This window comes from Schistocerca serialis, chromosome 4 (genome assembly GCF_023864345.2).
Source record: "Schistocerca serialis cubense isolate TAMUIC-IGC-003099 chromosome 4, iqSchSeri2.2, whole genome shotgun sequence".
In the NCBI taxonomy this organism is placed as follows: domain Eukaryota; kingdom Metazoa; phylum Arthropoda; class Insecta; order Orthoptera; family Acrididae; genus Schistocerca; species Schistocerca serialis.
The window spans coordinates 88,027,407-88,099,495 of record NC_064641.1 but is presented as its reverse complement, the minus strand read 5'-3'; the positions used below and the strand labels follow the sequence as shown (position 1 = coordinate 88,099,495).

At 42.7% G+C, this 72,089-nt stretch overlaps 1 protein-coding gene across 1 annotated transcript; it reads right to left on the bottom strand.

Annotated features, from left to right (window-relative positions):
• Positions 1–12,383: 12,383 nt before the first annotated feature.
• On the bottom strand, positions 12,384–28,430 carry LOC126475387 (cuticle protein 18.7-like). The gene is made up of 4 exons (XM_050103212.1): positions 28,276–28,430; positions 19,072–19,320; positions 14,188–14,280; positions 12,384–12,654 (listed from the first exon to the last, which is right to left on the bottom strand). The coding sequence occupies exons 1-4, from the start codon at positions 28,285–28,287 to the stop codon at positions 12,499–12,501; spliced, it is 510 nt and encodes a 169-aa protein (XP_049959169.1). The 5' UTR covers positions 28,288–28,430; the 3' UTR covers positions 12,384–12,498.
• Between the last annotated feature and the right edge of the window lie 43,659 nt (positions 28,431–72,089).

Below are 72,089 nucleotides of genomic sequence, written 5' to 3'. Positions count from 1 at the left end.
ATTGCCGTCAGTTCCGTCATCATGCCAGAGGCCTTAAACTTCAGGTCTTGCATGTGTCTAGGAAAAGAAAGGGTACCAGATACTTGACAGCTGAGCTCCTTGGTACTTCTTGCCCCTGGATAGTGTGATTTCTCTCTGGCTGTGAAAGCTTTTTGCTACAGTATAATTCCGCTGTTTCGGCCGAGCTGATTTTAATCTTGTTATGACTGCACCACTCTGTGGTAAGGTTCAGTTGTGTCACTAGTCTTGTGCTGAGACTGTGACCGAAGCCTCCTATTTATGCCAGTGTGGGAAGTACCTGCACATGCGTGAACGCGCCAAATTCGGTGATCGATAGCACAGATATCCTGATCGATAGCAAGAAAGGCAGCCAGGCCGCTTGTCGGACTATGCGGCAACAACTTCGACGCATCTACAGAGGCTGTCAATCGTACTAAGCACACACCGGCGGTGTAGAAAGACTATTGGAGGAACATAAAGCTTTAATGCATCTTTCGTGTGCCATCGAACAGCAGAGCTCTTGTAGGCTTAGTGAAAGATGATCTTGGTTTTAAAGATCCTGGTATATACACTCCTGGAAATTGAAATAAGAACACCGTGAATTCATTGTCCCAGGAAGGGGAAACTTTATTGACACATTCCTGGGGTCAGATACATCACATGATCACACTGACAGAACCACAGGCACATAGACACAGGCAACAGAGCATGCACAATGTCGGCACTAGTACAGTGTATATCCACCTTTCGCAGCAATGCAGGCTGCTATTCTCCCATGGAGACGATCGTAGAGATGCTGGATGTAGTCCTGTGGAACGGCTTGCCATGCCATTTCCACCTGGCGCCTCAGTTGGACCAGCGTTCGTGCTGGACGTGCAGACCGCGTGAGACGACGCTTCATCCAGTCCCAAACATGCTCAATGGGGGACAGATCCGGAGATCTTACTGGCCAGGGTAGTTGACTACACCTTCTAGAGCACGTTGGGTGGCACGGGATACATGCGGAAGTGCATTGTCCTGTTGGAACAGCAAGTTCCCTTGCCGGTCTAGGAATGGTAGAACGATGGGTTCGATGACGGTTTGGATGTACCGTGCACTATTCAGTGTCCCCTCGACGATCACCAGTGGTGTACGGCCAGTGTAGGAGATCGCTCCCCACACCATGATGCGGGGTGTTGGCCCTGTGTGCCTCGGTCGTATGCAGTCCTGATTGTGGCGCTCACCTGCACGGCGCCAAACACGCATACGACCATCATTGGCACCAAGGCAGAAGCGACTCTCATCGCTGAAGACGACACGTCTCCATTCGTCCCTCCATTCACGCCTGTCGCGACACCACTGGAGGCGGGCTGCACGATGTTGGGGCGTGAGCGGAAGACGGCCTAACGGTGTGCGGGACCGTAGCCCAGCTTCATGGAGACGGTTGCGAATGGTCCTCGCCGATACCTCAGGAGCAACAGTGTCCCTAATCTGCTGGGAAGTGGCGGTGCGGTCCCCTACGGCACTGCGTAGGATCCTACGGTCTTGGCGTGCATCCGTGCGTCGCTGCAGTCCGGTCCCAGATCGACGGGCACGTGCACCTTCCGCCGACCACTGGCGACAACATCGATGTACTGTGGAGACCTCACGCCCCACGTGTTGAGCAATTCGGCGGTACGTCCACCCGGCCTCCCGCATGCCCACTATACGCCCTCGCTCAAAGTCCGTCAACTGCACATACAGTTCACGTCCACGCTGTCGCGGCATGCTACCAGTGTTAAAGACTGCGATGGAGCTCCGTATGCCACGGCAAACTGGCTGACACTGACGGCGGCGGTGCACAAATGCTGCGCAGCTAGCGCCATTCGACGGCCAACACCGCGGTTCCTGGTGTGTCCGCTGTGCCGTGCGTGTGATCATTGCTTGTACAGCCCTCTCGCAGTGTCCGGAGCAAGTATGGTGGGTCTGACACACCGGTGTCAATGTGTTCTTTTTTCCATTTCCAGGAGTGTATAAAATTCCATGTATCTGCCGGCCGTCATATACCGGACAAACGTGTCGTACTGTGGAGTACGAATGTGTCGGACATCGACTACACACACGTCTGGACCAGCCAGAGAAATCTGCAGTGGCTGAGCAGTGTCTCATCATAGGACGCAGTACGGAATACAGAAACAGCAAACGTCTGTCGTCGACATCTTCTTACTGGGACAGTGTTACTAAAGAAAGCAGTAGAAGTACGCGGCTTGACAGAGACACAGTATACCAACTTAGCACAGGATGTGATTCAGCGCTGGCCACGCTAAAATCACAGCGACCGCAAAGAAGAACTCTTCGCCGCACAAAGGGTGAGGCTATGCTGGTGACATAGATACTCGGACGACAGGCGGTGACTGGCAGGCAAAAGTGAATCACTTGTCACGAACGGCAAAGTCTGCAGGGCTTTCCAGCGTCAAGAGTACAGTGCCGCAACTACGGCTGCCGAGCAAGCACACGAGGTTCTTCAAAACTAGTAGACCGGTCAAAGATCTGGCAGTATTGAGCTTCAGTTGAACTTTGGTGTTGGCCCACTCCCGTGAACCGTTCATGTTCCGATTCGCAATTTCACCATCGTAGATTTCGTAGTATTTACATCTAAATTCATAGACGCTTATAGTGTACAGAGCCTATACGGCATTCTGAAGTCTTTTACGCTTTCCAAATTTCACTTGCGACATGAGACGGTAGTATTTTCACAGTCCCTCTGGATAGTATCAATATTTCCGTCTAATTCACCCCCTTAAAAGCTAAATTTCTGGCAGTCACTCGTATTCACTGTTGCTGCACAAATGGTACTGTAACAACAGTCCGCGGTGATACTTCTCGCAGCGACACGTTTCCAGTATGTATAAAATATGGCAATCGAAATACTTAAAGGTACTCTACGGGCTTTTATTTTGTTTATTTCTTTCAAAGTGGCCGCGGTGATCTAGCGGCTAGAACACTACACTCCAGTCCTGGACGTCATGAGTTCAATCCTTGGCAGCGGTAGAAATTTTTCCTCTTCCCAATCACTCCGCAGCTCCACTCAGCTACTGAAAGGAGTACCGGAGATCACTTCCGGGTGCAAAAGGCGGCCAGCGCGAGGGACCCGCCACCCGTCCCCCTCTTAGTGCCGTTCCTGGCTCTGAGCACTATGGGACTTTAACTTCTGAGGTCATCAGTCCCCTAGAACTTAGAACTACTTAAACCTAACTAACCTAAGGACAGCACACACATCCATGCCCGAGGCAGGATTCGAACCTGCGACCGTAGTGGTCGCGCGGTTCCAGACTGAAACATCTAGAACCGCTCGTCCACAGCAGCTGGCGCTAGTGCCGCGGCAAGTACAAGTGATGCACTCTGCTGTCAGTTTGATTATACAGGCCGGTCACGGCTTTGTGGCACAGACTTTACCTTACCTTTCACTTGCTTCAGTGTCCATCTGCTCGCATAAAAGTTCACACGTTAGTAAACTGATTCTTCACTGTCTGTAGACCTCTGCCTACGACGCTACCTAATATGTATTTCGTCAGTAAAGCGGTTTGCTGGCTGGGATGACCCCCCTCAAATCGGTACATTAGTTGTTATCACGAAGACCATTTCAGTCCTGTACGAGGTGCGTTCAAGTTCTAAGGCCTCCGATTTTTTTTCTAATTAACTACTCACCCGGAATCGATGAAACTGGCGTTACTTCTCGACGTAATCGCCCTGCAGACGCACACAGTTTTCACAACGCTGACGCCATGATTCCACGGCAGCGGTGAATGCTTCTTTAGGAGTCTGTTTTGACCACTGAAAAACCGCTGAGGCAATAGCAGCACGGCTGGTGAATGTGCGGCCACGGAGAGTGTCTTTCATTGTTGGAAAAAGCCAAAAGTCACTAGGAGCCAGGTCAGGTGAGTAGGGAGCATGAGGAATCACTTCAAAGTTGTTATCACGAAGAAACTGTTGCGTAACGTTAGCTCGATGTGCGGGTGCGTTGTCTCGCTAAAACAGCACACGCGTAGCCCTTCCCGGGCGTTTTTGTTGCAGTGCAGGAAGGAATTTGTTCTTCAAAACATTTTCGTAGGATGCACCTGTTACCGTAGTGCCCTTTGGAACGCAATGGGTAAGGATTACGCCCTCGCTGTCCCAGAACATGGACACCATCATTTTTTCAGCACTGGCGGTTACTCGAAATTGTTTTGGTGGCGGTGAATCTGAGTGCTTCCATTGAGCTGACTGGCGCTTTGTTTCCGGATTGAAAAATGGCATCCACGTCTCATCCATTGTCACAACCGACGAAAAGAAAGTCCCATTCATGCTGTCATTGTGCGTCAACATTGCTTGGCAACATGCCACACGGGCAGCCATATGGTCGTCCGTCAGCATTCGTGGCACCCACCTGGATGACACTTTTCGCATTTTCATGTCGTCATGCAGGATTGTGTGCACAGAACCCACAGAAATGCCAACTCTGGAGGCGATCTATTCAACAGCCATTCGGCGATCCCCCAAAACAATTCTCTCCACTTTCTCGATCATGTCGTCAGACCAGCTTGTGCGAGCCCGAGGTTGTTTCGGTTTGTTGTCACATGATGTTCTGCCTTCAGTAAACTGTCGCACCCACGAACGCACTTTCGACACATCCATAACTCCATCACCACATGTCTCCTTCAACTGTCGATGAATTTCAATTGGTTTCACACCACGCAAATTCAGAAAACGAATGATTGCACGCTGTTCAAGTAAGGAAAAGATCGCCATTTTAAGTATTTAAAACAGTTTTCATTCTCACCGCTGGCGGTAAAATTCCATCTGACGTACGGTGCTGCCATCTCTGGGACGTATTGACAATGAACGCGACCTCATTTTAAAACAATGCGCATGTTTCTATCTCTCTCCAGTCCGGAGAAAAAAAATCGGAGGCCTTAGAACTTGAATGCACCTCGTAGCTCACCGACCATAAGGTTTGCGAGTCTCTTTCAGAATCTGCTTACAGTGAGTATGATACCATCTATTCCTATCCAGTTTCCTTCAAATTCAAGCTGTCATAGGTCTTTTCCTTCATCCATCTATTACTGCCAAGCGCAAAAGCTTTTTCTTGCCTTGTCACTAACTCATCTTTGGCTCGGAGAGATTCACATGTGTGAGCCCTGCCTTCCGCCGGCCGAAGTGGCCGTGCGGTTAAAGGCGCTGCAGTCTGGAACCGCAGGACCGTTACGGTCGCAGGTTCGAATCCTGCCTCTGGCATGGATACTTGTGATGTCCTTAGGTTAGTTAGGTTTAACTAGTTCTAAGTTATAGGGGACTAATGACCTCAGAAGTTGAGTCCCATAGTGCTCAGAGCCATTTGAACCATTTGAACCCTGCCTTCCCTTAATAAGTATTTCTTCTGCCTACTTGCCGCTATTAATGTTTGACTGTCCAATCACTCCATATATTTCTTGTTCTTTGCATCTTTCCCACCCGTCTGTATCTCGTGATCCATCAGAAATCTTCCTGCGGATTTTGTACATGAATAGTTCATTCCCTTCAAACAATGTGAGTTTATGACAGTCTCAGTTTGGTATTTTAGCAGTAGCATATTATTCAATAGCAAGGCTTGTTTAGCCATGAACTCGTAATACCTGCTTTCTGCTGAAGCCACAGTTGACATCCCTTCTCATCCTCGTCAGACTAGTAAGTAAATGGCTGTGTATATTGTTAAGTTACTGTCACACATCGCGATGCGATATTAATTCATTTTCTCCCGCTATGTCGTGGATATTTTAGTGAGAATACTAGAGTTGTGTACTAGGAGAGGTAGCCTTGCTGCCTCCACGCTGGGTGTTAAGACGCCGAAAAGTCTCTGTGGCCTCTTTTGTCGGCAGAAGTCTGTGAATCTCATTAGCTCAAGAGCGCCTCGTTTTGGAATACCGGCAGTTTTCGCTGAGGTCGGGTGGCGATCGGTTCTGCTGCTTTTGAAAGCCGAGCTGACACCTGAATCCCTCTGGTCATTGTAGACTGTGACCACCCTACAGTCCCTAGAGAATGAATGAAACTGCCACTAATAGCGCTAGTAGTAGTACAGTCCTCCATGCGTTTACAATTTGGTGTTTCACCTCTACTTTCATAGAATTGCTGTTTGTGAAATAAGGTCCGATAAGTCGCGAAATGGCAACGACAGTGAAAATCTGGTGAAACTTTACACAGATGGGTTGGGTACTGTCTCTAGTATACCTGTCGATGGCGTCACATCGCTCTATTCAATGCTGAGCACACAGAGAGCACGTAAAGATGCCTAGAACAATAGTGTGTCCCACCAAGTACGGCTGCCTGCTGCGAGGTTTCGCCTGATTTCATGCAACCCCACATAACGTACCGGTCATGCATTTCCTTCTTCATGAGAGTATTCTCCGCCGCACACTGCAGGGGCAATGAAGACGCCCCTGCAGCATCTGATCATCCACAATACTGCCCAGATTTGGCGCCTTCTGATGTTCACCTCTGCTCACATGAACTGCTGGCTATGTAGACAACATTGTGAGACAGCCAATGACAAGCAGACCAGCATAGAGAAGCGGCAAAAAGCACGAGCGGCTGCCTTCTATGACGAGGGTATTGGAAAGTTGGCACAACACTGCGAAAGATGTCAAAGCCACAGCGACGACTATGTAGAGAAGTAGGTGGAAGGGGTATTAAACAGTTGCGAAAAAAAACGTTTTTGATTTTCATTGTTATTTCCATTTCGCGACCGATCGGTTCCTAGTTTTGGAATAGCCCTCATAAATTGTTTTTGTTGCTGAACTAAGTTTTGTAGGCAGAATGAAATCTTCGCTCTGCAGCGGAGTGTGTGCTGATATGAAACTTCTTGGCTGATTAAAACTGTGTGCCGTACCGAGACTCCAACGCGGGATCTTTTCCTTTCGCGGGCAAGTGCTCTACCAACTGAGCTACACAAACACGACTCACGCTCCGTCCTCACAGCTTTAATTCCGCCAGTACCTCGTATCCTACCTTCCAGTATCCTTTCTTCCAGGAGTGGTAGTTCTGCAAGGTATGCAGGAGAGTTTCTGCGAAGTTTGGAAGGTAGGAGACGAGGTACTGGCGGAATTAAAGCTATGAGGAAGGGGCGTGCGCCGTACTTGGGTAGCTCAATTGGTAGAGCACTTGCACCCGAAAGGCAAGGGTCCCGATTTCGAGTCTCAGTCCGGCACATAGTATTAATAAGTTTTGTATGCTATCTGGAGAGGCAGCGATGCTGTCTGTGCAGTTGCTCTGGACACTACCATCGAACGCAGGTTAAGCATTCTCTTTAGAACATAAATTCATTGACAGGGTCACTGACAGAATACAGGTCTTTTTTCGAAACCCATGCTGATTCCTACAGTAATATATGAAAACATCATGATTCATGCAGCAGCTTTCCATTCATCGTTTTGCGGGGGTCGTCAGCGAGAAGAAGTTTTGTAAGGGTTTGAAATTATGTATGAGGTTTGTTGCAAATATCTACGTGCTGTCATTCTCCAATACGAGATGACTAAAGTATGGGTATTCGCGCGCTGTGGGCTACACTGATTTTTAACCCCCATCCTCTCCCATTTGTTAGGTAGGTGGTTCTCATCGCCATAGCGATGATTTCCAGGCAGTAAGCGATATGTGTGCCAAGCCTGGTTGAAATCTGTCTAGTAGTTTACGAGTAAATATGGATCACATATATACATACATTTTTTTGATATCTTTTGATCCTCTCTCTCTTCCTTTATGGAGTACTGCTTACTTCTTCGCGGATTGTTACCTTGAACATATAGACACAGAATCGAAATAATCGAACATATATACAGGGTTTTCAATGTCTTTACATAAAACGTCTAGTAGTGAGATGTCACGTGATGGAGAACAATTTTTGATGGAGAAAAAATGTTGGCTGACACTTCCAGGCGCTACTAGACGTTATTTTGTTTTGCTTATGCTCCTGAGAGGTGAATGCACTCCGCGGTGCGCATATGTCTTGAGTGTTGCCTATAAGCCAGTCAAGTCTCCGTATGAATGGGGATAGAACTAGCAATATTGAAGTTCCTAATTCTAAAATATCTTTCTCGTCTTAGTGACCCCCTGTCACTTTGATAGGGTAGGTATCAAACAGTACACCTGGTTAGTAGACCCCGCTACTTCGGTGACATCTCATCCTTCCAGTGCCAGCGAATACTACCGCCGCCAGGAAGCGTCAGTAAACAGTTTGTCTCTAACAAAAGTGGTTCCTGAAGACGTAATCTGTGGCCATAGACGATTGATACCAAGCTCTCCATCTCTTTTATTCGATAATCCACTTCGTCTCCTCATGATTTGTCCAAAAGAGTGTACGATGGACGTTTAATCAATAATGAATGCGCATGTTTCTCGGACATCGTGAAATATTTCTACTTCAGCCCGTATAATTTCATGAAGTTACGATAATCGGCGGCTCTATACTTAGGCTTCAAAATGGCGTCTGTTCTTCCTCATCCACTCTACAGCCCTTTCTCCGCCCGGGGACTGGCTGTTTGTGTTGTACTCACCATCGCATCATCATCTCGTCGCCATTTGGATTGTGGCGAATCTGGAAATGGAAAGAGAGGAACTTGTACGGGCATTGAAGACCACTATGTTAAGCGTCCCACAAACCAACATCATCATCATCACTCTACTGCCCAGACCTCTCACCTTCAGACTTCCATCTGTTTGAGCCAATGAAGGATGTACTCCGCGAGAAGCAGTAAGTGGATGATGGGGAAGCTATTGATGTAGCAAGACTTTAGCTCCAACGTCGACCAGTAGAATATTACTATGCGGACATACATACCCTCCCAGTAAGGTGGCGTAGGGCCGTTGCTTTGAACGGAGATAATGTTGAGAAATAGAGTTTTGTAGCCAAAAGAGTGGGGAGTAATATGGTGTATTGGCATCCTCAATAAAACCAACATGCTTTCAGTAAAAAAAAAACGTGTTGCGCTACTTATTGAACATCCCTCGTACCATTCATGTAGCCATGACACTGTTAAATTTATAAGAAAAAACTGACCTTGACTATTCTGTTCTAGCACACACTGCAAGTACCCGGGTGACATAGTTGACCCACTAGCTGAAGTTAACAGCAAACAGATGAAAATACAAGGAAATGCACACTGGTCATTCAGTCAGTCGTTTCCAGTTGTAGGTTTCTGTGATATAATGTACACCAATTAACAGAAGACAGTGTGCTACGCATATATGGAGAATGTAAGTTATAGGAATAGTAACTGTAATAATATTTTTGTTTACAGTTAAGTTCGTGCAGTACAGCACTGTAATAATTTTAATCGATACGCTGTGCAAGTAAAAGCAGTCACTGATTAAAATCTTCATCTTAATCATTACTCTCATTACTCGTGGTTGAAGGTGCGCACAATGCTAATCAGGCAGAATATCTCTACAGAGAGCGATATAATACTGGTCAGGATCCACTGTCCCAAAGGATGTTTTCTTATTTTGTTGTGACGTTTCTGGAAATGGAAAGTTTCAGCCTTTGCTTTTAATCAATAGTTGCTTTGTTATACACAACATATAATTCCAAAGTACTACAGAACTATAGTAGATGTACCTGTATTGTAAACAAGAAAACATTATTACAATTAATATTTGTCTATCTTGAATTTTTCATAGGTGATTGTCACTTCTACCTCCAACTCGTTGGTATACACTGTACTCACACAAAGGTTCAACTGAATGACTGACGAATTTTCTTGATGTTTCCATCTGTTTACTTTCAACTCCAGCAAGTGAACGAGCTACTTTACCTAGCGTACGTACATCGTGTGCTGGACAGGAAAGTCTAAACGAGTTTTGTGTTACGTTTTTAATTATTTCGTGTTTACCTGAATTGTGCACGGCGATACGATTTTGAAGTGGACTTGACGAGAAGAAATAGGTTGCAGAATACAAAATATAAGGTACAATTTTAAAAAAGAAGTACGTTTTTCATAGCTACGCAACAAGAGAATCCGTCAGGCTGGTTAAGGCCCCTGTGGCAGCTAAACAACATTTGGGTTTCAGATATTTTATTTTACTTCGAAACAAAATGTTAGTTGTGGTGATAAATATATGTGGGACACCCACAGTTAGAGTTTGGTGTCTGGTGCCACCCTTGACGCGCTTTAGTGATGATGCACTGATGGCTATTGTGTTTGAGAAGATAAGAGTGAAGTTGTTCCCTACACATCATGGTGGTCACAAGGAAATCTTCGGCCTGTTCCACACCAATATATCCGAGATTGCTGTATAACTTACTCGAGTTTCAACGGATATTCTGCAATTTTAACGAATGTTTTCTTTCTACAATATTCTCGGCTGGAATACAACTTAGAAACGGCAGATAGCTTACTGATCCTCACGATCGCAAGATCGACTTAAACATTGAGCTGTGCAATATAGAAAGACAGAGGCAAACATCATCAAAGAATTTTATCGACTTAAGGGAGAGATACTATATAATCAAATAACTGTTTTGTGAATGCATCATTTTAGCAACAAAAAAAAACTTAGTTCAACGAACAAGTCTGCGAATACAAAACTTGATACCACGGAAAGAGAAAATATTTAAATCCGCTAATATGATGATGAACCATGATGAGTGCGTAAACTTCCGAACTGAATTCTAAAATTCGCTCAGTGCTAGATGTTTCAGAATTAAGATGATTAATTGCACTTCTGTCCAATTCAGAAAACAAATGCGGAAAAAAGACCTGAGATGCGTGAAAAACTGCCGCATCATCCATGACGTTTCAATTTATTATGTCTTTATTCTACCTATATTCGTAACACATTTCGCATTCAGTATCCAAACATTACATGAAAATTTAGCTATGTGAAAACGAAACTGCAGCTCAAATTCGATAGAGATACGGGTCAAATACATTAACGTGACAAAAGTCGTGGGATAGTGGTATGCAAATATACAGATTGCGGATCTATAGTGTACACATGGTACAAAAAAGCATTGCACTGGCGAAGCTGTTACTTGTATTCAGGTCATTCGTGTGAAAAGAGGTGTTCGGCGGTATCATGGTCGTACGACGAGATTTGCCAGACTTTGAACGCAGAATGTTAGCTGTAGCTAAACACATGGGACATTCCATTTCGGAAATCATTTGGGAATTCAACATTCCGAGATCCACACTATAAAGAGTGTGCCGAGATAACCAAATTTCAGCCATTACCTGGCCGATGGCATTCACTTAACGACCGAGAGATCGTAGAGTTGTCATTGCTAACAGACAAGCGGCACTGCGTGATATAACTTCAGAAATGTTTTGTGGTACGTACGACGAACATATCCATTAGGACAGTGCAGCAAACTTGGGCGTTAATGGGCTATGGCAGCGGGTGCCTGACACCTTACAATGTGATCTACCCATCTAATCTTCAGCATTCTTCTGTAGCACCACATTTCGAAAGCTTATATTCTCTTCTTCCCCAAACTATTTATCGTCCATTTCTTGACACTTAAAACTATACTCGATGTTAAGAAATTTCTCTTCTTCAGAAACGCTTTCCTTGCCATTGCCAGTCTACATTTTATATCCTCTCTAGTTCGACCATCATCAGTTATTTTGCTCCCAAATAGCAAAACTCCTTTACTACTTCAAGTGTCTCATTTCCTAATCTAATTCCCTCAGCATCACCCGACTTAATTCGACTACATTCCATTATCCTCGTTTTGCTTCTGTTGATGTACATCTTATATCCTCATTTCAAGACGCTATCCATTGCGTTGAAATGCCGTTCCACGTCCTTTGCTGTCTCTGACAGAATTACAATGTCATCGGCGAACCTCAAAGTTTTTATTTCTTCTCCACGGATTTTAATACCTACTCCGAAAACGTTCAATATATGTGAAATATTTTTGACATGTGTGTACATTGGCTAAGCCCCTGGTAAGAAGCTTCTCCTAAAGCCCTTAATGATTTGAAACAAATTTGGTACACTTATTAGTTACAATCCGGAAAGAAATACTGTGGGGGTAAGGGTCAACAGCCTTCTGTTGGGATGAGTGTGATAATGTGCATAAAGAAATCGGAAGGGAAGATGAACAGGCAGAGAGAGAGAGGAGGAAATGGACAGGAAGAGAAGGAGATGGGCAGAGAGAGGGGAGAGAAGGAAATGAAGGAAAGCGGAGGAGATGAGCAGGAGAGTAGGGAGGAGGAGATGTCAGAGAGAGGCAGGTGGAGAAGGAGAGAGGGTGGCGGTGATGGTGAGAGAGATAGGGTGGAGAAGGTCGACAGAGAGGGGTTGATGGAGGGGATGGACGGAGTGAGGGAGAAGGAAGAGATGAACTAATAGCATATTGGAATATATACATTCTTGGACAACGCCAGGTACTAAGCTGGCAGTAAATAAAACACGTGTTTTGTACTTGCTGATTGTGGTCATTTATTGTATAATTGCAGCGTTACATAAGTTAGACAGTTTGTACAGCAGGCAGCAGGTGTGGTGTCTGTGTGAAGGCGGCGGATGCTCCCCTCAGCCCAGCAGCGCGGCCTTGGCGTGCAGGTGCGCCAGGACGCCGGGCGCCGCGGCGACTGCGGGAACGCCCACTCCCAGCAGGTGGGCGCCGCCCAGCGCCGCCGCCGTCGCGTCGCGCACCGCCGTCGTCGCCACCGCCGCCGCGTGAGACACCTGCCGGCGATTTAGCATTTCATTCAGCAACGTTATTAAGCAGGGAATGTATTCTGAACATCTTAGATAAAATGGGCTGGATTCTACCAGAGAGTGCTCGTATCACTTGATATTTCATGTCGCTGTGACCTTCTGTCCAAATATCGTTTTGATATAGCTCTTCATGCTAGACCATCCTATGTGTGGTAGCGTCTATACCCGCATAGCTACTGCAGCCGACATCCATTTGAACCTACCTACTGTAGTGAAATCTTGGTGTTCCTCTACTGTTTTAAGCTCCCACCTCTCTTTCTCTATCACACACACGCATTCCGTTATTTCCCTAAATCGCTTCAGGCAAATGACGGGATAGTTCCTTTGAAAGGACACAGCTGACTTCTTTCCCCATCCTTCCCTAATCGGTCCGACCAGTGACGCCTGTGTTTGGTCCCCTTTCCGAAATCTATCAACCAACCAACCCACACCCACCCACACAAACATACACACACACACACACATACACACACACACACACACACACACACACATACACACACACGTGTGTCAGAGAGAGAGAGAGAGAGAGAGAGAGAGAGAGAGAGAGAGTGTAAAATTGTAGAGCGATACCAAGGTGCACACACACGCACACGCACACACACACACACACACACACACACACACACACAAACACACACATGCATCACACACATGTCTATTCGAGTTCTCTTGACTCAAATTCGAATCATTTAATCACTGTGAACAGCTGAAAATGGTTCAAATGGCTCTGAGCACTATGGGACGTAACATCTGAGGTCATCAGTCACCTTGACTTAGAACTACTTAAACCTAACTAACCTAAGGACATCAAACACATCTATGCCCGAGGTAGGATTCGAACCTGCGACCGTAGCAGCAGCGTGGTTCCGGACTGAAGCGCCTAGAACCATTCGGCCACAGTGGCCGGCGGAAACAGCTTAAATTTCAAAGAAGCAGGATAGACCCAGCTAGAATGGATAGAACAAGGAATGAGGCGGTGAGAGAAACAGTGAAGTGAAGCCCATGCAGGAGACCATAGGAGAGACAAGATCAAGATAGTATGGTCGTGTTAAAAGAATGGGACTTCGCAGGATACCAATACAGGCTGATGAAATGACAATAGTAAGTAAGGGACCTAGAGGAAGATGGAGATACAGATGGATTGCTGTTGTGATGGAACGTGTGGAAAACAAAGAAGAAGGCCGGAACCGAGTACAGAAGGGATCGTGGTGGGAGGCACGAAAAGATGGAAAAGCTTATGTCCCAAACAGACCCAGCCAAGTGCTGCAAATTGTAAGAACTAATGATGATCTTGACGACTTCTTCATTACATATCCGAAGTTCCCATCTCATCTTCAGCACTCTCCCCTAGCATGGCATTTCAAAAACCTCTACTCTCTTTCTGTCTGAACTATTTATCACACATGTAATAGCAAATACATTTGCGGAAGATGAATGGTTGAGAGTGTACAGCTGTTGTGTTTGGATTTCTGTAAATGCAAGGGAGATAATACGTACCTTAGCGGCAGCAACAGCGGGAGTGTCACCAGGGATCACCAGGGAGGAAGGGATTCCTATCTGCTCACCAGCTACCTGAGCTAGATGGGTAGCCTGCAACGAAAAAAAAAAAGGAATAATAAGACTATTACTTCTTTTATCTCGTTCTATAGTGCTTTTTTAACAGTTAAAGCAAGACTAGATGTTCAATAGACTGAATAAAGTGGCTCCTATGCTATCACATTGATCGTCTGACACCTGAAAGTGTCATATTCACAATTTTTTTGTTTATACACTATGGAAGACGTCGTATAATCAGAAGATTATGTAACAATTTCACTTCCGAACAAATCAGTGTATTTTTTTGCTTCTTTATTTTTTGTCAGAAACTTAAAATAACGGCATCTACTCCCAATTAACACGAGGTGTTTACCAACCTGTTGCCAGCTGTTATGTTCTCTGTGTGATGTTAATCTTTTTTTCAGATGTACTAGCCTTGCAATATGGACACGCGGACATGCTTGCATAGTATATATCCCAAATGGCAAACGACAGGCAAAAAAAAGTGGCTTCATTCGATCAAAAGCGATATATGCAGCTTTGGAGGATGTTTTTAAAACACACAACTCGTACGCATAACGAATCCCATCTGAAGCAACTACAGATTGGGGCGCTCCACACTTGCTTTTTATTTCACCAGAAGAGGAACTTTAACAATGAATTGATGAGATCAAAGGAACAAGTTTGAGTGGAAAGCTAAAACTTACATGAAGTAAGATCAAAATGAAGTATATTGACTGATATATTAGTACACTACGTAGAAATCTAAACTGTTAACGGATGGCTAACGTAATAGAGAAATGTCTCTTCGTCTATTTGGAAATGGATTTGGAAACAAATTGTAGTGCTAAGAAGAAAATTCACAGTTTCATGGAAATCCTGACAGTTCTGGGATATTCTCAGTCTCGCTGAAATCCTGATAATTCCAGCCTCACGGCAGTAAGAGCTAGCTAGAACTTCTGCGCGCGGCATTTAAGACAGCCGAGTGGTCGGATCTAGGAATCTTTCTGAAAGTAGTTCGATAGCAACAGTGCAGTAATTACTTATTTTGGAGTAGCGATAACTTTTAACACTGCCTTGCTGTTCACAGGGAGACTAGGGACTCCCATCGACACTGATTTTTGAGATGTGATGCTACACAAGGATATCGAAAACTTTGTGGACTGTTAAGAAGGAACTTCTCGGGAGACTCGGCTACAAGGGGATCGTGTGGGAAACATTGACAAGAAGAATGTTCGTCTTGCCTCTGGTGGAGGGGATACACAATATTTGTGAAAGGCAAATGAAAATCTTAACTCTGCACATAATTGTAACAAGTACATCGTATGTACTCACATGAAGAAGAAACACACTTTTCCATTTGATGGTTCTTTTTAAAATAAATACACTTTAAAATTCATCCCAAGTTTCCATCTTCACTCGCGTAGAAAATATAGTATTATGACATTTGATGAATTTATTTGCAAGCACCCTATAAATTAGCGGAGCATTAGGTTTATATTAGATGCAGTTTTCTTCACTAGCTCTATAGACCCTCAAGGATGTAGAACATGTTACAAAACAAGAACACGCAATATATGTTTACAAAAAAAGAGTTATATTAATTTATCTGTTATAGATCCTAAGTGAAACAGTCCTGATGGGTGTGAGATAACTCCAAAAAATTTCAAACACATTTGCATTTGAAATATAACAACAAACTTGTCCCAAATCAAATAAATGCACAATTTAGTGGGGCGCATATCGTAGTTGCTAGACTGTTGTAGCCATGCATCAACAAAGGGAAAATCAATTTACAACATTTATGCATATTGATCACATTACTGCTCTGAAGGTGTTCCTTAGTCAAATTTTGTGTACAGTAATACATTATTTGTTATTGTTTATACTATATACACATTATTTGGTTCTTGCAAGAAACTCTTTAGTGAAGTAGAAGGTGTTGATCACCAGGAAAAAATTATGCTTCTCTTAAATTGAAATCTATCAGTAGTTAAACGTTTTATGGCTGTCGGCATGTTATCGAAAATATGTGTTCCTGAGTACTAGACGCTTATCTGGACCTTAGTTAAGTGACTTTAAGTACTTCTGAAGATTATTCTTATTTCTAATGTTCATTCCACGAACTTGTCTCGCACGCCACAGACTGCTAAGAGCCTGTGGAGTCTGACCACTTTTGGGACTCTTTACGCCGCGGATGCTCCGACTACAGACGAAGGGGAGGATGTTGTGGTTTTCACTACCAATACAGGTTTTCTGCTGCTTTTCACGATACTCTATACTGTGCAAGCCTCTTCGAATAACTACTGCAACCTACGTCCTTTTAACATCCTACTTACTTATGCACCTTTTGGCCACGGTCTACTACTTTTATCCCCCACACTTCCCTACAAAACTAAACTGGCGATCACCTGGTGTCTTTTAGTCAAATTATGCCTGAAACTTCTTTCTTCCCAAATTCTATTCCGTATCTTTTCATTGGTTGCTTGATCTCTCCATATACTCTTCACATTCGTCTGTAGCACCACATTTCAAATGCTTCAGCTCTCTTTTTCCTTGATATGTTTAGCGTTCATTTCCCACTTGCGTACAAGGCTACAATCCACACAAATACCTCCAGAAAAGACTTCCATACCATTAAGTTTACATTCGATGTTAATTACTGTCTCTCCTTCAAAAACGTTTTAGTCATTGCTAGTCTACATTTTACATCTTCTCCACTCCGGCAATCAGCAGTTATTTTACTTCCCAGACAGTGACACTAATGTACTGCTTTTGGTTCTCTAGTTTCCTTATCTAATTCCCTCAGCATTACCTGATTTAATTCGACTACGTTTCATTTTCCCTGCTTTTCTTTTGTTGATGTTCATCTCATATTCTCCTTTCAATACACTGTATATCCCGTTCAGTTGCTCTTCCAAGTGCTTCACTGTCTCTGACATAATTACGATGTCATCGGCAAACCTGAAAGTTTGTATATCTTCTCCCAGAACTTTAATTCTTTCTCCAAATTTTCCTTGGGTTTCGTTTACTGCTTGCTCAATGTGCAGACTGGGATGGGCTACAAACCTGCCTCACACTTCTCAACCACGGCTTCACTGTCACACCCCTCTAAACTCATAACTGCCGTCTGGTTTCTGTACTAGTTGTATATAACCTTTTGCTTCCTGTATTTACCCCTGTAACCTGCAGAATTTCAAAGAGTGTATTGCAGTCATCATTGTCAAAAGCTTCCTCCCAGTCTAGAAAAACTATAAACCTACGGATTTCTATCCTTAATCTGCCTTCTAAGATAAATCGTTGGGTCAGTATTGCCTCGTGTGTTCCTACATTTCTCCGGAATCCTGAATAATCTTCCACAAGGTCGGTGTCCACCAGTTTTTCAATTCTTCTGCTAAATTTTGGTGTTATAAGGTTTCCAAGGTAAAAGATCGTAATACACTACTCGCCAATAAAATTGCTACACCAAGAAGAAATGCAGATGATAAACGGGTGTTCATTGGACAAATGTATTATACTAGATCTGACATGTGATTACATTTTAACGCAATTTTGGTGCATAGATTCTGAGAAATCAGTACCCAGAACAAACACCTCTGGCCGTAATAACGGCCGTGATACGGCTGGGCATTGAGTCAAACAGAGCTTGGATGGCGTGTACAGGTACAGCTGCCCATGCAGCTTCAACACGATACCACAGTTCATCAAGAGTATTATGACGTGCCAGTTGCTCGACCACCATAGACCACACGTTTCCAGTTGGTGAGAGATCTGGAGAATGTGCTCGCCAGGGAAACAGTCGAACATTTTCTGTATCCATAAAGGCCCGTACAGGACCTGCAACATGCGGTCGTGCATTATCCTGCTGAAATGTAGGGTTTCGCAGGGATCGAATGGAGGGTAGAGCCGCGGCTCGTAACACATCTGAAATATAACGTCCACTGTTCAAAGTGCCGTCAATGCGAACAAGAGGTGACCGAGACGTGTAACCAATGGCACCCCATACCATCACGCCGGGTGATACGCCAGTATGGCGATGACGAGTACATGCTTCCAATGTGCGTTCACCGTGATGTCGCCAAACACGGATGCGACCATCATGATGCTGTAAAAAGATCCTGGATTCATCCGAAAAAAATACGTTTTGCCGTTCGTGCACCCAGGTTCGTCGTTGAGTACACAATCGCAGGCGCTCCTGTCTGTGGTGAAGCGTCAAGGGCAACCGCAGCCATGGTCTCCGAGCTGATAGTCCGTGCAGCTGCAAACGTCGTCGAAATGTTCGTCCAGATGGTTGTCTTACAAACACCCCCATCTGTTGCGTCAGTGGTCGAGACGTGGCTACACGATCCGTTACAGCCATGCGGATAAGATGCCTGTCATCTCGACTGCTACTGATACGAGGCAATTGGGATCCAGCACCGCGTTCCGTATTACCCTTCTGAACCCACCGATTCCATATTCTGCTAACAGTCATTGGATTTCTCCTCCTTACACGAGGCATCACAACAACGTTTCACCAGGCAACGCCGGTTAACTGCTGTTTGTGTACGAGAAATCGGTTGGGAACATTCCTCGTGTCAGCACGTTGTAGGTGTCGCCACCGGCGCCAACGTTGTGTGAATGCTCTGAAAAGCTAATCATTTGCATATCACAGCATCTTCTTCCTGTCCTGTCTGTAGCACGTCATCTTCTTGGTGTAGCAATTTTAATGGCCAGTAGTGTAAGAAAACTGATGAGTGACAAAGGAGGTAACTGGAATATAGCGGCAAGTTGGGGAGCCTGCACGGGAACAGGTGTCGTGTGGCCGCGTAACAGGTAGGAGCGTGACGTAGGGTAGCAACTCACCCTGGCGGCGGCGACGGCGGGCGTGTCCCCCGGGATGACGGCGGCGGGCGGGATGCCGACCTGTGCGCCGGCCACCTGGGCGGCGTGAGTGATCCTGGCCGCCACCACCTCGGGGGTGTCCAGCGGCACGCCGCCCGCCCCCAGCACGACGTTGGCCGCCGGCACGGGCAGCCCCAGACCCAGCAGGCCGGCGCCCGCCAAGTAGCCGGGCCGCGCGCTCACGGCGCACACCACGCTCACCAGCACCACCTGCAACCAGCCGTCTCAGTCACTGTCCACAGTCTGCACGCAGGGTGTTCAAAGACGAGCAGTACGTCACTTCATGAGGAAGAACTTCTGTTGAGAATGAGATTTTCACTCTGCAGCGGAGTGTGCACTGATATGAAACTTCCTGGCAGATTAAAACTGTGTGCCGAACCGAGACTCGAACTCGGGACCTTTGCCTTTCACGGGCAAGTGTTCGAGTCTCAGTCCGGCACATAGTTTTAATCTGCCAGGAAGTTTCATATCAGCGCACACTCCGCTGCAGAGTGAAAATCTCATTCTGGAAACATCCCCCAGGCTGTGGCTAAGCCGTCTCCGCAATATCCTTTCTTTCAGGAGTGCTAGTCCTGCAAGGTTCGCAGGAGAGCTTCTGTAAAGGTTGGAAGGTAGGAGACGAGATGCTGGCAGAAGTAAAGCTGTGAGGACGGAGAGTGAGTCGTGCTTGGGTAGCTCAGTTGGTAGAGCACTTGCCCGCGAAAGGCAACGGTCCTGAGTTCGAGTCTCGGTCTGGCACACAATTTTAATCTCCCAGGAAGTTTCAACTTCTGTTGAGTCAAAACGTTCGCTGATCCTTCCCGGCCACACGAGCCACCCGGAACTTATAAACGACATTGCAGTGCCTGTGCCGTTAAGCAGAACGGTGAAATGATGCTACAGACATGAGAGCATATCTGAACTAACAGGCACCGCGGCGACAATAGCCATTACGATATATGAGGACTATTCGGAAAGTAAGGAACGATAGGAAGCGAATTGGAAACCACAGTGAAAATCAAAGTTGTTTTATTTTCAATGGTTAGCTTCTAACAATACCACCACTTGCAAAGTCGGTTAGAAAGCAGATTAATAATGTTTCTCAGGCAGCATATGTTCGCTTAATCGGGCAACAACAAAGTTAGTAATTTAGGTGAAGCAGGGAAATTAATTAGCAAAGATTATTATACCTAATGTTATCCATCATGAAGCAATTATGATGATATGTATACCTCTATTCCCAGACAGCTTCATGTCCAAAAAAGACTCAAATGTGTCCCTGTTTAAGCTTCATTACTTACAGTTCTCACGACATTAATGTCCACACAAAGTGCTTTCATCGAGAAGATCCTGGGAAGTTACACAAAAACTATATATTATTTATAGGCTACTTAGCAAGTTTCCAGCAGCAATATTAAGCGCGAAATCTAGGAAAATACTGCAGCTACCTACAGCTCTTGAGATCGCAAAGACAAAAGTAATCTAATTACTCTTGCACTTCGGCATTTTAGAAGTGTTTTACTCACACTCCATACCTTAACACAAGTACAGTGAGAGGTACCTTTTGCCGTGAACTTCACATTAGTTTGCGCACTATGGATGTCGACTGAGCTGTAGAAATAGATGTACACTGTGTGACAAAAACCTCGCAACCATAGCAGTCAAACATGGCACTGCTATAGTGACCTTGAAGCAGTCAATCACGGTCCATGTTTCAGGAGTTAGCCGATGATCGCAGCACGAGACACAAAGTACCGGCTTGGTGTCATCCCATGGCGAGGGGGTCTGCTGACCGGTTGTCCTGCATACTACCTGCCCAAGCAAATTGATTTTCAACAGGGAATCCACAAGAATCAGTGTATCTAAGCGAAGACAGATATTTTATAAGCAAATCAGGAAATCTTAATTTTGCTCGCCCCAACCCCCTTCACTCTGAGTAGATGACTGGACTATAGGCAACACGCATTAATTATGCACGTAGCTGATTGCCTACGCTCTGCCACCTCTCATACGGTGCTTGACGGAGGCTACCCTTGCTTTTTCCACTCGCAGATCAAACGAGAGGGAAACGACTGTCTACGTGTTTCCGAGCGTTCCTGACGCGAGATGTACGTTGGCAACAATAAAATTTTTCTGCAGTCTGTCCCAGATACCGATTGTCTTAAAAGTTTTCAATAGAGTTTCGCAAAAAGAACGTTTTCCCTCCAGGGATTCGCATTTGTGTTCAAGTAGCATTTCCGTTGTACTTCCGTGTTGATTGAAGCTAGAACATGTCTAGCAGCGCCTCTGAATTTCTTGGCTGTCTTCCTTTAACCCGATCTGATGTGGATTCCAAACACTCGAGCACTACTTAACAATGGGTCGCACAAGTTGTCTTGTGCGCAATCTCCTATGTAGGTGAGCCACACTTTTGTAAAATTTTCATAGTAATCCAAAGTCGACCATTCGCCCCCCCTCCCCCTCCCCCTGTAGCCGATCTTACGTGCCTCTCCTGTTTCACATCACTTAGCAGTTTTTCCCCTAGGTACACTCCTGGAAATTGAAATAAGAACACCGTGAATTCATTGTCCCAGGAAGGGGAAACTTTATTGACACATTCCTGGGGTCAGATACATCACATGATCACACTGACAGAACCACAGGCACATAGACACAGGCAACAGAGCATGCACAATGTCGGCACTAGTACAGTGTATATCCACCTTTCGCAGCAATGCAGGCTGCTATTCTCCCATGGAGACGATCGTAGAGATGCTGGATGTAGTCCTGTGGAACGGCTTGCCATGCCATTTCCACCTGGCGCCTCAGTTGGACCAGCGTTCGTGCTGGACGTGCAGACCGCGTGAGACGACGCTTCATCCAGTCCCAAACATGCTCAATGGGGGACAGATCCGGAGATCTTGCTGGCCAGGGTAGTTGACTTACACCTTCTAGAGCACGTTGGGTGGCACGGGATACATGCGGACGTGCATTGTCCTGTTGGAACAGCAAGTTCCCTTGCCGGTCTAGGAATGGTAGAACGATGGGTTCGATGACGGTTTGGATGTACCGTGCACTATTCAGTGTCCCCTCGACGATCACCAGTGGTGTACGGCCAGTGTAGGAGATCGCTCCCCACACCAGGATGCCGGGTGTTGGCCCTGTGTGCCTCGGTCGTACGCAGTCCTGATTGTGGCGCTCACCTGCACGGCGCCAAACATGCATACGACCATCATTGGCACCAAGGCAGAAGCGACTCTCATCGCTGAAGACGACACGTCTCCATTCGTCCCTCCATTCACGCCTGTCGCGACACCACTGGAGGCGGGCTGCACGATGTTGGGGCGTGAGCGGAAGACGGCCTAACGGTGTGCGGGACCGTAGCCCAGCTTCATGGAGACGGTTGCGAATGGTCCTCGCCGATACCCCAGGAGCAACAGTGTCCCTAATTTGCTGGGAAGTGGCGGTGCGGTCCCCTACGGCACTGCGTAGGATCCTACGGTCTTGGCGTGCATCCGTGCGTCGCTGCGGTCCGGTCCCAGGTCGACGGGCACGTGCACCTTCCGCCGACCACTGGCGACAACATCGATGTACTGTGGAGACCTCACGCCCCACGTGTTGAGCAATTCGGCGGTACGTCCACCCGGCCTCCCGCATGCCCACTATACGCCCTCGCTCAAAGTCCGTCAACTGCACATACGGTTCACGTCCACGCTGTCGCGGCATGCTACCAGTGTTAAAGACTGCGATGGAGCTCCGTATGCCACGGCAAACTGGCTGACACTGACGGCGGCGGTGCACAAATGCTGCGCAGCTAGCGCCATTCGACGGCCAACACCGCGGTTCCTGGTGTGTCCGCTGTGCCGTGCGTGTGATCATTGCTTGTACAGCCCTCTCGCAGTGTCCGGAGCAAGTATGGTGGGTCTGACACACCGGTGTCAATGTGCTCTTTTTCCCATTTCCAGGAGTGTATTTAATCAATGGGTCTATCGCCACGCCAGTAATAAATTACTTCAAATATAGGATTGTTTTTTCTGTTTCTTAACTTAGGTTTCTCCAAAGTAAGAGCAAGCCGCATGCGTCACAGAAAATTCAGATTTTAACAAAATCATTTTGTATCCTTCTACAGTCCAAGACGACATTGTTTTGTGCACTACAGTGTCATCAGCCAGGGGTCACAGATTGCTGTTCACCCTGTCCATGAGACCGCTTAAGTATATCGAGAACAACCACATAAGCCTCACGCACTCCTGACGATTCCTTTGTTACCGGATGAGACCTTCCCAAACGCCCTTCAAGCAGGTCTTTGGCTTTTACAAGTTCTATAGTAACGTTTAGTGACATTTCGAATGTAGCCGACTGATTTACGAATCAGGACGAGCGTCACAAGAAATTCAAACAAGGAACTTTAGGGAAGTAAGCGATCACAAAAATAGCACAGCCAGTGTGTTTATTGGGTTCTGTTGCCTCAGAAGGTATAAAACTGACACAAGCTTTATTTAATGTTAGGCATGGTGTTTGAAGCCCGTTATTTTCTGCCGAGCAGAATCTTCCTCCTAACGCACACACTTATATGATGTACGCAGCAGTTAACCAACGTTATCTGACAGATTTGTATCTAGGAAACAAAGCAGCAAAGGACAAGCAAATGAAACTGAAATGCATTGGAAGTATCTACATACCATACACATAACAGGAACCGGTTCGCCGATACTCGCACGGAGCTAACATGTCAGCACAGACTTCTGACGTCATCTCAAGGGCAAACAAGGCATTACCGCTCAGTCGCTGTTACGCTATGATGCAGTTTCTTGGCTTTGGACTCCAGCAGGAAACGCCCTGAGGGGCGCGTCTTCCACCCTACGGGGGAGACACCTGCGTCAGCTACCTATACGGTTTCGGTGAGCCGAGAACGAGGCTGTCTGGTTGGCACGGCACCGGCTATTGCATTGTTCTTGCCGATTACCGCATTCCGCACTGGGAGTGGCTACCGAAGCGGAACCGTTTCTCTAAAGGTTACCGCGGAACTGCTGCCTCGCCATAAACCGCATGAGTGGCCGAGCTTTTTGCTGCCGTCAGCGGCCAGTGCGATGTTATGTCTGCCCGAAAGAAACCGAGAACGCTATTTCTGGGCAATTGAGCTCCCTTAATTTCGCCGTTAAGCTCAGTAATGGCAAATATTTGTAGAAATTACCAGAAGCACAAGAAAATCAAGTGCTCAAGCCTCCATTCATGCCTTGTGAGAAAAGAGTGGAAATTGCAGCTCGTGAAAGAACCAGAAACTGCCACCGCTGCGCTGTATTTGATGGATCGACAGGAAAATGTAACTACTCGAGAATGCGTTGAAGGAACTAAAAATTACAGTTTTTTAGAAAATGAACTCAAGTTTATCCTCATATAAAATTGATACACTAATGAAGGTTTCGGGGCTTGTCAATGCAATGGATTTTCTCGGTCAGTTCGCAAGTGGGCACGCGGACACACTGTGGTATTGGGGCAACAAGAAACCCTAGAAACTGTTTCTGGAAAAGGAATAGAGTTAAAATTTGGGAAAACCATCCAATATCTGTAATTATACCACTCTTAACTATCTGCAACTGTTAATTTAGCATTTGAATGCTGTAATTCATTTAATTATCCAGGAACTCAAATGGGGATATTATTGGTGAAATATTTAGTTCAAATTCAAATGGCTCTGAGCACTATGGGACTTAACTGGCGAGGTCATCAGTCCCCTAGAACGTAGAACTACTTAAACCTAACGAACCTAAGGACATCACACACATCCATGCCCGAGGCAGGATTCCAACCTGCAACCGTAGCGGTCGCGCGGTTCCAGACTGTAGCACCTAGAACCGCTCGGCCACCCCGGCCGGCAAATATTTAGTTTCCCAGAGCTTTGTGACGGAGACCATATGACCAAGTTCAATAACAAAGAATATGATTTTGAGGCAAAGTGATAGCTGAAAGTGACACGCACTAACCGAAACTGTATTACTGACATACATCGACCTCTGAAAAGGTCGGAAAGTGTGGTACCACTTAATTTAAGTGTAGCACCGTGACAACTTCGTAAACAAGAACTGGCGTGAATTATTTGGAAAAGTAGTTAAAACAGTCCAATAAAATGGCAGTACATAATGTTCTGAGGGTGATTTTTCCCACAAAGTTATGTGAGGCATAGCTGATAACTAATAACGATGAACCAAGCCTGAGACCAGACACCAGCGAAAATATGTGTAGACATTCAGAGAAACGGCTCATGGGGAATTAGAACAAATGCTATCCGCTACCATGTGATATACTAAGTAACTGGAATCATGTATATGGTACGGAGCACGTGAATAGCGTGGTTGGAATGTGCCATAGAGATGACTATTGGAGAAACAATAACAAGGCTGCTAGATCTGGAGCTAATAGGGGGTTCACAGAGGACTAACTTGAAAGCAACAGATAAGTGATGTAACGGCGAGCACTAAAAATAAGCAGGTTAGAATATAGTGAAGAATTGACAATTACTGGCCAGGATGAAGACATATTGTTGTTAACATACGTGCAGTGTTGTATGGCCACAAGAATAAGAACAGCAAATTTTCTGATAGCTCATAGTATCACCGATAAAATCCGGTGTCCTATTTATAGGTACCTGATTCACTTCTATTTAACATGCGACAAGTTAAAAATCATCAGAAACTGATGCAAAGTTCCATACTAAACTGTAATAGTATTCGTCGGAGCGTTCGGGTCACTCATTTCATGTAAATAATGTTCTGACGAGTTAAGTTAATTTCCTTATGTAGCGAAGTTTAACGAAAACTTATTAGTCTCTGTTATGAAACCAGTAGAGATTTCAGGCTATGATATCGGTGGATCTTCTTTTCCTGCCATTATGATGTTGTCACAAGTGCCATAACAGTAGCAGCAGGCGCGGGAAACTGATATCCTTAAATTATCGTAGCTGTGCTCAGAGACTTGGAGTAAAAATTCACTGCTGCCTATATCGTGATGTACAACTGATTTACGTTTTCATTTTTATGCTTCCTAATAATTCCTCTCGTGTCTTATTAACACTACGAAATTGTCTTGCCTAAAGTTAAAGTGGCCTTATTGGAAAACTCCTAGTGGGACAACATTCAGACTGTCTTACTTGGTTTATTATCACCAAGTTTACTATACTATACATAATGATGTAGTTGCAGTGGGGTATACAGATGTAGTTGTTGTTGTTGTGGTCTTCAGTCCAGAGACTGATTTTATGCAGCTCTCCATGCTACTCTATCCTGTGCAAGCTTCTTCATCTCCCAGTACCTACTGCAGCCTACATCCTCCTGAATCAGTGTATTCATCTCTTGGTCTCCCCCTACGATTTTCACCCTCCACGCTGCCCTCCAATACTAGATTGGTGATCCCTTGCTGCCTCAGAATGTGTCCTACCAACTGATCCCTTGTGCCACAAATTTCTTTTCTATCCAATTCTATTCAGTACCTCCTCATTAGTTATCTGATCTACCCATCTACTATTCAGCATTCTTCTGTAGCACCACATCTGCAAAGCTTCTATTCTCTTCTTGTCCAAACTATTTATCGGCCATGTTTCACTTCCATACATGGCTACAATCCATACAAATACTTTCAGAAACGACTTCCTGAAATTTAAATCTTACTCGATATTAACAACTTTCTCTTCTTCAGAAACGCTTTCCTTGCCATTTCCAGTCTACATTTTATATCCTCTCTACTTAGACCATCATCAGTTATTTTGCTCCCCAAATAGCAAAACTCATTTACTACTTTAAGTGTCTCATTTCCTAACCTAATTCCCTCAGCGTCATCCGATTTAATTCGACTACATTCCATTATCCTCGTTTTCATTTTCTTGATGTTCATCTTATATCCTCCCTTCAAGACACTGTCCATTCCGTTCAACTGCTCTCCAGGTCCCTTGCTGTCTCTCATAGAATTACAATGTCATCGGCGAACCTCAAGGTTTTTATTTCTTCCCCACGGATTTTAATTCCTAATCCGAATTTTTCTTTCGTTTCCTTTACTGCTTGCTCAGGTACACAGCTATGACAATTTGTTTTAAGGATATCAGTTTGCCGCACCTACTGTTACTGTTAAGATTAAACCAATTTTATATTTTATTTTGATCACTACTACATAGTTTCGGTTGTGTAGCCAACGTGAAATATAGAGTATAGCCTGTTCAACGCCCATATTTGCGTTACGTTCAGCGTAAAATTCTGTGATGTAGACAAGAATCCAAGGACGTGCTTTTAACAGATTGTAGTGTGCACTTGAGATGGCTGCACAACCGAAACTGTGTAGTCGTGAACGATATAAACGAACGGTTTAATACTGACAACAACAGCTCGTGCGGCGAAGACCATCGTCATACGCACAGAGTGTTCTCTATGCTGGCGCATGCACCTATGGAAAGGACTTGAAGCAAAGTAGCACTTATAAAGCGTATCAAGATAACTTTGTCTTCAATCCGAAAGCCGGACGCGGTGGCCGAGTGGTTCTAGGCGTTTCAGTCCGGAACCGTGATGTTGCTACGGTCGCAGATTCGAATCCTGCGTCGAGCATGGATGTGTGTGATGTCCTTAAGTTAGTTACATTTAAGTAGTTCTAAGTTGTAGGGGACTGATGACCTCAGATGTTAAGTCCCATAGCGCTCAGAGCAATTTGAACCATTTTTTCAATCCGAAAAGTTGGTTTGATCGTCAAAGTGCTCTTTTAGGGAGATGGTATGCCCTTGAGTTACTCCGACCCATAAACCCATTCATCCAAGCAGTTGTATAGTGACGTACAGTTTAACGTGGGCTCGGTACCAAGGTGCAACTCGACATTTTCTACATCAATAAATGTCGCCAGAGAGGAAGTAAGCATTAAGGGACAGCTGTATAGCCTATCCCGAACCGAAGCTCAAAAGTGGGAGATTTCAATCTGGCATTCAAACGCACTGTCAGAGAGGGACTAAGCACGAAGCTTATTAAAAAATAAACAGGTTCCACGCAATCTTATATGTTAGCCGTAGAATTAGCAGCGGTGAAACTCCATTGTTTCTCAGGTTACATAATTCCGCCAGCAGGGAAAAATTAATTAAAAATTTCTATTGTCGCTGAAGTGAGGTGGCATGACTCCACAATCAGAAAGGTTGCGTGAGAAAATTCTCCGGCGTTAGCCGACGACCGCCGTACTTACCAAGAGCTTCATGTCAGTGTGTGTGTGAGTGTTTTGGTGTTCGGCTGCTGACGAACTGTGCAGTCCGGCTGACGCGGGGCTCTTTATATAGCGGCTTGGCAGACAGGCAGTCCGGGCCCGGAATGTCTTCCTAGACGTTGCTGGCGGCCGCAGGTACACGCCCACCTAGAGGACGAGCTACGTACAGGAAGCAGCGCAGGCTAGAGGCTGCGAGCGACGCCCCACCAAGCGACCAGACAGAGGGGTGTCCACACAGGGGGAGGGGGTGTCCTTTGTCATCTGCCGCGGGGCACGTGACCACACTGCAAGGGCGACCGGCCGGCGGCCAGGAACGCCCACACCGCAGGCGTAGCCCTGCACTGTGACTCCGTGCCCTTTGATGTCCGCCGATCTCTCGAGCCAAAGCTTGTAGCGGAACAACTCCGTAAGTAACATAAAGCACTGTATAACTCGACTGTGAAGCTGTAACACCAACATCTTAAGGAGGTAGGACGTCAAATGGGACGACTTGGAGCAGGAGAGGCAGCACAGGACATTTTAATTTCAACTGTCTATACTTTTACCAACAAATTTATAAAACTTTGTCAGCATGACCAGGAAGGCTTCAGGATTCACACTCATAGCAGTGGAAGTTCACAAACATGACAAAATAAATTTTTTTTAGATGTGAAATTTCATCATTTTTACAGTTACTGGTGGCAGAATTTGTTGCTATAGGTACACTTTTCTTCATAAGTAGGAGAACTCTTCGATGAAATTTGCACAGCATACAAACCATACTTACAGGTGTATGAAACTCTAGAATTTATTTAATTTATGAAAAAATGAATAAGCTGTTACATTTTAAACTTCATGTTTAGAACAAACTCAAATTTTATAGTCAATTATCTCAATTTTTACCACAGTTTTTAATAGATTTGGAAAATTTTAGAGTTTCATACACCTGTAACTATGGTTTGTATGCTGTGCAAAATTCATCGAAGAATCTCTCCTAGCTATGAAGAAAAGTGTACCTATAAGAACAAATTCAGCCAATAATAAGTGAAAAACTCACGAAATTTCAGATATAAAAAAAAATATTTTGTTGAGTTTTTGAACTTCCACTGCTAATCCTGAATCCTTCCTGGTGATGCTGCAAAAGTTTTAAAAATTTATTTGTAAAAGTATAGACAGTGGAAATTAAAATGTCCTGTAATGCCTCTCCTGCTCCAAGTCGTCCCGTTTTCAGTAATTTATAGATACCAAAATTTCCTGGTAGATTAAAGCTGTGTGCCGGACGGGGTCTCCCACCGAAGACCTTTTCCCTCCGCGGGCTAACAAAGAACAACTGCTCTCATAGCATTACTTCGGCAAGTACCTCCTACCGTCCAAACAATCCATCATTTGCGTAAATGAGCAAGAGAAACCGGCTAAATGCCTCACTCAGGCTGGCCGATAGACCAACCATGGTCGTTCATCCACGCGATGATTCCATCTGGGTCTGGCTCACCCTGTCACGCAAGACAGCGCGCTGCGTCTTACTCTATATCAGCATGTCCGCTCGTGGAAGTCAGTTACCGCTTGAAAATGGCTTAATAGCTGAAACTGGTCAATAATCGATGATAATAATTACTATCATTGATGGAAACGTTGTCATTTCGGAAAACGTAACCGTGTTGATGTCACGGTAAACTGCCTTAAACTGAAAAGCCACCACTAAAACTTCGCCTAATGCATTTTTGTTCTATTTCCATCGCAGTTAACTGTTGTTGCCTGTACTGTTATCGTTAAGCGTCACAGAATAGACAACAATATAAAATAATCTCTTCCAACATATACAAACAAAAGCATGTAAACATAAGGAAATTTTTAATTTACGAAGATGTCGAGAGGATTTGCGTGCTTCAGTGATGTGGAATGCTGTACCGGCGGTAGGGTAGCTTCTGGTAGGGTCTCCCAGAGCAGCCAGACAAAAGAATGTCTCATAACATCAAATACGTTCCTTTATCTGATCCTGAGTTTTCAATTCTTGACATGACATCCTCCTATGGGGATCCCATCTTGGGAGTATGTGAGTGGCAGCCACATGGCCCTTAGCTAAGTCTTACATTATTTCCACTTAATTGTATCGCGCTTCTGCTGTGTACTTTCCTATCAACCTCCCGTGGCTAACTCTTGGTTTTTCGAACCCGACAGTATTAGTTTTCGAGGCCTGCGGGTACCTTTCTTTCCACCAATACCTCGTCTCCTACCTTCCAAACTTCACAGAAGCTCTTCTGCAGACCTTGCAGAACTAGCACTCCTGGATGAAAGGATATTGCGGACAAGGAGGAGACGAGGTACTGGCGGAATTGAAGCTGTGAGGACGGGTCGTGAGTCGTGCTTGGGTAGCTCTGTTGGTGGAGCACTTGCCCGCGAAAGGCAAAGGTCTCGAGTTCGATTCTCGGTCCGGCACACAGTTTTAATCTGTCAGGAAGTTTCAGCTAAGATGACTAGTCAACAAAAAGGATTAAGACTTAGGAACAACGGACAAACTACCCTCGGGAACATAGAATGTTCATGATTTAGCTGATAAGTATATAGGTTTTACTAAAGAATTAGACGAACAAAAATCTCGTATAATGGTTCTAACAGAAACGAAAAACAAACTGAAAGGAACTCAGTATATAGCAAAATACATCTTGATTTATAGCGGCGCTACCAAACTACTAGCAACTAGCGGAGTTGCACTAATTTTTGATAAGAAGTGGGCTAATAAGGTAAAATGTTACTGCGCTATCTAGTACTGAGAATAACTGCTCCAGCAATGAGAAGCGTGTGCCGATATCATCTGTTTCTAGAACCTGTGAGCAAAGACCAGCTGGTCGGTATTAAGAGCCTAATGTTAAACCCAATAATGAGAGGACATGTTTTTGGTGCCATTAATTTGGGCATTTGGTAGGAGACTGCTCAATGCCGTGAGAAAAGGGGAAGAGAAGAGCTGACATCGTCCGAGCGCAGGCTTCTGTATGAGTCTGCGCAGATTAATCAAATGTTGCACAAAGGTCAAGGCTATTGCACAAACTGGCTTTCCATTCTTGTGCACTACCATAAATCATGATCCAGTTTGCGCTCTGTCATATTCTGGTATAACTGATGAATTGTCAATTGTACAGCAAGGTGTCACGTACGAGGCTTGTCCAGAATTTCCAATCGGTTGAGAAATGGAAACCACTGGGAAAATCCTGTAAAGATTTGCACAGATGTATTGGGCAGTGTCTCTAGTATGCCCGTCGATCGTGTCGTGTCGCTCTTTTCTGTTTTGAGTGGACAGTGAGCCGGTAAAGATGCGTAAGGAATATCGTCTCCAACCAAGTATGAGGGCCTGGTTAGAGTTTTCGCCTGTGTCATGCAGCCCACATAACACAACTGTCGAGCAGTTCCTTCTTCGTGCCAATTCTCGGCCGCACACTGCAGGGGCAATAAAGACGCTCCTGCAGCGTTTCCGATGAGAAGTGTTTGATCACCCACAATGCAATCCGTAATTGGCTCCCCCTGAGTCTCATCTCTGCTCACAAGAACCACTGGCTATGAAGACAAAATTTTTCCAAAGATAACGAACTGAAGACCAATGTAGATAACTGGCTGAAAGCGCAGGCGGCTGCTTTCTGTGACGATATTGGAAAGTTGATACAACACTACGACAACACTCGAAGTTGGAGTAGCGACTATGTAGAGAAGTAGGTGGAAGGTGTTCCTAACTGTTGCAAGTAAAACGTTTCTGGTTTTCACAGTGGTTTCCATTAGGCGACTGATCGGAACTTTCTTTCTGGACAACCCTCGTATTTTTAAGTTGTCTGTTATAGACAACTGAGCACCGTCACCAGTGACGCGGAAGACGTAATAGGGTCTTGGATTTTAGGGCCTTCTTGGCCTATCGTATTCACCATTTTTGATGATATGAGCACTGGTGTGAATTAAAGTAAGTAGAAAATGTCATTACTTTTAAATTTAGTCCAGGGGAGAAGTATTGTTTGCTCTGGCACAAGCACAAGAGTCGAGTTTGTTCTGCGGAGGCAGAGGGGTCGTCATTTCACGTATTTCACTTCAGTAAAGATCAGGGACCTACCTTGTTGGAGATCTTGGGGCGGTATCCGCAAGTAGTCACCAATAGTCTGGGAGTCACTGACAAAATGGACCAGGTGCCAATTCAGCAGTCACACTACCTGGTGTCACTATCGGAGATGGGGGACTTAAGGAAGATTGTTGAGCAGCTTTTGGCTGATGGTGTAATTCGGCCGTCGGTCCCGTCGTAAGCATCACCAACCTTTTGTCTCCAAAGCCTGTTGGGTTAGGGTACAGTCCATTGTGGATTATAGGGCACTGAATCTGATTCAGGAATATGTACTACTTGCCAAATTTCACAATTATTTAAGTTGCTTTTCAGTTGCTCAATATTTCACTGTACTTGAACTGAAGCAAGCCTACCACCAAGTGCCTTTCACAGAGCAATCGAAGCTTCTTACTGCATCCTTGACAGATTGGAACCTCTTTCAGTATAACTGAGTTCCGTTTGGGTTGGCTACCAGAGTAGCCGTATTGTCACGTTTATTAGATTCTGTGTTGGGCGACTTAAAATTCAAGTGTGTCTACAATTACCTATACCATGTGTTTATCTAAAGGAAAACCTTTAGTGAGCATTCCTTATGGAGTATTCCTATAAATGTATACGTACACATTATACGTGCACACAAATTTTGGGCTTTTCTGATTGTGTTTCTTGGTGCCTGCATCAGTTACTACAAGCCCCTCTTCTATGGCCCTTAATCTACAGTTAGTCCTTTTGTGACTACAATCATCTCCATAATGTTAGTAGTTCCTTCTTTAGTATTATTAGATTTTATGGATTTGAGGGCAAGATGGCCGTGTCGGTTGTCCATTAACGTCCTCTCCAGTCTTATTACGTATTTATTGCAGAAAATAAAATACATTAACTTTCGCGTTCGATTGGCGAGATCAACCAGCCACTGATGCCGCGTTGTTTGTCGGTTTGCGAAACGTTACGGCGGCTTACATCGACAGCAGCGGCAGCACTGGTACTGGGCGACACACCAAAAACTCGCGTCTCAGGACATGTGCACTGACGTATGTGAAAACTGTAGCATGAAAGAAGACATACGTGAGTGAAATTAGGCCTATAACACATATTAGCCACTTGACAGGATAAAAATCATCATGATCACACAACTGAACAATATTTTTATTTGTAAAAATAAATATGATATGAAGATAAATAAATAAAATGTGAAAAACATATCATTCTGGGTTTTTTTGTCACACACGTCCAAAATATTTTCAGGACCATTGTGTAATTGAAAAGATCTGTTTGGATTTGGACGGAACTTAAAGGACTAGATATGCTGTCTCAGTGTTATAAGTTACAGACATAATGCTTGACATAAGAAAGTTATCATGCATCGCATAATGTGAACTGGAATGTGTAAATGAAGAAGTTGTCTAGTGCTGGTGTAGATTTCAGAGGCAAATACTGCATGGACACTACAAAAATATTACAGACAGGCACTATACTTGCGAAAGATGAAGTAAGAGTGACACCCGGAAGACAGACCGTTTTGAACTGCGTAGTACTGAGGGCGCGGTGTGGGTGGTGGTCGTGGTTGGGATAGTTCTGACCCACACAAGACGCCATTTCATTTACTCAGTCACTATGGAGCAGTGGGACTTGCAACGTCGAGTGTTTGTCTCTTACAGTTTCGTGAAAAGTGGTGAGTCTATTATTGCTACGCAGCGATTGTTTCGTGAGCTGTTTAATGTCGGTCGACATGGAGCTGTTCCGAGTCGTAACACAATCCTCAGGTGAGTGGAAAACTTCAGATCAACTGGAAACATACTCGATAAGAAGCATCCTGGCCCGAGACGCAGAGTAACGACACCACAAAATGTTGAAAGGGTAAGGCAAGCGGCGGTCAGCTAGACGTCATGCTAGTGAGTTACAAATCAATCGTGAATCGGTTAGACGAATTTTGCATAAAGAATCAAAATTCCATCCTTACAAAATGCTCACTGCCCTACAACTTAAGGAAATTGATTTTGCTGTACGAGAAGACTTCGCTTACAGAATGCAAGTGATTTTGGATTGAATGAAAATGAAATTTTATTGATGAGCGATGAAGCTCATTTTCATTTAAACGGGACCGTGAATAAGCAAAACCTACGTTACTGGGCTCCAGAGCATCCACACCTTATCCACCAGCGTCCTCTACACACTGAAAAAGTAACAGTCTGGTGTGCTCTTGGCTTTGTTGGCATAATTGGAATTTTTTGAATTTTTTTTTTTTTTTTTTTTTTTTTTTTTTTTTTTTTTTTTTTTTTTTTTTTTAGGGCCACAGTTACTGTTAATTCGGTTCTCTACATTCGTATGCTTGAAACATTCTTGAAACCAGAACTAAGAAGACGACGAATCCCTTTACAACGCGTTTGGTTCCAGCAGGATGGGGCAACATCGCACACCGCAAACACTTCAATGACAGTTATTAGACGCATATTCCCTGACCGGATTGTCTCACGTTTTGGTAATGTTCCTTGGCCTTCCAGGTCTCTCGACTTGTCAGTATGTGACTTTTTTCTGTGGGGGTACCTTAAGAACTATGTCTATAGCCACAAACCACGAAATTTGGACGAGTTGAAGAATGCAATCATTCAAGAAATTGCTGTCATCCCTGCAGAGATTTTAGTCCGTGTGATGGAAGATTTTGAGAAGAGACTTGAGTCTTACATTCGAAATGATGGACATCACCTTGACGACATTATTTTTTACAAATAACTTTGTTAACTAAAATGGCAAATAATGAGCTCTGATTTTGTGTAAATAAACATGCATTAATTTTAAAGCTGGCTGAGTATAATTTCATTAAAAACCGTCCGTCTCCCGTGTGTCACCCTGTACATGACATTTATACACTGAAGCGCTAAAGAAACTGGCATAGGCATGCGTATTCAAATACAGGGATACGTAAACAGGCAGAATAGGCACTACGGTCGGCAGCGCGTATATAAGACAACAAGCGTCTGGCGCAGTTGTTAGATCGGTTACTGCTGCTGCAATGGCAGGTTATCAAAATTTAAGCGAGTTTGAACGTTGTGTTATAGTCGGCGCACGAGAGATGGTACACAGCATCTCCGAGCTAGCGATGAAGTGGGGATTTTCCCGTACGACCATTTCACTACTGTACCATGAACATCAAGAATCTGGTAAAACATCAAATCTCCGACATCGATGAGGCCGGAAAAAAACCCTGCAAGAACGGGGCCAACGACAACTGAAGAGAATCGTTCAACGTGACAGAAGTGCAACACTTCCGCAGATATCAATGCAGGGTCATCAACAAGTGTTAGCGTGCCAACCATTCAACGGAACAGATTCATGGTGTCAATTTCCTCCAGTACTACTTCAGACATCAGTCGAGTCCATGCCACGTCGTGTTGGGGCATTTCTGCCCTACACGATTATTGGCAGGTGTACTAGTGTTTTGGCTCTTCAGTGTATATATAGAAAGAGTTCCGCAGGATGTAACTTGTCACCAGTGAAATCAAAATGATCATGTCTGCTGACGGCGTCGATGCCATTGAGGAGAACAAAGAGGAACTAGAATAACATTAGGAAGAATACACGAGATCTCGAAAAAGAAATATGTCATGAAATCTAACACAAAGAAAACGACAATTACGATATTCAACCTCCAGAGCCGCGCGGGATTAGCCGAGCGGTCGAAGGCTCTGCAGTCATGGACTGTGCGGCTGGTCCCAGCGGAGGTTCGAGTCCACCCTCGGGTATGGGAGTGTGTGTTTGTCCTTAGGATAATTTAGGTTAAGTAATGTGTAAGCTTAGGGACTGATGACATTAGCAGTTAATTCCCATAAGATTTCACACACATTTGAACTTTTTTTTTTATGCTACCTCCAGAGTTCAATAGCAGAGATTAGGTTTCATGATATACCACTCAGACAAACATTTGCCCTTAAATATTTAGGAAGTAAAATAATGTGAGATTGCAAAAATTCTGCCGCCATAAAAAGTGAAATTGCAGAAACAAAAAAAGTTACTGCTTATGTCAAGAAATGTAAGTGTGAAGACCGAAATGGAACTTGTTAAGAGCTTTGTTTAGAGCATAGCCTTATAAATCTCGGATAAGTGGACTATTGATAGAGACAAGAGCCTACTAGAGATATTTGGAATGAGGTGATAGCGAAGGATTTAAAAGATTTCTTGGACAGCAAACCTTACAATAGAAGAATTCTTAGAATAATAGGTGAAATGAGATCTCTACTATGAACAGCTCTAAACAGAAATAGCTTTCTCTACCGACGACATTTTTCTAGTTAACGCAATGGAATGAATGAGAAATGATAGGGAGCTAGGATCTGGGTGTGGTAAGGTACTGAACATAAGAAAACTAATCATTTTAACATATTTATTTACCACAGAGGCGAAAGTTAACATGAACGAAGAGGGGCAATACTTATTCGCCACAGGGGCCAAGTTCAACATAAACAATTACGAACCGTTAAGCTCACAGCGACATACCAAATAAAAATAATTTAAATCATAATTTTTATAGCAGTACAGAGGCTTCCGTTCTGTAATTAAAGACAAACATTTTGAACTCTATAAACATCAGAAAGTCGCCCAAGAGGCACTTACTGGGTCTAACAGTAGTTTTAGCTACTTAGAAATTAATATTACAAAGACCACAATGTTCATACTCATTTTCACTATAAAAGAATACGCAGCATCTATACAGGCTTTAAAAAAAGGAAATGAGGATCAGCAAACCAACAAGCAAATTTTTAAGGATTTCTAAACCCAGTAAACACACGCAGCAGTAGTATAGATAAAAGCAAGTCCCTCTAGAGCAGGTACTCTCAGACAGAACAAGGCAAACTGGAAGCTCTCTTACTGTCGAATAAATGTTTAACTAGTGTTGTCTTAACTACCGGGATGCCGATAAACTTTAAGGGCTTCGGCCAAAGCAACGGCCAGCAGTATAATCCATATCAGCTTAGGGCAAGAACATGATACGAAATTCAGTAGCAAAAGCATAAGGTTTTTCACGAAGCGCGGTGGACACTTACCAGCACACAAGAAATTGTGCTCACTTTTATTCCTGTGTAGGAGAATTGTGGAGGTTGTATGTGGCCACGTACAGCAACCAAGTTAGCAGGAAACAGGTGTAGTCCAACGCCAGCTTGCACTGCGGCACATCCACATCGAAGCGGCGACTCTCCAGGAGACGTAAACATGCTCCTCCCCCTCCCAGACAGCCAAGTCCTAGCAGATAGATCTCTTTGTGGGAGCTGTGTGGGCGCTTAAATCCTTTCAAGACCCCAGAGAAACCGAAGCTAGGAAACGAACACAAAGACTTTCCGCATGCAAAGTTATCGATATGAGTGCGCACATGGTTCAGAATGATTCACAAGAGATATAGAGAGGTATTTATATTGCAGTACTCTACATAGATCAGGGATGATGTCGTAGCACGCTCATACACTATGAGCAGAAAAAAAGTAGACATTCTGGCGGAGAATAGTTCGATTCGAATAATATTATTTGCTTTACTTGTTACCTCTACTTTCTATGTTAATTCAGACTTTTACTGATTCATCAGATTCTAAAATTAAACATGTACGAGGGTCACTCCAAAAGAAATTTTTGTAAAAATACAGTTTTCATTCTGCATGGGTGAAAGTCTTACAATGTGTAGATACATTCTTCTCGCTTGTTTTCAAACCTAGTTCAGCCTGTTCCCGTGAGTGGCGCCGTCACAGCATGTCTTCAAGATGGCTGCTACACTTCACGCTCGTCAGAACCAACGTGCTGTCATAGAATTCCTGTGCTGTGAATACGAGACAGTGGGATACATCCACAAGAGGTTGAAAAAGTTGTATGGAGATGCTGCTGTCGACAGTTAGTCGGTTGGCGAGCAGGTTACGTGATGAAAGCGGACACGGCAATATTGAGGATTGTCCTCACAGCGGCAGGCCTCGTACTGCACACACTCCAGACAATGTGCAGAGAGTTAACGAATTAGTGTCTGCTGACACACGCATCACAGTGGCCGAATTGTCACGCTACGTTGGGGTAGGGGAAGGAAGTGTTTGCATAATACTGAAAGTGTTGGCGTTAAAAAAGGTTTGTGCCAAGTGGGTTCCCAGGATGTTAACAGTGGCTCACAAAGAAACAAGAAAAACAGTATACAGCGAACTTTTGGAACAGTATGAGAGTGGTGGAGATGAATTTCTTGGAAGAATTGTGACAGGTGATGAAACATGGCTCCATCATTTTTTACCAGAGAAGAAGAGGCAATCAATGGAGTGGCATCATGCGAATTCACCCAAGAAAAAGAAATTGAAAACCACACCTTGTGCTGTAAAAGTTATGGCTACGGTGTTTTTCGATTCCGAAGAACTCTTGCTTGTGTACATCATGCCAAGTGAAACCACCATCAATTCTGAAGCATATGTGACGGCACTGAAGAAACTTCGAGCTCGACTGAATCGTGTTCGACCACATCGGCAAAAGCAGGATGTTTTGCTGTTGCACGACAATGCACGGCCACATGTCAGTCAAAAAACCATGGAAGCGATCACAAAAATCGGATGGACAACACTGAAACACCCGCCTTACAGTCCTGACCTGAGTCCACGTGAGTATCATCTCTTTGGGAAACTGAAAGACTCTCTTCGTGGAACAAGGTTGGAAGATGATGACTCCCTTGTTCACGTTGCCAAACAGTGGCTCCAACAGGTTGGTCCAGAATTTTAACGTGCGCATATACAGGCGCTGGTTCCAAGATGGCGTAAGGCAGTTGAGAGGGATGGAAATTATGTGGAGAAATGAAAATATTGTTCCTAAAGGATGTATCTGAACACTGTAAAACTTTCAAACATGTAGAGTAAAAGATGGATTTAAAAACAAATAGTGTTCATTTCTTCTGGAGTGACCCTCGTATATATGAATGTATGAAATTGTGTCTCTCACGTATTTTCTTGCTGTGATTTTGTGTAACATTACTGTAAATGAGTTGCTTTACGTAAATAAAATACTATGCCCATTAGGTCGAAATTATATCTAAGTCATTACACGAATAAGATGACGGTTGAAAGGTGGAAATTTGGTGAGAGATATGGGAATACTTAAGGAAGAAAGAGTTCATATCTTTAGGAAAGAAGCAGTATCAAGAGAAGAGGCTTGGGCTACAACGTTTTCATCAGAAGGAGAAAGAAGTGCTGTAATGAGAAGAAAGTAAAGTGAAGTGCTTGTGGAGAAACTGTACGCAGTGAAGATCGTTGTTAGAGTAACAGCATCTTGGTAGAACGTGAGAGACATTTCATAACTAATGCACAGGTAGGTATTACTGTGGACTGTTTGATGCATCGACAATGATAATTACGTCAGATGTATCTGCGAGCTTGAGGAAAAAGCACATGTTTCTATTTTTCCGCTGTGTACTATAGCATAAAATTGGCGAGAGGTAAAAATGGGTGTTGTGACTGATGAAGACTGGAGGTCGCACATCAAGATCAAAACATCTAGTGGCACAAACCTGACAGTGGGTTAAGTGAAGTTTGTGGTGAGTTTACAGTGGACCGTAGTACAGTTTCATGTTGAGTTAATCGTTTCCGTGATTGTTGTATGAGCATAGACGGTAATCCAAGCCCCAGACGGCCAGAAGCGGCAACAGATGAATGAAGCGTGAAACTTGTGGCAATGCTCTTGGAGAAGATCACATTGCGACTTGTGAGGAATTCTCTGAAGCCACAGGAATTTCCCCACATCAGTATTCCGTATTCTAGAAAATGATTTGAAAAGAAAAGTTCTGTTAGATGGGTCCCACACTGTTTGACTACCGAAGAGAAGCAGAAACGCGTGGATATTGCAACCTTGATCAAACAACGATTCGACCGTGAAGGTCAACGATTCCCGTGTCGAATTCTCGCTATTGGTGTAACGCCTTTTAGAGACTCTGAACCGTAGTTGAACAGTCCAATGACTCGAGAGCTTTAGATTCTCAAAGTCCAAAAAAAATTCCACACACTCATCCAAACCTCTAACAATTCATGGTTTTTCTTGTGGTCACCAAGGAATCGTCATGTCAGATAAGAGACCCATGTGGAACAGGTCTCACAACAGTGTATTATCGTAGCTTTATGAAAAACCTGCTCAGAAAAACGCACAAAACATTCGTCCGTCCTTCTCTCCTGTGTCAACCTCTTCATCTCAGAGTAGCACTTCCCACCTACGTCCTCAACTCAATGGTGCTGGATGTATTCCAGTCTCTGCCTCCCTCTAGACTTTTTTCCCTCTACAGCTCCTTCTGGTTCCATGAAAGTTAATCCCAGTTGTCTTAACAGCAGTCCTATCATCCTGCCCCTTCACCTTGTCAGTGTTTTCCATGCATCCATCTCCTGCGCAGAACCTTCTCATTCCTTAGCTTACCAGTACATCTAATATTCAACATTCATCTGTAGCACTACACCTCAAAAGTTTCGATTCTCTTCTGTTCCTGTTTTTCCACAGTCCGTATTTCACTATCATACAATGCTGTGCTCCAAACTTACATTTTCAGAAATTTCTTCCTCAACTTCCTACGTTTGATGCTACAACACTTTTCTTGGCCATCAATTCCCTTTTTGCTGGTCACCTTTTGATGTCCTCCTAGCTCCGTCCGTCATTGGTTATTTTGCTGTTTAGGTAACAGACTGCAATAACTTCATCTACTTCATGATCACCAATCCTGATAAGTTTCTCGCTGTTCTCATTTCTGCTACTTCTCATTACTTTCGCCTTTCTTCGATTTATTCTCAATTCATATTCTGTACTCATTAGACTGTTCATTCCTTTTAGCAGATCACGTAATTCTTCTTTACTTTCACTCAGGATAGCAATGTCAGCAGCGAATCGTATCTTCCATATCTTTTCACCTTGAGTTTGGATTCCACTCCTGAACCTTTCTTTTAGTTCCATTATTGCTTCTTCGATCTACAGAGTGAACAGTAGCATCTAAAGACTATATCCTTGTCTTATATCCTTTTTAATCCGATTACTTCGTTCTTGGTCATCCATTCTTCTTATACCCTCTTGTCTCTTATCTATATAGTTTATTACCCGTCTCTCGCTATAGCTTACCCCTATTTTTCTGATAATTTCTAACTTCTTTTTCCAGGTCAACAAATCCTATGAATATGTCTTGTTTTTTCTTTAGTCTTGAATTCATTATCAACTGCAAAGTCAGAACTGCTACTCTGGTGCATTTACCTCTCCTAAGGCCAAACTGATCGTCATTTAGCACATTCTCAGTTTTTTTCCCATTCTTCTGTATATTATTCTTGTCAACAACTTGGATGCCTGAGCTGTTAAGCTGATTGTGCGGTAATTGTCGCACTTGTCATCTCTCGCAGTCTTCGGAATTGTGTGGATGATATTTTTACGAAGGCCAGATGGTATGTCGCCAGACTCATACATTCTACATAGCAACGTGAATAGTCGTTTTGTCGCTATTTCCCCAATGATTTTAGAAATTCTGATGGAATGCTGTCCATCCCCTCTGCTTTATTTGTTCTTAAGTCCTTCAAAGCAATTTTCATTCTGATTGTAATACTGGATCCCCTATCCCCTCTAAATACAGTTCTGTTCCCTCTTCTATCACAAAGCATATCTTCCCCCTTATAGAGGTCTTCCATGTACTGTTGCCACCTATCCTGTCTCTCTCCTCTACATTTAACAGTGGAATTCCCGTTGCGCTCTTAATGTTACCACCCTTGTTTTTAGTTTCCCCGAAGGCTTTTTTTGACTTTTCTGTATTCTGAGTCAGTCCTTCCGACAATAATTTCTTTTTCGATTTCTTCACGTTTTTCATCTAGCCATTTCGTCGTAGCTTCCCTGCACTCCATATTTTTTTCGTTCCTCAGCGTCTTGTATTTCCGTATTTCTGAATTTCCTTCAACATTTTCATTCTTCCTTCTTTCGTCGATCAACTGAAGTATTTCTTCTGTTATCCTTGGTTTCTTCGCACTTACATTCTTTGTTTCTATGTTTTTCTTTCCAACTTTTGAGGCTGCCCTCTTTAGAGATGTCCATTCCTCTTCAACTGTACTGCTTACTGAGCTATTCCTTATTGCTGTATCCATGGCCTTAGAGAACTTCAAGCGTATCTCGTCATACCTTATTATTTCCGTGTCTCACTTCGCGTATTGATTTTTAGTGACTAATCTCTTAAACGTCGACCTACTCTTCGTTACTATCATATTGTGATGGATCTATATTTGCTCCTGGGTACACCTACCAGTCCAACATGCGATTTCGAAATCTCTGTTTGACGACGGTGTAAACTAACTGAAATCTTCCCGTATCACCTTGTCTTTGCCAAGTATACCTCTCCCTCTTGTGATTCTTGAACAGAGCACTCGCTACTGCTAACTGAAATTTATTACAGAACTCAATTATTCTTCTCCTCTCTCATTCCTTTTCCCGAGCCCATATCCTCCTGCAAATTTCTCTTCTAATCCTTCCCCTACAACTGCACTCCAGTCGCCCGTGACTATTAGATTTTCATGTCCCTTTACTAACTGTATTACCCTTTCAATGTCCTCATATAATTTCTCTATCTCTTCATCTTCAGCTTGCGAGGTCGGCATGTATACCTGAACTATCGTTGTCGGTGTTGGTTTGCTGTCGATTTTGATATGTACTACCCTACCACCGAATTGTTCACAGTAACACCCTCTCTGCCCTTCGCTCCCATAGTAAAGAATCCGACTCCCATTGTACTATATTCTGCTGCTGTTGATATTACAATACACTCATCCGACCGGAAGTCGTTGGCCATTTCGATTTCACTTCACTGGCCCCTACTATATCTAGATTGAACCCTTGCATTTTCCTTTTCAGATTTTCTAGCTTCCCTACAACGTTCAACCTTCTGACATTCCACGCCCCGACTCTCTGCCGTACTGTCTATTATGCCGTTAAGGAATGTAGTGGTCATTTCATTCTGCAGCTAATTAGAGTGGATCTCTGTCGCTCATCATTGCGCACTTCTCTCTTCTGTTGACTGGTTCCACGCACCCATCACTGCAAAAGTTGCGTGACCTTGATGACTGAAATGCCACACTGTCAACGGCCGATTTCTTGGTAAGAGATTGTCCTGGCAGGTTCACTCCCCTCACACGCGGAAATTGCCTTTTCTAGTTATCATAGCCTGTTGGCATTAGCTCTCACGGGTTAAAAGCATTCCCCTCCGTGGACAGGCCCATATCTTACCAACAGAAAACAGAGGCTCACCTTAATAAGGCATAACACAAGAGATAGACTAAATTCTGATCGTGGCAACATTAAATACGGGGACCGTATGTTTCGGTACGTTGTTCGTTCCATTTCTTGAGCAACATAAATGATTTTCTCAGAACACAAGAGGACTGTTCAAGAAATGTGTTGTTTGCTGATGACGCACACATACTGATAAAGGACCCAAACACGTTCATACCAGCCATGGTCAAGATAATAATGTAATAGAGCTACAACTGGTTGACAGAAAACAGTTTAACCTTTAATCTTACAACGACTCTTATTATACAGTTCCAAACTTGTACAAGTTACCTAGGGGTAACACAAGTAAAGATCATCTGGCATGAAGTTCCATATCTGAAGTTCCTAAACTTCCAAGTTCGTTAATAACTAAGGTGGTGCCAGCACATGGACATTTCCTTATGTCTTTCACATAGAAACATCTTTCATTGTCCATGTACACAAAATTTTGTTGTGTTAGCCGGCATATGGGATTTCTAGCACACTTCGCATATTTCCAGCAAATACTGTTCTATGAAATAATCATCTGATTTAATTCAAGTATGGTCGATAGAGTATGTATTATGCTGAAACTTGCTGTAAGTATATTGTGTAACTCTGATTTTGCAGAAGCCTCTTGTAAGACTTAAGGATTCTTATGTTTATGTACCGCTATACTTCCTCCGTAGCGCTACTTGTGGTTAATATTAAAAGTGAGTTAATGAGAAAAAAGTGTTTCATATCCACAGTACTAGAAGTAAAAACAATTTTTATATAATCTATGTAGTTTTATATTATCGTGCAACAACTCACAAAATTTGCCCACATGTATCGGGCAGGAAATTTAAAATCATTAAATAATCAAATAAAAATTAGTGTCATATTAGCTACACTATTGTGGTTGCTGTTGTGGTCTTCAGTACTGAGACAGGTTTGATGCAGCTCTCCATGCCACTCTATCCTGTGCAAGCTTCTTCATCTCCCAGTACTTACTGCAACCTACATCCTTCTGAATCTGCTTAGTGTATTCATCTCTTGGTCTCCCTCTACGATTTTTACCCTCCATGCTGCCCTCCAATGCTAAGTTTGTGATACCTTGATGCCTCAGAACATGTCCTACTAACCGGTCCCTACTTGAAACTTCCTGGCAGATTAAAACTGTGTGCCCGACCGAGACTCGATCTCGGGCCCTTTGCCTTTCGCGGGCAAGTGCTCTACCATCTCAGCTACCGAAGCACGACTCACGCCCGGTACTCACAGCTTTACTTCTGCCAGTATCTCGTCTCCTACCTTCCAAACTTTACAGAAGCTCTCCTGCGAACCTTGGTAGAGCACTTGCCCGCGAAAGGCAAAGGTTCCGAGTTCGATTCTCGGTCGGGCACACAGTTTTAATCTGCCAGGAAGTTTCAAATCAGCGCACACTCCGCTGCAGAGTGAAAATCTCATTCTGGAAATATCCCCCAGGCTGTGGCTAAGCCATGTCTCCGTAGTATCCTTTCTTTCAGGAGTGCTAGTTCTGCATGGTTCGCAGGAGAGCTTCTGTAAAGTTTGGAAGGTAGGAGACGAGATACTGGCAGAAGTACAGCCGTGAGTACCGTCCGTGAGTCGTGCTTCGGTAGCTCAGTTGGTAGAGCACTTGCCCGCGAAAGGCAAAGGTCCCGAGTTCGAGTCTCGGTTGGGCACACAGTTTTAATCTGCCAGGAAGTTTCAAATCAGCGCACACTCCGCTGCAGAGTCAAAATCTCATTCCGGTCCCTTCTTTTTGTCAAGTTCTGCCACATACTCCTCTTCTCCCCAATTCTATTCAATACTTCATCATTAGTTATGTGATCTACCTATCTAATCTTCAGCATTCTTCTGTAGCACCACATTTCGAAAGCTTCTATTCTCTTCTTGTCCAAACTATTTATCGTCCATGTTTCACTTCCATACATGGCTACACTCCATACAAATACTTTCAGAAACGACTTCCTGGCACTTAAATCTAGATGTTAACAAATTTCTCTTCTTCAGAAACGCTTTCCTTGCCATTGCCAGTCTACATTTTATATCTTCTCTACTTCGACCATCATCAGTTATTTTGCTCCCCAAATAGCAAAACTCCTTTACTACTTTAAGTGTCTCATTTCCTAATCTGATTCCCTCAGCATCACCCGACTTAATTCTACCACATTCCATTATCCTCGTTTTGCTTTTGTTGATGTTCATCTTATATCCTCCTTTTAAGACACTGTCTATTCCGTTCAACTGCTCTTCCAAGTCATTTGTTGTCTCTGATAGAATTACAATGTCATCGGTGAACCTCAAAGTTTTTATTTCTTCTCCATGGATTTTAATACCTACTCCGAATTTTTCTTTTGTTTCCTTTACTGCTTGCTCAATATACAGATTGAATAACATCGGGGAGAGGCTACAACTCTGTCTCACTCCCTTCCCAACCACTGCCTCCCTTTCATGCCCCTCGACTCTTATAACTGCCATATGCTTTGTGTACAAATTGTAAATAGCCTTTCGCTCCCTGTATTTTACCCCTGCCAACTTTAGAATTTGAAAGAGAGTATTCCAGTCAACATTGTCAAAAGCTTTCTCTAAGTGTAAAAATCCTAGAAACGTTGGTTTGCCTTTCGTTAATCTTTCTTCTAAGATAAGTCGTAAGGTCAGTATTGCCTCACGTGTTCCAACATTTCTACAGAATTCAAAGTGATCTTCCCCGAAGTCGGCTTCCACCAGTTTTTCCATTCGTCTGTAAAGAATTCGCGTTAGTATTTTGCAGCTGTGACTTATTAAACTGATAGTTCGGTAATTTTCACATCTGTCAACATCTGCTTTCTTTGGGATTGGAATTATTATATTCTTCTTGAAGTCTGAGGGTATTTCGCCTGTCTCATACGTCTTGCTTACCAGATGGTAGATTTTTGTCAGGACTGGTTCTCCCAAGGCTGTCAGTAGTTCTAATGGAATGTTGTCTACTCTGGGGGCCTTGTTTCGACTCAGGTCTTTCAGTGTTCTGTCAAACTCTTCACGCAGTATCGTATCTTCCATTTCATCTTCATCTACATCCTCTTCCATTTCCATGATATTGTCCTCAAGTACATCGCCCTTGTATAGACGCTCTATATACTCCTTGCACCTTTCTGCTTTCCCTTCTTTGCTTAGAACTGGGTTTTTATCTGAGCTCTTAATATTCATACAAGTGGTTCTCTTTTTTCCAAAGGTCTCTTTAATTTTCCTGTAGGCAGTATCTATCTTACCCCTAGTGAGATAAGCCTCTGCATCCTTACGTTTGTCCTCTAGCCATCCCTACTTAGCCATTTTGCACTTCCTGTCTATCTCATTTTTGAGACGTCTGTATTCCTTTTTGCCTGCTTCATTTCCTGCATTTTTATATTTTCTCCTTTCATGAATTAAATTCAATATTTCTTTTGTTACCCAAGGAGTTCTACTAGCCCTCGTCTTTTTACCTACTTGATCCTCTGCTGCCTTCAAATTCCCACACTATAATTTACCAGAATATATGCATTCAAGGATGCCAAATTTCGCTTCAGTATAGTGTTCTTATAAGCACGTAAAGTAATTTCCATAATTATCAGTGCGCTAATAGGTTAACCCTCCTCATAGATTTTTATTAGTATTCTTTGTAAAACGTGTCTTAGCATTTGCTTCTGGTTCTTAATTTATAAACTGACACGTCACATCCCTTACTTAGTTGCTACAAGCCCACCCCTCGTTTGGACGAAAGATTTAACAAGAAAGATAAAAAATCAGACAACATTAATCTCGTTGACGTGGAATGGGGTGGCACAGAGTGTAGCATTACGGACCAATTCCTGTCCGATCAACCAGATGTACTGAAATCAAACTGTTGGAAGGTACTTAAAAAGAAAAAGGCGATCTACATCTACATGGATACTCTGCAAATCACACTTAAGTGTCTGGCAGAGGGTTCATCGAAACACCTTCACGATAATTCTCTATTATTCTAATCTCGAACAGCGCGCGGAAAAACGAACATCTATATCTTTCCGTCCGAGAGCCGATCTCCATTACTTTATTATGATGATCCCCTATGTAGTTCGTCGCCGGCAAAATATTTTCGCCTCCGGACGAGAAAGTTGGTGACTGAAATTCTGTGAAAAGATTTCGCCGCAACGAAAAACGCCTATGTTTTTATTATGTCCATTTCAAATCCTGTATCATGTCCATTATCTCTCTCCCCTATTTCGGAATGATACAAAATGTGCTCCACTTTTTTTAACTTTCTCAACGTACTCCGTTAATCCTATCTGGTAAGGTTCCCAGACCGTACAACAGTGCTCCAAAAGAGGACGGACAAGTTTAGTAGGTCTGTTACATTTTCTAAGTGTTCTGTCAATAAAACTCAGTCTTTGTTTTGTCTTCCCTACAACATTTTCTACGTGTTCTTTCCAATTTAAGTTGTTCGTAATTGTAATTCTTAGGTATTTAGTTGAATTTACGGCCTTTAGATTTCACTGATTTACCGTGTAACAGAAGTTTAACGGGTTTCTTTTAGCACTCATGCGGATGACCTCACTCATTCCAATGTTTAGCATGAGTTGCCAATGTTCGCACCATGCAGATATCTTTCCTAAATCGTTTTGCAATTTCTTTCGATCTTCTGATGACTTTACCTGATGATAAACGACAGCATCATCTGCAGACAATCTACTACTCAGATTGTCTCCTAAAACGTTTTATAGATAAGGAACAGCAGAGGGCCTATAACACTACCTTGGGGAACGTCAGACATCACTTCTGTTTTACTCGATGGCTTTCCGTCAATTACTACGACCTGTGACCCCTCAGACAGGAAATCACGAAACCAGTCGCATAACTTAGACGATATTCCATAAGCATGCAATTTCATCACAAGCCGCTTGTGTAGTCGCCTACAGTCTCAAAAGCCTTCTGGAAATAAAGAAATAGAAATCAATTTGAAATCTCCTGTCAATAGCACTGAACACTTTGTGTGCGTAAAGAGCCAGTTGTGTTTCACAAGAACGATGTTTTCTAAATCTGTGTTGACTGCGTGTCAATAGACAGTTCGTGTTCAGATGTGTGTGAATTCTTATGGGACTTAACTGCTAATGTCATCAGTCCCTAAGCTTACACACTATTTAACCTAAAATATCCTAAGGACAAACACACACAGCCATGCCCGAGGGAGGACTCGAACCTCCGCCGGGACCAGCCGCATAGTCCATGACTATGCGGCTAATCCCGCGCGGCTAATAGACTGTTCTCTTCGAGGCAATTCATGATGTTCGAACACAATATACGCTCAAAAATTTTCTTCTGTATCCTTCCAAAATCCGAGCTTGTTGGGACGTTGCATCCTCATCTTTCTTCCTTCCCTCCATGATAATGAGTACATCGCGATTCGGCAGACGTATTTGGATCGATACGCACTCCGCCTCACCTATGGTCAGTGTGTTGTTGAAGACTCCTTCGCGATAATGTATCCAGAATGATATAAAGCGCTTCTGATGTCTTGTGGAATCCAAGCCCCAGAGTGTTGCTATAGTCAACAGATCTAAAATTTAAATGTGGAGAATTATCCAGTACATTTTCTCGTCGCTAGCCAGGGTGAACACGAACTCCGCCGAAAAACTTTCAGAGACCGTTCAGGGACATTTTCTGAATATTATGCGCTAAGAGACACTTGGTCTCTTGTGACTCATTACAGAATAATAATATAAAGAACTTGTTCGTTTTGTTACCCTACTTACATTTGTTTCTGTGAAAACCCCTCGTCAAGAATGAAACAGTCTGTACTGGCCATCACCAAAACGCACAATACAGTGAACAGAGTAATGCAACAGACTGCACAGATGTGTTGGACAGTGGCACGTCACCCTTTTCAGCTCTGAGAGCACAGTTAGCACGTAAAGATGCCTATAACATAGTGTCTCCCGCCAAGTATGAGAGCCTGGTGTCAGATTTCGCCTGACGTCATACAGCCCACATAACATAAATGCCATGCATGTCCTTCTTCAGGACAATTCTCGGCCGCACTCTACAGGGGCAACGAAGATATTCCAGCAGCGTTTACGAGGGGAATTATTTGATCATCCACAATACAGTCCGTAATTGGCTTCCTCTGAGTTTCATCTCGTCACATGAACCGCTGCCCATGAAGACAACATTTTGGCTCAGACAACGAGCTGTACACAACCGTAGAGGATTGGCGGAAAGGACAGGCGGCTGCCTTCTATGACGAAGGTATTGGGAAGTTGGAACAACGCTACGACATACGTCAAAGTCGTTGCGATGACTATGTACAGAAGTAGCTAGTAGGAGTAGCTAACTGTTGCAAATAAAACGTTTTTCATTTTCAAAATAGTTGCCTTTTCGCGACCAATCGGTCCTTACTTTCCGATTAGCCCTGGAAGACCACTCTTTATATAGTCACATAGAGATCTACGGAAAAATTATTGAACTAACATGCATTAAAATGATCTATATGTACCTGCGATGCACGCAACTAAAAATCGAACATAATACCAAAAGCATAATTTCTTTCTGGACCTTAGAATGAGCTTCCCGACTACAATTTTACGCAGTGCCTTTAGTTTAGTGGATATGTATTTCTTCCTGTCTTCTGGTAACAATAAACGTACTGTCTTATCGAGAGGAATGGTTACGCACTAAAAGCTTGGAATGTTTCAAGGAAGGAGAAGGAAATCTGCCATATCGTTCCAAAGGAACTATCCCGGCATTTGCCTGGAGCGATTTAGGTACATCATGGAAAGCCAAAATCTGTGTGACTGGATGCGGATTTGAATAGTCGTCTTTCAGGATGCGAGTCCACAACATTTCGTACTATCGGTAAACAGGAGAGAGAGCATCATAGATCTGATACGCGAGTTGGGTTGGCAGTCATTAAAATAAAGACTTTTCCATTCGGCGAGGTCTTTCTACGAAATTTCAATCACCGACCATCACTTCCGACTGCGAAATTATTTTGTTGACGCCCATCTATATAGGGGGAATTGATCATCGTAATGAAAGAGAGAAGTTAGATCTCGCACGGGAGGTTTCAAGTATTACTTCCTTCCGCGCGTTGTTTGAGAGTAGAATGGGAGAAGTATTCTGGAGGTGGTTCGATGACCCTTTTGCCGGACATTTCAGTGTGAATTGCACAATAGTCAAGTACATTATTTTGATTATTTTGTAGCACTATATCCCAGATAAATAATTTCGTCTTTCATACTTTCATCTTCTTACATATATATGTCACACACCTTCAGCAATTTTTATCCAATGTATCTCAATATTTGTTAAAATAAAACTCATTCGTTGAATATACCTTTCTCCACCTTCGTGGAGCTTCTTTTGATATCATCCTTACTTCCACTACCATGGCTACCTGTGTCCTGCAAAACGTATTTTGTGTCTTCCACTGCATCCTCTACAACATCGATTTCTATGTCGTCGTCGATTTTATTTCCACGACATTTCACCGAATTCGTCTTACAGTATTGACAAGTACTGATAATGTTGAAAGTGTGACATATTTACTGCAACATGTTTCGGAACTACGTAATCCCATTATCAAGTAGTATAAAACAGGGAGACACAAATCAATTCATCGCAGTACTACACATCCTAACAACCAAACGTCTTGTAGTACAACATACCTTAAAGTAATTATTCCATTCGTCTCTATTTCTATTATTCATATCTCATATTCTGTGACTTTCCCTTTTTGAAATAGTCATTCACCTACATAAACGTACGTCCTACTACGAAGCTTAAATAGCGAGCCGGTGCAGTCGGAGATCACATAAGTATCAGAGGCGTAAGTAGTGGAGGATAAAGTTAGCACCTTCTGAGGGACCTGACCATTTGCACACAGTACTGTGATCATAATTACTGGCGACACCGTTGGCATTCTGATCGAGGTGGGGAGCCACGGCCCGTCACTTTTCGGGGCGTAACCTTCACATTTCACGGTGGGTTCCCCTTGTGTCCTCGGCAACGAATGCCTGCGATCCGTTCTTTCCCACACCGGATGCTGCTTTCTTCTCTCGTTTTCGTATAGTTATCTACAGTACTGTTTCGTACACTACTCTCTAGAGTGATAGCCGAAACACTAAGGTCAAACGTTAAAATGGTCGATGGTGAACACCCCAAAACAGTGGTTTCACTTACGAAGATTTATTCGCGTTTTATATCTACCTCCTCTCATACACTGAAGAGCCAAAGAAACTGGTAGACTTGCCTAGCATCGTGTAGAGATGCGCGAGCACGCGGAAGTGCCGCAACACAACCAATGTCTGAAGTAGTATTGAAGGGAATTGACACTATGAATCTGCAGGGCTGCCCATAAATCCGGAAGAGTACGTGGGGGTGGAGATCTCTTCCGAACAGCACGTTGCAAGGCATCCAAGATATGCTCAGTAATGTTCATGTCTGGGGAGTTTGGTTGCCAGCGGAAGTGTTTAAACTCAGAAGAGTGTTCCTGGAGCCGCTCTGTAGCACTTCTGGACGTTTTCGGTGTCGCATTGTCCTGCTGGATTTGCCCAAGTCCTTCGGAATACTGGACATTAATGGATGGAAGTCATCAGACAGTATGCTTACGTACAAGTCATCGGTCAGAGTCGTGTCTAGATGCATCACTCCCACGGCACATTCCCCACGCTATTACAGAGCCTCCACCATCTTGAACAATACCCTACTGACATGCAGGGTCTACGGATTCACGAAGTTCTCTCCATACCGTACACGTCCATCCGCTCGATACAATTGAGATTCGTTCTACCAATCATTAACAGTCCAGTGTCGGTGATGACTGGCCGAGACGAGGCGTAAAGATTTGTGTCCTGCAGTCATCAAGGGTACACGAGTGGACCTTCGGCTCCGAAAGCCCTTATCGATGATGTTCCGTTGAATGGTTGGCACGCTAACACTTGTTGATGGCCCTGCATTGATATCTGCGATAGGGTTGCACTTCTGTAACGTTGAACGTTTGTCTTCAGTCGTCGTTCGTCCCGTTCTTGCAGGATTTTTCCCGGCTGCAGCGATGTCGGAGATTTGATGTTTTACCGGGTTCTTGATGTTCACGGTACACTCGTGAAATTGTCGTACGGGAAAATCCCCACTTCACTGCAAGCTCGGAGATGCTGTGTCCCATCGCTCGTGCGCCGACTATGACACAAAGTTCAAAGTCACTTAACTCTTGATAACCTGCCACTATAGCAGCAGTAACCGATCTAACAACTGCGCCAGACGCTTGTTGTCTTAAATAGGGATTGCTGACCTCAGCGCCGTATTCAGCCTGTTTACATATATCTGTGTTTGTATGCGCATGCCAATACCATTTTCTTTGACGTTTCAGTTTATATACAGGGTGCTTCATAATTATTAACGAAAACTGGCAGGAGTGAAATTATACGCTAAAAAAAGCAGACACTTCCCAGTAATCACGAGTTTACAGACGAAGCGTATGCGAGACAAATACAATGATTGGTTAGAAATTGAGCTGAGACTGACTTCAGTATGAAATGTTGTCCTAGTTAGTAGAAATTTTTTTATGAAAACTTTTCGATACAGTCCCCATCTAATTGGGCTCAAATATCACCCATGACCCATGGCTGAGTTACACGGAGCTTACATGATGGAGCACCGATACATACTGCGACTACGATAAGACGACGTCTAACGCCCCAAAATCTTCTAAGGGGATGGGTCGGGCAGGGCCTGTAGCTTACCCAACAGGATCATCTGACCTCAGTCGTCCGGATTTTTTACCTGGTTCATCTCGAAACAAAAGAGTTCAGCACTCTCACTGATACGACTGCAGATATGGAGCAGCGACAGATAAAACGTCGTGAGGATTTACGAGATCATATGGGAGTGTTTGAAAGATTTAGTAACTCACTGACACTCCACATTTAAATCGGGTTGGGGGGGGGGGGGCGGAATTTATTCACATATACGGATCTGCAGAGATGTTATGACCACTAGTCAAATTCTTGTGTCCTCCTGTGCGACCCTTTACGCTTGTGGAAACACAGTCTCCGACACACTGAAAATCGACAATTGGCGCTTTTGACCTCAGATACCAAAATTCCCTAGTAATCTCCTATTTGCTATGGTTGTACCAATTGGCATCCCACGTTCACAGTGGATTAACTTGTGACTTGTTGCCAAGTTCACTACATGGCTGACTGTAAGTGCTTGGAAACTGTCTCTAATCTCTCACCTTAATCCTGAGTCCAAATACTATGAAAAAAATTAAAAATTTAAAATTAACCTTTAGCATCATAGTAAGCAAGGAGTAAAAGAAGAAATTTGCAAAAGGTAAACAATTAATTGTTTTAAGGAGCCGGTTACACTTTGCAATATGAATGTAAAATTTTTCAGGAGATTCTTCATTATTGTTATAATAAGCAAGGAATATAACATGAAATTGGCGATAAACGGTAAAAAGTTGTTTTAAGAAGCTGTTTCACTATGGAGCGACTGTTACTTACAGTTTTAACCATGCGATATACTTGCAAATTCGAATTTTTCTTAGAGATAATCTCATCTCTCGAAATTTCCATCAACTCTAACGCCTAAAACGATGTACGGACCTAAATAACAAGAAAAATGGGCCTCAAATTTAATAAATCTTGTATTCTTATTACAATTATATTTTCATAATTCTCCTAAATGCAGTAGTACACATTCAAATTTACATTGTAATAACTGATATACACTTACTTTCACTGTCAATGAGATCCTCAATATGGCCACTATAAAAAAAAGGCCGCAAGTCTGAATCTCTACAATCACGTAGCACAATTTCCGCGCCGACTATTGCTTTGAACACTGCTACAGTGAACTCGCAGAAGTACCTCAGCGTGCCACTAGAAGTCTCTGTCTTGCAACAGTTTCATTGGTTGCTTGCGAAAGGCACTCGCCCTTCAAAAACAAAAAAGAAATTATTAACGTGCTGGCTTCAGGCAGAAATCACAGGGGTTCAAAGGGTCTAACAAAATGTAGTAGCAACAATAAAACATCATACGAGACGCGTCTTCAAATTGTACAGCCCTTTAAGTGACTTTGGACCACGCAGTTTACTATGATGTTAACGTTAGGGTATCAGTGGACAGTTAAAAGTAATTAATCGCAAAACGCAATCTGAAAATAACGTACTCGTTAGGTATTGAAATTAACGATGCGTTGTTTCAAGAAGTACAGCCGACATTTCCAGAACAATAGCCAGTCGGTATCAGAAGCAGGTTAGCACACTACGCTTTCACTGTTTACCTGACTAATGAGTAAATTAGGCACTTTTCTGATCATAACTGCAGTGCTGATACTTTTAACTGGACTTGTAGCGTTTAGATGAAAAAACTTGACAGTAATGTGCACAAATTGCGACACTTCAAAGGGCTGATAAACAAGTACTAATATCAAAGCTGTAATTTATTCCAGTACGTAAGTTGTCGTTGTTGTTGTGGTCTTCAGTCCGTTGACAGTTTCAATGCATCTCTCTGTCCTATCCTATCCTGTGCAAGATTCTAGATCGCTGTGCAGCTACTGACCCTACACCCATTTGAACCTGCTCACTGTATCTCTCCCTTGGCCTCTACCTACAATTTTTACACACCCCTCACCCTCCTCCCACACTTCTCTCCGTTACCAAACAGACAATTCCTTGATCTCTCAGGATACATCCTATTAACTAATCTCATTGTTTAGTCAATGTCAATGAAAATACTTTATTCCCCAGTTCGATTCAATATCACCCAATTATTTATTCGATCTATCCATCTAATTTTCAGCATTGTTCTATACCATGAATTTCAAAATCTTCTATTATTTTTTGTCTGAACAGAGTGAAAGTGCTACATTCTAGACACATCCTTTCACAAAAGACTGCGTATCTGTTAAACTTAATTAGATGTTAACACATCCCTCTTTTTCAAAAAAACGCTTTTCTTGGTGTTGCAAGACTGAATTTTATTTCCTGTATACTTCTGTTATCATCAGTTATTTTTCTACTCACATAACAGATCTCATCCACTATTTTAATTTCTCATTTCCTAATCTAATTCCCCCTTCATCTCCTAAATAAGCTCAGATAAAACCCATTGCCTTTGTTTTATTTTTGTTGATATTATCTTACAACCTTTTTCAACACACTACCCATTTCATTCAAATGCTCCTCCAAGTCCTTTGCTGTCTCTGACAGAGTTACAATGTCATCAGTAATTCTCAGTCTCCCTCTCTTCTGGCTGAACTTCAATCACCTTTCCAGTTATTTCTTTGGTTTCCTTCACAGCTTGGTCAACGTAGAGATTGAATAACGTCGGGGATAAGCTAACACAATGTGTCACTTCCTCCTCAACTACAATTTCCCTTTCATTTCTTCGAGTCTTACAATTGCATTGGTTTCTGTGCAAGTTATGAGTATTCTTCAGAAATTCGAAGAGTGCAGTCTAGTCAACAGTATAGAACGTTTTCTCTAAATCTACAAATGCTATAACGTTGATCTGCCTCTCTTTAACATATCTTATAAGATAATTCATAGTGTCGGTATTGTCTCACGTTTGGCCACGTGTAACGGGAACCAAAACTGATTATCACCAAGGTTGCGTCTACTAACTTTTCCATTCTTTTCTAAATAATTTGTATTAGTATTCTGCAACCATGACTTTCTAAACCCATAGTTCGGTAATATTCATACCCGTCGGTACCTCCCTTCTTTAGAGATGCAAGTATTATGTTATTCTTTAAGTACGAATGTATTTTACGTGCTCATGTATGCAGACCAATTACAATAGTTTTGTCATAGCTGGCTCTGAAAAGATATCAATACATCGGAATGAATGTCATCTGCTCTTTAATAAATTCCTTCCTTCAATTTTCTCTTCTTTGCTTGCCATTCGAATTCTTCGTATTCATAAACCTGCTTCTCTTTTCTTCAAATGTTTTCTTAATTTCCTTACAGATAGCATACATCTTTCCCGTAGTCTAGCAAGCTTCTGCAGCCTTGCATTAATCCTGTAGCCATAGCTGTTTAGCCATTTTGCACATTCTGTCGATCTACAGACGTCTATACACGTCTGTATTCCCTTTTGCCCACTTCATTTGCACCAGCGGGATAGCAGTATTAATTCTTTATATATATTCCCTCTGCCCTGAATCAACAAAAACATGTTTTGGCATTTATCATAAGTTTACGTCTTCCGGCGTCATTATTTGTGCATCATATCATCCTGTTCGTTCTGCTTTAAACAGACCTCTTAAACTGCCATTGCATGGCAATGGAGTAGAAAAGGAAGTTAGATAGTTGCGAAATACAACCTGGAATAACGGCTATCACCGCATAGTCGTTGGTGAAATGGACAATTTCATCTAGTCTAAAAAGAAACAATTGGTGAAACATAAAGTCCAGCATAAAAACTATTTGATCGTTTCCTTTCAATGGCTAGGTCTCATATCGACTCAGTAATATTTTCAAAAACATAATTTACGCATCGCATATAAATCTTAGCCGTCACTTTCACACCTTTTAATACACAACGTAAGCAAAACACATGACACAGTCAGTACGGTGGCGTATACAAAATTTACTTCTCTGATCGTAAGACTAGCTGCATCGGGTAAACGGGAAAGAATCTTAAAACTCGGGAAAATGAACACACCGAATTAAAAATGAAAAACTTAGCAAGTAAATCCACTTTCACGGCTCACCTCGTACAAGACAGTCACACGGCACACAGTATCATAAACAACCACGTAATCCTTCTTACAATGAATACCTTATGGAAATCTGTGAAGAGACTGCAACTTACGTCTTCCTAAATGAAACTCCAAGGAAAAGACGCTAAATGAGCAATGCACTGTAGGAAACACCAGTTTCTCGGGTATCTGTCGTCCCATTACTGACAACGTGTTCTAAAGACGCCCCCCAACCTTTCAGCTGTACCTAGACATTTGTGAGCAGTTGATAATGTGTGCAAGCCACGCTAGAGCCATCTACAGTTCCCGGTGGTTTAAATTCTGCTCGTTAAGGGATGTACCTTGTGCTCGACTTGGACGCCCCATATACTGCAACTTCACTGTCCAGTTACATTACTGTGAGCACCTGTTAAAAGCATGAATAATCACGATCGTCCGTAGTGCTTGTACTGTATATGTTCATCGGCCTTCGGTCCGCACTGAAAATTCGAAATCTCCAGCAATGACAAACGTGGGACAGAGAGCGAGGCCAATTAAAAGTTTAAAATTGCAGTGTTGTTATCACACTGAACTCTTTGTTTTCTTGTGTTTATAATAATGAGCTACTGTTTCCTCTAAATTCGAAGTACAAGGTTATTGTAAATGATTGAAGCGATTTCATAAATTCACTGCAGCTACGTTAATTGACGTATTGTCACAGAATTCAACACTCGCCGGCAAAGCGTATGTTATGCTTGAAATGTATTGACCTTAGTCTGCTGTAACAGTGCAATGACATTTCAGAACGAAGTACAACAAACCTTTACCAAATGCCAATTCCATTCCGTGATGGAGAGTGCAGTTATAAAGCTTCAGAATGCCTCTGCAACGGGTCGGCCTGCAGTGAGTGGAAGAAACGGTTGAACGTGCAGGCGAGTCACACGTAGCTCGCAGGGCAAGCAGAGAGCTGAACATACCATAACGTACCGTGTGCAAAACGAATGAAGATTATACCTTACCGCTTACAATAGCTCCAAATCCTGACTCCCGATGACGAAGTCAGACACTGAATTTTTGGGACAGCTGCAACAGCTTGTGGAAGATGATCGATTTTGCGAGAAACTCACTTCAGTGATGAAGCAATTCTTTTTGTGAATGGCACAGTGGACAGGCACAATTTGCGAATCTGGAGGACAGAGAATGCCCAGCACATTTGCCATTTACCGAATGCTAACGTGCTTTTATCCATGTTGGATCTTATGAACTCCACGGCCTTTGTGATAGTTGGTGAATGACGCAACCAGCCACAAACACTTTTTAAAATGTAATATTTTAGTGTACCGAAATAGAAAATTTTAAAAAGCATTCGCTGTTGGTTGTTGGTTGCGTCCTTCGGCAACTAAAATTTAATGTGTACTGTCTAGTCTCGTTGTTTAAAGCTTATGGTCCATTTTTCATCTGCGAAAAGACCATTACAGGACACATGTATGTAGACATGCTGGAAAACTTGCTATTGGCACAACTGGAGACCCACAGCATGGGCTTTGTCCATCACCAGGATTGTGTTCCACACAGCTTCCATCATTCTGTTCGTGAATACTTAAAGACAAAACTGAGACACAGATTAATCGGTCGTGGCGGGGTTGATGATCAGAAATACATGTCATGGTCTAAATGCTCTCCCTACGCAACCCTATGAGATTTTTTTGTGTGGGTCTATGAGAAAGATTCAGTGTTTATGCCTCCTCTACCAACAAACGTACCAGAACTGCGAGCTCATATCAGCATTGCGTTTGAACAGATTGTAACGTCCCCTTAGAAAAATTAAAGAATGACAGTTCTGGAAAACCTCTTACGTTATTTGATTTTCAAATAGCTGAGCAAAACTGAACGTACTCAGCTAGTTCTCGCTTTACTTATCCTGATCATCACTAAACTGACACACAATATTTTTAGCGCAACGCAATCTGACTTTCAAAAATCCCTACAAAAGAATGGCCCTGACTAACAATAACCTATACCTTTCATGAATCACTTACCTCACAAAAATCTTCGTTACTCTAACTACCGCAATACAGCGAGCGCCAATACTACCAGCTATATAAAAGATTCTAACTACCGAAGGCACTAACTACTGATAGGCATAGTTAGCAAATGAAAGATTTTGATAGAGAATAAACAATGTATTTACCTTAATAGTCTTCAAAAGTCATCATATATACATATCTATCAATTCATGACATCGATCTTCACAAATTTCCTTTTTCTGGCGGACACACGTCCAGATCGTCCGCTCTCAAAACTCTGGCATCTCGATTTCTCTCTCTCTCTCTCCACATCCACCACTGCTGGCGACTCACCATCAACTGCCCAACACAACAAAAGCGAATATTCCAACAATGAGTCCAACCAGCCACAGACTGCACACAGCACAGTCGGTGTTTTTCATACAGAGCGCTTCGAGGCATTACCAACATAAAAACCTAAACACCCTACTTACAAGATTAACAGGTACATGCTGCGCCGAACGCGGGACAACTTGTTTATAATCTGCATAATCAGTGGGTGGGCACACGTGAAGCACTTGTAATATGTCAAAAAAGGATGTTGAGTTTTGCTATGTGTATGCCAAGCCCTGTGACAATGTGCCAAATGACATAGCTTCAGCAATCGAGTCAATCATTTATAATAAACTTGTATAACGTTGTGTGGATGCAGTGAAGGAAACGATACCAAACATATCATCTCGGTTTGTACTGATGGATATTACTTCTACTAAAAGTAAACTCTTCCCATATCGATTACAGTGATTTCCTTATTATCGGAAAATAGCTAACATGTTTTTTAAGTAATTTCGGACGTTCCCTTTAAAATGAAGCTGCTAGTGATGCGTTTATAATTATGTGTGAATTGTTGACATCATGCCATTGTGTCAATAGTGATTAATGTCACTATACTGCGTGTAAAAAAACCGTATCAGGTAAAAAAGGCACAATTACTGCACCCTCGAAGAGTTTATTTTTATTGTAGGGATAGAATGCGGACTGTGGAAACAAGAAAAAGTGTGGCCGCTTATTATCCAGTACCACGGTATTCTCTTCTACTTTGATGACGTCTCCAACTATAATTCTTGTCGCAGATTTCGCCTTTTTATTAGTATTAATCCAGCTCCACAGTCATTATTTTCACGAATACAATCTGTAATGTGAAGAGAAAAACGTTTATGCAACTCTAAAAGCGTAGCTATAGCGAACCATCGTAAATAGTTTTTTCTTCTTTTCATCTTATTTTATGAGCTTCAGCTAGTTGTTCCATTTGTTCTTAATGATTGCAAAGTCGAGAACGAGGTATCGATAGCACAGTCGGGTATAGTTTATGGTGGTGTCGCGCGGCTGTTAGTGGTTTTCCGTGTGTCACGACGCTCCTAAAATACTGATAATAACATCTCAACAGGATAGCCACTTACAGTGGACGATCAGATTACCAGTAAATAAGTGTGATTAGTACATGACTTGACAAAGATGGGTTTGCAGATACTACGTACGACGACAGAATACGCACAGCCAAAACAATGTATGATCAGCATTAACATGAAAGACTGCGAGAAACTGTGATACGTAAGTGAACAGACTAATTTGGTTTTAAAAGTGCTATGAACTGGAACAGTGTACATACAGTTATGCTCTATAATGACCTACGGAGTACGTGTTCACGTCTTGAATAGGCAAATTTGGTTTTGTAACTGCTATGAGCTGGAACAGTGAACATACGGCTATGCTCTGCAATTACCCACGAAGTACGTGTTTCGCCTTGAACCGGGAAGACTACATTATTGAAGTTTTGGCGATAAATCAAGTGGAAAATAGTTGGAACATTATCTCAAACAGACAGATAAACAATCTGGAGTCGTCATTCTGAAATTCGAGATTGCCAAATGCCGGCATCGCCAGCCATTTTCGTCACGGAACATTGGAGTCCGCTACAAGGTAAACCGCAGCCACCGCAAAGACATTTGTGACAGACTGTTATGGAAAGCAAGCACTCATTTGTGCAATAATACCTTTCTATTTAAACTAGAGTGCAATAATGCTGCGCATAAGCACTGCTGTTTCTTAAGAAAATTTCTTTTATCCTTCTCATCTTTATTAATTAATGGCTACTACTGAAATATATTTAGTTCATCTTTCACTCATATATGATAACGATTCACTGTAGCAGTTTACTTACTTTTCTTTCGTATTTAAAAATGAACAGGAGTTGACTTTGCGTGTGCGTGAACGTAATTCCGCTAACTGACAAATGATTTTTAAGTCAGATACAATCACGATATTATTTAAAAATGATTTTTTCTTTTGCAAGCCGGTGCCAAAGAGCTTGTGGTAAACAGAGATCCCTGTCTTAGACGGCACTAAATTACTGTTCTCCGCCTATATTTTCTCTCGCTTACTTCTTACAATGTAACCACTGATATTTATGGCAGCAAACTCACAGACACACGAAGTAATATTCAGAGGACATTACAAATCGGACGGGTTGCAATTATTTGCATAATGAATGTCTCTGAACTTGAAGGGAGTAAACTTGCTGTCCTTCGTTACACGGCACACGCGCTAACCTAACATAATCTGTGACTTGTTGTTATCGGCTGTGACGCTACATCCATTTAAGCAATGTCTTGAGATAGCAACACAGTGAACAAAACAACCTAAGGTCACCGAGTGCATCACGGTAAATTCTACAATTACAATTAGGTCGACCATCCCGTTTTGTTACATGACTTTCTCAGCACTAGCAAGCGGTTTCCAGGGATCTGCATTGCCAATGTCTGGAACAGCAGTTCTACTAAATTATTCATTCTCCATATCAATTCACTGACAGATCTGCATATCTAGTTACCAACCTTGCATCGTCCACTTTTCTCTTTTCGTTAATGTTTGTGAATCACGAGCAGATGTGACGACTGGAGTCTCTCAACCAGCGGGTAAAGTCCTCCTGGAATGGGCATAATGGCGTATCGATTAATACAACCTACGTTCCACAGCCTTTAATTTTGTTAAATTCATTAATTTTTTCAGTATTTTAAATCGATCTTCGACTGCTTGTCATCGTGAGGTATGATTTACGATTGACACACGTCTACTACACCCAGCTCGGTCAATAATTAGTTTTACAAGCGTGAAGTCCTAAGAGAACCGATTTTCAGTGTTAAATAATTTCTGTCCACTTGTCGCATTAATTCTCGATGATACTCCGAGTTTTCCACAGTATCCACCAGTGCCATAGTATGGAAAGAAATGGACTGTTGTAAATGTAAAGGAGTCACACGGAGGTAAGATGTGTAGTGGTGTCCAATGCGAACTGACGTTGCATTGGCTCCAACGATGAAACGTGTGGCGAAATGAATAAATAAAATTAATTTATTGGTTTTTTGAAAAGAGAAAAAATTATGGATATGGAAATATAACTTTAGAATTTTTGACAGGCTTTTTTACGGACTATATTCACCGGCTTGAATGCGGACAAACTCAGTGCTGCGTGAAATTTCCCTGTAATATAATTTACAATTCAGATTAATTACATTTTTGAATTCTGCGTCATTGTTGATTTAATCAGAGTTCTCACCTTAGACGTAGAGTTAGTCCTTTTGCCACAATATTAATTAATTAGTCGCCATCGGTGTTCTTCTCTTTGTTGACCGTGTGTATCTTCCTAAGTCGGCATCTGTTTACTTTACGAAGACGGTGGAAACCAAGGAATACAATGCTACGTCGCTTTAAATAATTCTCGTAAAACGTAGATACTTCTCACTATTTTTTATTCACAAGACCATAAGACTTGCTCTGCTCGTCGCACAAACCATAAATACTAACAAGATGGCTGCCTTTCCGCACACATCAAAAATTACGTCCATCCCCTACAAGGTAACAATCGAACATGTCTCTTAACTCCTTCTTGGAGTATGAAACAAAAGAGAATCCAATATGAACATTATAGAGATTATATTCTACATCTCTCTCAATTTAATCTTTGGCGCAGCCTTTAAGGTATCATATGTCTCTGCGTCGGAATGTGTCATTACAAACGTTATTCCCAGCGGCGTTTATTCCGGGACTCTCAGTTTTTGACTAGGAGAATGCTCATCTTTGACCCAGAAGTAAATTAAAGCAGTTGACATACCTCCGATTCAAGTCAGGTTTGCTAGCTTTTTTCTTTGGTTTGTGTGCGAATGACAGAACTGGAAATCCTTTTCCAAGTATTTGCAATCGGTACCTTCTCTGAGCCACTACCAGCATATTCTGATATTTGGCTCAAAACAAGAAAATGCGGCATGCCCTAGTGTAAGACTAGAGAAAAAAGGATATAGGGAAAAACAAAAAAAAGAAAAGAAAAATGAAAAGTGTACGAAGCGTCTGCCCCCAAGTGCTGCTGAGCCAGAATCTCCCGAATGTCGAATCTCCAATAATATTATTCACACATAATCCAATTTTCAGCACCTTATTGATGGTTGAGTCACGATAGTTTGAAGTGTGGGCTAAAAACAGAGTCTGCTCAAACACGAATTAGTACTTATTCTTTAGTGCTCGACAACACCAGATTTCTCTAGATTTCTGTACTTTATGTGCCACTGATATTCGATATAGAGCTGGGAAACTGTCCAAATATATGTCACGTATGTGTCAGCAGTTTCACACAACTTATCGTAAACAACTGATACTCTGAGGTCATGATTATCTTTCACAAGGCGCAACATCTCTTTGATTTTTTTAGAAGCACGAAAAACTGTGTTACTCCCATGTCTGTCTAAGATTAATCCGATTTTACGCATCGTTGTTTAACCAGCTTCTGAATTAACGTGGACTTGTCGCCATACAAATACAGTTGCAGTTTGCGTAGCTTGCTCGATAGAAAGGTCCCATTACACCACGATACAACTTGACGCGACCAAGCGAAACAGAACGGAAGTGATGTTGTGTGCTGATCTTGTGTTGCATCGACAGTCATTTGCATTCCTGATTATGAAGATTGCGGATATTGACAAAATCTCGGATTTGGTTCGACAGTTAAGACTACAAATGGACCGAGAATACAATAATTTATGTTCTCTTCGTCTACATACGCACCCTGCAAGCCACCGTCCGGCGGATAGTGGAGGGTAACCTGTACCACTACCAGTCATTTCCATTCCTGTTACTCTCACTATTCTTCATCGTGCTCCTTACTCAAAATGTTCTTCGACGGCAGTAGAATCGTTCTGCAGTCAGTTTCTAATGCTACTTCTCTAAATTTTCTCATTACCGTTCAGAGAAAAGGGATTTGCGTTTGAGTTCAGGAAGCATTTCCGTAATATTTGCATGTTGATCGAACCCGCCAATAAGAAATCTAGCAGCACGCATCTGAATTGCTTCGATGTCTTCTGTCTTCCTTGATGCGACATGATGCGGATCCCAAACATTCGACCAGTACTCAAGAATGGGTCGCACTAGTGTTCTATACTCGGTCTCCTCTACGAATAAAGCACACTTTCCTAAAATTCTCCCAATAAGTTTAAGTCGATCATTTGCCTACTTCGTTACCGTACTTATGGGTAAATTCCATTTCATATCATTTTGTAACGTTAAATCTAGATATTTCATTGACGTGACTGTGTCACACAGCACGCTAATAATGCTGAATACAAACATTACAGGATTTTTCCCTATTCGTCTCAATTAATTTACGTTTTTCTACGTTTGGAGCAAGCTGCCATTGATCACACCAACTAGAAATACTTTGCTGGCTATCTTGTATCCCCCTCAAGTCACTGAACGACAACTCCTCCCTGTACACCACAGTGCCTTCAACGAACGGCCGTGAATTACTGCTCACCATGTCTGTAAGATAATTTATGTATATGGCGCATAGGAGCGGTTCTATCACACTTCCATGGGGCACCACTGATGACACCCTTGTCTCTGATGAACACTCGCCACTGAGGACAACGTACTGGGTTCTGTTACTTACGAAGTCTTCAAGCTGTGGGGTACCGATTGGGGTGTTTAGCATACCCCTGAGGTGCTCTAAGTCTGACTCCTGCTGATGTACAGAGAAAGGAAGCTCCCCATAACATCACGAAAATGTAAGAAGCAAAACAATATCATAGAAAGGAAACCTCGTATTGAGGAAAACTAATAGGATGCTACCTAACATCACCAAAGATGTTCGGGGTCTCATGCGGTTCCTCTTCGTCGAAATGTCTTGGCTTAAACTCGTCTAGGGGTTGAACCGCACGTGTCGCATTACACGCTCTAAATTAGACACCTGTGACCCTTTGGTTATATTGTCTGGCTGATTGCAAGTTTGCGAAATACAAAGTTAACATAACATATAATAACACTAATAATAATATCGGGTACTACATTAACGACCAATAAGTGATGTAGGCCACACAGTTGCGACTTGATTAGAATAATGTTTATTCGGAAAGCAAACTAATAGCGAAAGTGGTCGTATTTAGAGTCACTGTTACACCTGAGCGCATATCCATTTGACACAGTTCGATCATTCACAATCTCATCGCGAATAACAAGTTCGATACTCGACCTCGTTAACTAAGTGGAAAGTTAGAGTTCACGCGGCTGCTCACCACTCAGAGACTAAGTCCCGCGATGCACACACAACGCGAAATTTTCTAAGTCGTTTCACTTCGCAGCTACCCGAAGACCGACTGTCCGATTCCACGTCTCAGTCCGAACTGTACCCTTTGGTGTCTCCCGCCGAACTGTCCGTTTTCGCGTCTACATCCGATATGTCCCCTTTGGTGTCTCGACCGGAACTGTCCTCTGCCCGTTTCCGACCGCGTTTCCCGCTCCCCGAACATCTTCGTTCAACTGACTAGCGAAGTTCCCTTTCCTGAAAACGTCCATCTGATTGGCTAATTCTTATTCTACATTATTTTACATTTCAACATATTTTAAATAATCAAAGCTTGACCACTTTCACGTTCTAAATAAAGTAACAATAATATCCATTACATAATAAACGTTAAATTCTTTTGCATAAAACCAATACAATTGGCTTCTTAGTTTTGAATGCCACGGCCAGTAGCCTTGCACCGATGTGCTTTCTGATAAATAAATAAAGAAAGAACTATTATGCACTAAACTTTACAACAAGTATTCTATTACCTAATGATTCAATAAGGTGTCATGCTGTCATCGTTCAATGTGTTTTGTGTGAAGGAAATGATGACCTGATGCTTAATTGAAAATACAGAGAATTTAAATTTTCTGTATCTTTTAAACGAATAAAGTTACAGAGTTGATATTTACAACATTTGTCATTTTAATGATGCGGCTCTATATGAAATGTCGATCGTTAAGATCGACCAAAGCTTTCAGATTTTAGCATTCAGGTCTTTGTTACACAACTTGTTAGCTTCACTTTAACAGTAAATCCTAAACTATTAAAGATATCATCAATGTTCAACTTTTATTGGGATCATCATGGAAATTTATAGAGGATCGCAAATTAAAATTACTGTGGCTTGTTTCCCTGCATTACTACAGAATTAAATAGTTTTCATAAATGAAACTGCCTGGCAGGTTAAAACTGTGAACCGGACCGAGACTCGAACTCAGGACCTTTGCCTTTCGCGGGCAAGTGCTCTACCATATGAGCTACCCAAGCACGACTCACGCCCCGTCCTCACAGCTTTACGTCTGCCAGTACCTCGTCTCCTACGTTGGAAGTTTCATATCAGCCCACATTCCGCTGCAAAGTGAAAATCTCATTCTAGTTCTCATAAATGTTTCCCTTTATGGTCGATCTTAGGATTGCCATATTTAGCACTGCTACGTCTTCTTGGCCATAAAAGGTTGCTACTTGGTTTCCCTATGGCGTAGGTTCTCGTCTGTCTCACTCGCACACTACAACGCTTAGCTCTCAATAGACAACAGACGCCTGTGAGTTTCCCCATCTCGTGGTGAATCTGTGCCCTTTGTGCCATCCGGTCCTGGACGACAGGGGTAGTTTCACAATTCCTGTACGCTGACGCTTTCGGCCATGTACTTAAATGAGAGCAAAATGCTCGTTAAATCACAAGGGGTAACCCAATCAGGCATGAAAATACGGGTACCATACCACACATGGCTATGTTAATGAAGGGTCTCATCCGTCTACAACGGAAATAATTGGTCACTGTAACAATTGGGTTTATTATCATAAAACGTCAACGCATGAATTACCCACTGAGACAAGTTTGTGAACATTTAATAAATGGACATGGGATTGTAATTATGAAATCTAAGTTTTGCATCGATGGGTGAACGCAATAAAAGCGTAAACACGAAACTAAATCGTGGTCTGGAACCGCAAGACCGCTACGGTCGCAGGTTCGAATCCTGCCTCGGGCATGGATGTTTGTGATGTCCTTAGGTTAGTTAGGTTTACCTAGTTCTAAGTTCTAGGGGACTAATGACCTCAGCAGTTGAGTCCCATAGTGCTCAGAGCCATTTGAACCATTTGAAACTAAATCGTGGCTACAGCCAATGACTGCAACAGTGGTTAGTGGGTTAAAGAAAAATAACTGAAAACATTAGTACAGTCGCTAGTGTGTACGGTGGGAGCAACTAGCTGCCTGTGAACGTTAAAAATATGCAATTAAATCCAGTTGAAAGTTAACTAGCTTTGCTTTCCCCTCGATTCTTACCACAGTGTGAATATGGAGTTTGCCAGCAGTAACGGCTGGATATTCTCGTCCAGCTCACCCTGCATGACATTTCTAATATTCAGACATCCTTCTGTGTGTTAGCAAGTCTCCTTCCATCAGTTGCCTGGCAGCAAGTCTACTCACTTACATATAAAACTTGACTGTTTCTGCCAGTGTTGGAGTCACGCCAACCAATTGCAGTATACCTTTTAAGTTATGAACAATAATAAATTTGTAAAGAAGTTTGACAAAGCCCTACTCTTGCGGATTTTGTGATGATCAATCAACGATGACCCAATGTGGGAGAAAGACAGAAAATCTGTCCCAGTCCGTGACAGTTTTCTAACCCTGGCGTATAGAACAGATTACACGTAGGAATGTGCAGGAAAGCACGCATTCTACAGAAATATTTATTTTAAGCCAATAAGACGGTCCGTTGCAATGATTTTAAACTAACAGTCTCTCGTGGTGAGATTACATAGAAATGGCGAGTCCCACACTTCTCCCTTTATGGCGTCTGCACCTGGCTTCACACATTACCATTCCAAATGGGTTCCTTTACGCACCATGGACAGTGGATTTCTAGGACAGATAGGCCTGCCCTTGGAGCCACCGAGTGTGTAGAGGTGAGATAAAGCTGATTCTGTGCTTTCTACCTGCTTTGAAGGATAGTTTTCAGTTCTGAACATATTGATTACCCTTCCTCATAATTTTACGTTGCCCAAGCTAGATGGAAAGAGCTGTCCAATGCTGAATAAAATAACAAGTCCCTCATCACAATAAAAAGGGAGGGATGAGAAGAAGTAATTACTTGACCAGTCACTGGTAGTACTGAATAATATTGGTAATTATGATGCAGCGACAAGGGATCGAGTACAATGACCATGGGGATATGCACATATTGTAAAATATGTTGCATAACAGTTTGGGGACAAGCTTCCACACAGCAGAGCCACTTACATATCTGGGAACCTTCGTCAACAATCATCAGTGTGGCACCGTATAAACACTTTCTGGAAATCTAGGAATAGTGAGTTTGCCTGTTGTCCTTCATCCACAGTTCGCAGGATATTGTGCGAGAAAATGCAAGTTGCCTTTTGCAAGACCAATGCTTCCTAAATCTGTGCTGATTTCTGTGCAGAAGCTCTTCCATCTCAAGGAAATGTATTTGTGACGTCCGCCTGCCCTATTTCTTCGTTGATAGTCCGCGCTGTCAACATATTGCATTGTTATACTGGCTGGAAAATGGGGCGGTGCAAGTTCAACACTGACTACTGTAAATGATGTACCCAACAGTCACACAATTGCGGTTCACTGTCCTTTACTTTCACTGTTCAGAACCCCCCTATATTTCATAGTTATATGTCCAGTTCACTATTGGTAAATGTTGATAAGCCTCATTAATAGGTTGCACGCAAACATCAGCAAACTGCTACAATAGTTTGCTGTTGAACAACTATGGGCAGTAAAAACCTAACCACACAGTTCAAACTTCTTGCACAATAATAAAGTACACGTGACACTATTTCTCAAATAAATTGAACAGACATTGTTATTAATTGTTTCAACACACGGCCTATTTACATAACACTTATTCCATTGCTAAGTTGATGCATTGTTGTTAATCTAACCAATACATATTTCCCGTTTGAAAATGAGCCGTGGACTGACTTGTCTCGGGACCTAAAACCGGTCCTTTTTATATCCTCACAATAATAGGCACTGAAACTATACACTGTTCGATGTTTAAGTTACAGAAATTACAATTAAAACACAAATCATTCAATTAACTGAATACATCGAAAAATTCCTCCTTTTTGACAGTTCTTTCTATCACAAATGTCAGGCCGAATTATTTGTTTAAATAATGAAACTAACAGATATAGCTGTACAAACAATACTTTTGACAAACCTGGTAATTATTTTGGAATGTATTAAGGGCTGACTTTGCTAATATGTTTTCGAATAGACCCAGATAAATACTTTGGCAATCCTAGTTCTTCCAAATGTTTATAATTATTACAGAATTTGTATTTGTTTAAAAGTCAACAATTGAATCTACGTCAAGAAACAATTACTTATTTCACCCTATAACAAAAGATATTAACTAGGAACGGTCAAAATTAATTAGGAAATTACTTACACACATAAAACTAAGCACAAAATTAGACCTGGTGCTATATTCCTTAAGACTGAGGCCCATCATTTATCTTTTACGGAAATGCAGATTATACTCATGCATGTTAATGGTATCAGGCAGAAATTAACATAAAATTAATATAAGGAGGCAGATGGCAAAACAAGAGAGGAAGTAAAGGGATATCAGCTTGCTTCGTCAGATATTGCATTCAAATTGAGAATATGGTAAAGAGCGCTTGCATCAAACCGTTATTAACGATGCTGCTCTATAATTTTTTGGGTCCATTCTTCTATCCTTGTTATATTCAAGAGCCATCTGCGCTTTCTTCCTGTCACTTGATACTGTTCTCGGCAAGAGATTCACGGTAAACGCAAAATAAATAAGGGGTCAACAGTATAGTGTAGTCTCTGTGAAACCTCATCCAGACACAGAATCTTATTTGTTACAACTCTTTCAGTTAAACTCTACACCAGGGATGAATGTTACTATATCCTCCGTACTGGAATCTGTGCGACAGTCAAACGACAGTGTGCTGTATGAACCTTCTGCGTGAATAATTTCTTAAACGCGAAATTTAAAACTTCAGCCTTCATTTTGCTGTCTTCTATTGTCACACCAGACAGATCGACGAGTCACCAGCTCAGAGAATTTTACTCAAGACCAGAATTTTCTAGGTTTCTGTGTTAGATATTTTGCTTAGGTACCACTGTGGCAGGTTGTTGCGTGCTTCGCGCTTCGATCCGTTTAATGTAGCACGAATTTCTACTAATTTTTAGCTGTTGTCATTTGCATGTTCTTGTTTTAACCAAGAGTGCAACAGTCTCTCCTTCCTCATCATTATCCGAATATAGTTGTCAAACCACGGTGGGTCTTTTCCGTCCTTAATCCACTTACTCAGCGCATATTTTTCAAGAGCGCGATTTACAATCCGTCTAAAATTTGTCAGTAATTTCTCTACGTCCACCATACTGGAACTAAATAATGTCCATTCATTGTTTAAGTGGAATGCTAACAATTCCTTATCTGCTCTTTTTAGCAAAAATACTATCCTAGCCTTCTTGATGATTTTTTTTACATTGGTAACCGTCATCGCAATGATGACATCATGACCACTAATCCCTGTCCCTATACTGACTCCGTCGGTAATGTCAGGCATATTCGTAGCTGCAAGAACTGGTTTCTCAAGACAGTTTCCAGGAAACGTGTTCAAAACTGCTTCACAGGACTGTCTGACAGTGCCAAGTGCAATGTATCCGTAGAAGTTCCGGTCTATGTCCGGTGGATTACAGTTGTCTCCAACTAATATTGCATGATCTGCGTATTTCTGCGCCACTGGGCCTAGACTTTTAATCATTCTACTTGTTCGTTATAAGGTTTGTTTGCACTAATTTTAACATTATTTCCTTTGTTTTACAGATATTCGGATATGTGATATTTGCAAGTTATGGATGTTATAAGTTTAAAAATCTATATTTCCATGTCAATTACGAATTCCTTGAAGCATCATAACATTGGTGTTAAAGAAAGAATATCGAACATAGACGTTGGCAAAACTACAATAAAAAAGTGCTATTTGTTACCACGGTGAATAATGTGTTATTCATTTAAATGAATTGTTTTGTGAACATGCCTCATAAACACATCACTGCAACACCTAAGACAGAAGATCGGGTATTGCTGTAGCTTAGAGTAGGCTAATGTCTTTCATCGTTCGTTCAGTACACTGTTTCGTGATTTCAAGTAATGTTTACCGGCATTCTATCGTAAGTTCTTAATTGCTAAAAATGATGACGTTTCGTTGACACTTGCTGATGGCTCAACATTTAAATCTGCAACAATTTGCGAAAGGATTTCACTTCTATCAAGTTGAACGATTCCCTTCAGTCGTCGTTGGTCCCGTTCTTGCAGTATCTTTTTCCGGCCTCAGTGACTTCGGAGATTTGATGTTTTGTCCGATTCCTGACATTTTCGGTACACTCGTTAAATGG

Coding starts and splice junctions, on each gene's coding strand:
- LOC126475387 (XM_050103212.1), bottom strand. Junction 14,281..19,071: donor CCGCCGTCGCCGCCGCCAGG/GTGAGTTGCTAC, acceptor TTTTCGTTGCAG/GCTACCCATCTAGCTCAGGT. Junction 12,655..14,187: donor CCGCTGTTGCTGCCGCTAAG/GTACGTATTATC, acceptor AATCGCCGGCAG/GTGTCTCACGCGGCGGCGGT.